This window comes from Pseudophryne corroboree, chromosome 7 (genome assembly GCF_028390025.1).
Source record: "Pseudophryne corroboree isolate aPseCor3 chromosome 7, aPseCor3.hap2, whole genome shotgun sequence".
In the NCBI taxonomy this organism is placed as follows: Eukaryota; Metazoa; Chordata; class Amphibia; order Anura; family Myobatrachidae; genus Pseudophryne; species Pseudophryne corroboree.
The window spans coordinates 182422631-182494719 of record NC_086450.1 but is presented as its reverse complement, the minus strand read 5'-3'; positions in this window follow the sequence as shown (position 1 = coordinate 182494719).

The window sequence follows — 72089 nt, the reverse complement described above, 5'->3', positions numbered from 1 at the left end:
AATTTGATATGCAACGCTTGTACATCTCTGTGCAACTGAGTCTGAATCTGTATACAAGTTCTGTTGTGCTTCATCTATAACTTTGTGCATATTTAAAACTAAGGACCTTATTCAGTTTCAGTTGCAATTTTGCTTAATTAGCAAAACTCCAACTGCTTAGGATCGCATGCCAGGGGCTGTCCAGCACAGTGCAAAGCCGTCCAGCATGCGATCGCAATTCAATTGTGATTGCATCGCTGAATAAAGAAAGCCCCCTGCCTGTGGAGGCAGTCAGACCATCACCATTTTCCTTGTTGCAGCGGCCACGTGTGACATCCCACAGCCACCTGAATCCGCCCCTTTATGATGCCACGCCCCCCCCCAACACTGTGGTGCCGCCACCGACCACCCCGCAAATGCCTCTACCTATCAGACAGAGGAGTTTGCATCAGTGCAATGCGATCACGTTGACTGGCCTGAGCATGCGCAGATAGGCCTAAAAAGGGCATAATGCTATCGCCCAAAGGGGGTCATTCCGACCCGATCGCTCGCTGCAGTTTATCGCAGCGCAGCGATCGGGTCAGAACTGCGCATGCCGGACGGCCAAAGGCCGTCGTTCCCTAGCGATCGCCTCTGCTTGATTGACTGGCAGAGGCGGTCGCTGGGCGGGATGTGGCGGCACAGCGGCGTTTGGCCACCATTTTGGGGGCGCGGTCCGACCATTACAGGCGTGGCCGGACCGTGTGGGAGGCGGGCCGCAGCGGCTGCGTGACGTCACACGCAGCCACTGCGACCAGGGGCAGCGAAGAGGTTCTCCCGGCCAGCCGCAGGAGCTGCGCTGGCCGGGAGTTACTCCTCAAATGCAAAAGCATCGCCGCTGTGCGATGCTTTTGCACTGACATGCGGGGTGGACTAGCCCTGTGCTGGGCGTTGCCCCGTATGTCTGAGTGCCTGATCGTAGCTGTGCTAAATTTAGCACAGCTACGATCAACTCGGAATGACCCCCTAAGTCCTGTACAGTTAAAGTCACTGCCCAGTGTCTCTGATACAGATTGAGTGGGAGCTGCCTTGCTTCAATAAAATCATCACCTAAACCTTCCCCGACAAATGCTTTATAGAATTGTGAAAACACACATCAAAATCTATCCAGTGGTTCTCAAGACTAGCCCAAACAAACAGACAGACACCTACCGGAAACTTTATTTTATACTATGTAGAGATACAGGCAGTGCTGTAGCTAGAACTTTGTGAGCCCCGTAGTGAAATTTGCAGGGGACCCCATGCTGTAAATTTAGCACACAGCTCCTTAAACTCGGTACCTACCACATAATCATTATTAAAAGGAAATTTGTTCTTACCTGACATATTTAGTAGAGATATGCACTTGAAATTTTTCGGGTTTTGTGTTTTGGTTTTGGGTTCGGTTCTGCGGCCGTGTTTTGGGTTCGAACGCGTTTTGGCAAAACCTCACCGAATTTTTTTTGTCGGATTCGGGTGTGTTTTGGATTCGGGTGTTTTTTTCAAAAAACACTAAAAAACAGCTTAAATCATAGAATTTGGGGGTCATTTTGATCCCAAAGTATTATTAACCTCAAAAACCATAATTTCCACTCATTTTCAGTCTATTCTGAACACCTCACACCTCACAATATTATTTTTAGTCCTAAAATTTGCACCGAGGTTGCTGGATGACTAAGCTAAGCGACCCTAGTGGCCGACACAAACACCTGGCCCATCTAGGAGTGGCACTGCAGTGTCACGCAGGATGGCCCTTCCAAAAAACACTCCCCAAACAGCACATGACGCAAAGAAGAAAAAAAGAGGCGCAATGAGGTAGCTGTGTGAGTAAGATAAGCGACCCTAGTGGCCGACACAAACACCTGGCCCATCTAGGAGTGGCACTGCAGTGTCACGCAGGATGGCCCTTCCAAAAAACACTCCCCAAACAGCACATGACGCAAAGAAGAAAAAAAGAGGCGCAATGAGGTAGCTGTGTGAGTAAGATAAGCGACCCTAGTGGCCGACACAAACACCTGGCCCATCTAGGAGTGGCACTGCAGTGTCACGCAGGATGGCCCTTCCAAAAAACACTCCCCAAACAGCACATGACGCAAAGAAGAAAAAAAGAGGCGCAATGAGGTAGCTGTGTGAGTAAGATAAGCGACCCTAGTGGCCGACACAAACACCTGGCCCATCTAGGAGTGGCACTGCAGTGTCACGCAGGATGGCCCTTCCAAAAAACACTCCCCAAACAGCACATGACGCAAAGAAGAAAAAAAGAGGCGCAATGAGGTAGCTGTGTGAGTAAGATAAGCGACCCTAGTGGCCGACACAAACACCTGGCCCATCTAGGAGTGGCACTGCAGTGTCACGCAGGATGGCCCTTCCAAAAAACACTCCCCAAACAGCACATGACGCAAAGAAGAAAAAAAGAGGCGCAATGAGGTAGCTGTGTGAGTAAGATAAGCGACCCTAGTGGCCGACACAAACACCTGGCCCATCTAGGAGTGGCACTGCAGTGTCACGCAGGATGGCCCTTCCAAAAAACACTCCCCAAACAGCACATGACGCAAAGAAGAAAAAAAGAGGCGCAATGAGGTAGCTGTGTGAGTAAGATAAGCGACCCTAGTGGCCGACACAAACACCTGGCCCATCTAGGAGTGGCACTGCAGTGTCACGCAGGATGGCCCTTCCAAAAAACACTCCCCAAACAGCACATGACGCAAAGAAGAAAAAAAGAGGCGCAATGAGGTAGCTGTGTGAGTAAGATAAGCGACCCTAGTGGCCGACACAAACACCTGGCCCATCTAGGAGTGGCACTGCAGTGTCACGCAGGATGGCCCTTCCAAAAAACACTCCCCAAACAGCACATGACGCAAAGAAGAAAAAAAGAGGCGCAATGAGGTAGCTGTGTGAGTAAGATAAGCGACCCTAGTGGCCGACACAAACACCTGGCCCATCTAGGAGTGGCACTGCAGTGTCACGCAGGATGGCCCTTCCAAAAAACACTCCCCAAACAGCACATGACGCAAAGAAGAAAAAAAGAGGCGCAATGAGGTAGCTGTGTGAGTAAGATAAGCGACCCTAGTGGCCGACACAAACACCTGGCCCATCTAGGAGTGGCACTGCAGTGTCACGCAGGATGGCCCTTCCAAAAAACACTCCCCAAACAGCACATGACGCAAAGAAAAATGAAAGAAAAAAGAGGTGCAAGATGGAATTGTCCTTGGGCCCTCCCACCCACCCTTATGTTGTATAAACAGGACATGCACACTTTAACCAACCCATCATTTCAGTGACAGGTTCTGCCACACGACTGTGACTGAAATGACGGGTTGGTTTGGACCCCCACCGAAAAAGAAGCAATTAATCTCTCCTTGCACAAACTGGCTCTACAGAGGCAAGATGTCCACCTCATCATCATCCTCCGATATATCACCGTGTACATCCCGCTCCTCACAGATTATCAATTCGTCCCCACTGGAATCCACCATCTCAGCTCCCTGTGTACTTTGTGGAGGCAATTGCTGCTGGTCAATGTCTCCACGGAGGAATTGATTATAATTCATTTTAATGAACATCATCTTCTCCACATTTTCTGGAAGTAACCTCGTACGCCGATTGCTGACAAGGTGAGCGGCGGCACTAAACACTCTTTCGGAGTACACACTTGTGGGAGGGCAACTTAGGTAGAATAAAGCCAGTTTGTGCAAGGGCCTCCAAATTGCCTCTTTTTCCTGCCAGTATAAGTACGGACTGTCTGACGTGCCTACTTGGATGCGGTCACTCATATAATCCTCCACCATTCTTTCAATGGGGAGAGAATCATATGCAGTGACAGTAGACGACATGTCCGTAATCGTTGTCAGGTCCTTCAGTCCGGACCAGATGTCAGCATCAGCAGTCGCTCCAGACTGCCCTGCATCACCGCCAGCGGGTGGGCTCGGAATTCTGAGCCTTTTCCTCGCACCCCCAGTTGCGGGAGAATGTGAAGGAGGAGATGTTGACAGGTCGCGTTCCGCTTGACTTGACAATTTTGTCACCAGCAGGTCTTTGAACCCCAGCAGACTTGTGTCTGCCGGAAAGAGAGATCCAAGGTAGGTTTTAAATCTAGGATCGAGCACGGTGGCCAAAATGTAGTGCTCTGATTTCAACAGATTGACCACCCGTGAATCCTTGTTAAGCGAATTAAGGGCTCCATCCACAAGTCCCACATGCCTAGCGGAATCGCTCCCTTTTAGCTCCTCCTTCAATGCCTCCAGCTTCTTCTGCAAAAGCCTGATGAGGGGAATGACCTGACTCAGGCTGGCAGTGTCTGAACTGACTTCACGTGTGGCAAGTTCAAAAGGTTGCAGAACCTTGCACAACGTTGAAATCATTCTCCACTGTGCTTGAGACAAGTACATTCCACCTCCTATATCGTGCTCAATTGTATAGGCTTGAATGGCCTTTTGCTGCTCCTCCAACCTCTGAAGCATATATACAGTAGGGTTGAATTCCACCTCGTTACCACTTCTTGCTTCAGATGATGGCAGGGCAAGTTCAGGCGTTTTTGGTGGTGCTCCAGTCTTCTGTACGTGGTGCCTGTACGCCGAAAGTGTCCCGCAATTCTTCTGGCCACCGACAGCATCTCTTGCACGCCCCTGTCGTTTTTTAAAAAATTCTGCACCACCAAATTCAAGGTATGTGCAAAACATGGGACGTGCTGGAATTTGCCCATATTTAATGCACACACAATATTGCTGGCGTTGTCCGATGCCACAAATCCACAGGAGAGTCCAATTGGGGTAAGCCATTCCGCGATGATCTTCCTCAGTTGCCGTAAGAGGTTTTCAGCTGTGTGCGTATTCTGGAAACCGGTGATACAAAGCGTAGCCTGCCTAGGAAAGAGTTGGCATTTGCGAGATGCTGCTACTGGTGCTGCCGCTGCTGTTCTTGCGGCGGGAGTCCATACATCTACCCAGTGGGCTGTCACAGTCATATAGTCCTGACCCTGCCCTGCTCCACTTGTCCACATGTCCGTGGTTAAGTGGACATTGGGTACAACTGCATTTTTTAGGACACTGGTGAGTCTTTTTCTGACGTCCGTGTACATTCTCGGTATCGCCTGCCTAGAGAAGTGGAACCTAGATGGTATTTGGTAACGGGGGCACACTACCTCAAGAAATTGTCTAGTTCCCTGTGAACTAACGGCGGATACCGGACGCACGTCTAACACCAACATAGTTGTCAAGGCCTCAGTTATCCGCTTTGCAACAGGATGACTGCTGTGATATTTCATCTTCCTCGCAAAGGACTGTTGGACAGTCAATTGCTTGGTGGAAGTAGTAAAAGTGGGCTTACGACTTCCCCTCTGGGATGACCATCGACTCCCAGCAGCAACAACAGCAGCGCCAGCAGCAGTAGGCGTTACACGCAAGGATGCATCGGAGGAATCCCAGGCAGGAGAGGACTCGTCAGAATTGCCAGTGACATGGCCTGCAGGACTATTGGCATTCCTGGGGAAGGAGGAAATTGACACTGAGGGAGTTGGTGGGGTGGTTTGCGTGAGCTTGGTTACAAGAGGAAGGGATTTACTGGTCAGTGGACTGCTTCCGCTGTCGCCCAAAGTTTTTGAACTTGTCACTGACTTATTATGAATGCGCTGCAGGTGACGTATAAGGGAGGATGTTCCGAGGTGGTTAACGTCCTTACCCCTACTTATTACAGCTTGACAAAGGCAACACACGGCTTGACAAATGTTGTCCGCATTTCTGGTGAAATACTTCCACACCGAAGAGCTGATTTTTTTGGTATTTTCACCAGGCATGTCAACGGCCCTATTCCTCCCACGGACAACAGGTGTCTCCCCGGGTGCCTGACTTAAACAAACCACCTCACCATCAGAATCCTCCTTGTCAATTTCCTCCCCAGCGCCAGCAACACCCATATCCTCCTCATCCTGGTGTACTTCAACACTGACATCTTCAATCTGACTATCAGGAACTGGACTGCGGGTGCTCCTTCCAGCACTTGCAGGGGGCGTGCAAATGGTGGAAGGCGCATGCTCTTCACGTCCAGTGTTGGGAAGGTCAGGCATCGCAACCGACACAATTGGACTCTCCTTGTGGATTTGAGATTTGGAAGAATGCACAGTTTTTTGCGGTGCTTTTGCCAGCTTGAGTCTTTTCATTTTTCTAGCGAGAGGCTGAGTGCTTCCATCCTCATGTGAAGCTGAACCACTAGCCATGAACATAGGCCAGGGCCTCAGCCGTTCCTTGCCACTCCGTGTGGTAAATGGCATATTGGCAAGTTTACGCTTCTCCTCCGACAATTTTATTTTAGATTTTGGAGTCCTTTCTTTACTGATATTTGGTGTTTTGGATTTTACATGCTCTGTACTATGACATTGGGCATCGGCCTTGGCAGACGACGTTGCTGGCATTTCATCGTCTCGGCCATGACTAGTGGCAGCAGCTTCAGCACGAGGTGGAAGTGGATCTTGATCTTTCCCTAATTTTGGAACCTCAACATTTTTGTTCTCCATATTTTAATAGACACAACTAAAAGGCACCTCAGATAAACAATGGAGATGGATGGATACTAGTATACTTATGGATGGACCAGCGACTGCCGACACAGAGGTAGCTACAGCCATGGACTACCGTACTGTGTCTGCTGCTAATATAGACTGAATGATAATGAGATGAAATTAATATATATATATATATATATATATAATATCACTAGTACTGCAGCCGGACAGGTATATATATTTATTATGTAATGACTGATGACGGACCTGCTGGACACTGTCAGCTCAGCAGCACCGCAGACTGCTACAGTAAGCTACTATAGTAGTATGTATCAAGAAGAAAGAGAAAAAAAAAACCACGGGTAGGTGGTATACAATTATGGATGGACCAGCGACTGCCGACACAGAGGTAGCTACAGCCGTGGACTACCGTACTGTGTCTGCTGCTAATATAGACTGGATGATAATGAGATGAAATTAATATATATATATATATATATATATATATATGTATATATATATATATATATATATATATATAATATCACTAGTACTGCAGCCGGACAGGTATATATATTTATTATGTAATGACTGATGACGGACCTGCTGGACACTGTCAGCTCAGCAGCACCGCAGACTGCTACAGTAAGCTACTATAGTAGTATGTATCAAGAAGAAAGAGAGAAAAAAAAACCACGGGTAGGTGGTATACAATTATGGATGGACCAGCGACTGCCGACACAGAGGTAGCTACAGCTGTGGACTACCGTACTGTGTCTGCTGCTAATATAGACTGGATGATAATGAGATGAAATTAATATATATATATATATATATATATATATATATAATATCACTAGTACTGCAGCCGGACAGGTATATATATTTATTATGTAATGACTGATGACGGACCTGCTGGACACTGTCAGCTCAGCAGCACCGCAGACTGCTACAGTAAGCTACTATAGTAGTATGTATCAAGAATAAAGAGAAAAAAAAAACCACGGGTAGGTGGTATACAATTATGGATGGACCAGCGACTGCCGACACAGAGGTAGCTACAGCCGTGGACTACCATACTGTGTCTGCTGCTAATATAGACTGGATGATAATGAGATGAAATTAATATATATATATATATAATATCACTAGTACTGCAGCCGGACAGGTATATATATTTATTATGTAATGACTGATGACGGACCTGCTGGACACTGTCAGCTCAGCAGCACCGCAGACTGCTACAGTAAGCTACTATAGTAGTATGTATCAAGAAGAAAGAGAAAAAAAAAAAACACGGGTAGGTGGTATACAATTATGGATGGACCAGCGACTGCCGACACAGAGGTAGCTACAGCCGTGGACTACCGTACTGTGTCTGCTGCTAATATAGAATGGATGATAATGAGATGAAATCAATATATATATATATATATAATATCACTGGTACTGCAGCCGGACAGGTATATATATTTATTATGTAATGACTGATGACGGACCTGCTGGACACTGTCAGCTCAGCAGCACCGCAGACTGCTACAGTAAGCTACTATAGTAGTATGTATCAAGAAGAAAGAAAAAAAAAAAAAACACGGGTAGGTGGTATACAATTATGGATGGACCAGCGACTGCCGACACAGAGGTAGCTACAGCCGTGGACTACCATACTGTGTCTGCTGCTAATATAGACTGGATGATAATGAGATGAAATTAATATATATATATATATATAATATCACTAGTACTGCAGCCGGACAGGTATATATATTTATTATGTAATGACTGATGACGGACCTGCTGGACACTGTCAGCTCAGCAGCACCGCAGACTGCTACAGTAAGCTACTATAGTAGTATGTATCAAGAAGAAAGAGAAAAAAAAAACCACGGGTAGGTGGTATACAATTATGGATGGACCAGCGACTGCCGACACAGAGGTAGCTACAGCCGTGGACTACCGTACTGTGTCTGCTGCTAATATAGAATGGATGATAATGAGATGAAATCAATATATATATATATATATATAATATCACTGGTACTGCAGCCGGACAGGTATATATATTTATTATGTAATGACTGATGACGGACCTGCTGGACACTGTCAGCTCAGCAGCACCGCAGACTGCTACAGTAAGCTACTATAGTAGTATGTATCAAGAAGAAAGAGAAAAAAAAAACCACGGGTAGGTGGTATACAATTATGGATGGACCAGCGACTGCCGACACAGAGGTAGCTACAGCCGTGGACTACCGTACTGTGTCTGCTGCTAATATAGACTGGATGATAATGAGATGAAATCAATATATATATATATATATATATATATATAATATCACTAGTACTGCAGCCGGACAGGTATATATATTTATTATGTAATGACTGATGACGGACCTGCTGGACACTGTCAGCTCAGCAGCACCGCAGACTGCTACAGTAAGCTACTATTATAGTAGTATGTATCAAGAAGAAAGAGAAAAAAAAAACCACGGGTAGGTGGTATACAATTATGGATGGACCAGCGATTGCCGACACAGAGGTAGCTAAAGCCGTGAACTACCGTACTGTGTCTGCTGCTAATATAGACTGGATGATAATGAGATGAAATTAATATATATATATATATATATATATATATAATATCACTAGTACTGCAGCCGGACAGGTATATATATTTATTATGTAATGACTGATGACGGACCTGCTGGACACTGTCAGCTCAGCAGCACCGCAGACTGCTACAGTAAGCTACTATAGTAGTATGTATCAAGAAGAAAGAGAAAAAAAAAACCACGGGTAGGTGGTAAACAATTATGGATGGACCAGCGACTGCCGACACAGAGGTAGCTACAGCCGTGGACTACCATACTGTGTCTGCTGCTAATATAGACTGGATGATAATGAGATGAAATTAATATATATATATATATATATATATATATATATATATAATATCACTAGTACTGCAGCCGCACAGGTATATATATTTATTATGTAATGACTGATGACGGACCTGCTGGACACTGTCAGCTCAGCAGCACCGCAGACTGCTACAGTAAGCTACTATAGTAGTATGTATCAAGAAGAAAGAGAAAAAAAAAACCACGGGTAGGTGGTATACAATTATGGATGGACCAGCGACTGCCGACACAGAGGTAGCTACAGCCGTGGACTACCGTACTGTGTCTGCTGCTAATATAGACTGGATGATAATGAGATGAAATCAATATATATATATATATATATATATATATAATATCACTAATACTGCAGCCGGACAGGTATATATATTTATTATGTAATGACTGATGACGGACCTGCTGGACACTGTCAGCTCAGCAGCACCGCAGACTGCTACAGTAAGCTACTATAGTAGTATGTATCAAGAAGAAAGAGAAAAAAAAAAACCACGGGTAGGTGGTATACAATTATGGATGGACCAGCGACTGCCGACACAGAGGTAGCTACAGCCGTGGACTACCGTACTGTGTCTGCTACTAATATAGACTGGATGATAATGAGATGAAATCAATATATATATATATATATATATATAATATCACTAGTACTGCAGCCGGACAGGTATATATATTTATTATGTAATGACTGATGACGGACCTGCTGGACACTGTCAGCTCAGCAGCACCGCAGACTGCTACAGTAGGCTACTATTATAGTAGTATGTATCAAGAAGAAAGAGAAAGAAAAAAAACCACGGGTAGGTGGTATACAATTATGGATGGACCAGTGACTGCTGACACAGAGGTAGCTAAAGCCGTGGACTACCATACTGTGTCTGCTGCTAATATAGACTGGATGATAATGAGATGAAATTAATATATATATATATATATATAATATCACTAGTACTGCAGCCGGACAGGTATATATATTTATTATGTAATGACTGATGACGGACCTGCTGGACACTGTCAGCTCAGCAGCACCGCAGACTGCTACAGTAAGCTACTATAGTAGTATGTATCAAGAAGAAAGAGAAAAAAAAAACCACGGGTAGGTGGTATACAATTATGGATGGACCAGCGACTGCCGACACAGAGGTAGCTACAGCCGTGGACTACCGTACTGTGTCTGCTGCTAATATAGACTGGATGATAATGAGATGAAATTAATATATATATATATATATATATAATATCACTAGTACTGCAGCCGGACAGGTATATATATTTATTATGTAATGACTGATGACGGACCTGCTGGACACTGTCAGCTCAGCAGCACCGCAGACTGCTACAGTAAGCTACTATAGTAGTATGTATTAAGAAGAAAGAGAAAAAAAAAAACCACGGGTAGGTGGTATACAATTATGGATGGACCAGCGACTGCCGACACAGAGGTAGCTACAGCCGTGGACTACCGTACTGTGTCTGCTGCTAATATAGACTGGATGATAATGAGATGAAATTAATATATATATATATATATAATATCACTAGTACTGCAGCCGCACAGGTATATATATTTATTATGTAATGACTGATGACGGACCTGCTGGACACTGTCAGCTCAGCAGCACCGCAGACTGCTACAGTAAGCTACTATAGTAGTATGTATCAAGAAGAAAGAGAAAAAAAAAACCACGGGTAGGTGGTATACAATTATGGATGGACCAGCGACTGCCGACACAGAGGTAGCTACAGCCGTGGACTACCGTACTGTGTCTGCTGCTAATATAGACTGGATGATAATGAGATGAAATTAATATATATATATATATATATATATATATATATAATATCACTAGTACTGCAGCCGCACAGGTATATATATTTATTATGTAATGACTGATGACGGACCTGCTGGACACTGTCAGCTCAGCAGCACCGCAGACTGCTACAGTAAGCTACTACAGTAGTATTTATCAAGAAGAAAGAAAAAAAAAAAAAACACGGGTAGGTGGTATACATATACAATTATATATATATTATATACAATTATATATATATATATATATATATATATATATATTAAACTGGTGGTGATTAATTAAACTGGTGGTCAGGTCACTGGTCACACTATCAGCAACTTGCAAGTAGTACTCCTAAGCAGACAATCACAATATATACTGGTGGTCAGTGTGGTCACAATGGCAGTGTGGCACTCTGGCAGCAGAGTGCCAGCAAAAGTGTGCACTGTACGTTAAAATATGTACTCCTGCTCTCAGACTCTAACTGCTCCCCACTGTCTCCCCCACAAGTCAGATATAATACAGTCACACTATCACTTCAGCAAGTAGTAGTACTCCTCCTAATGCTCCCCAAAATTACTAAAGTAAATAATACTGTGTCTCTCTCTACTCTAGTAGTCTCACTCTCTATAAACGGAGAGGACGCCAGCCACGTCCTCTCCCTATCAATCTCAATGCACGTGTGAAAATGGCGGCGACGCGCGGCTCCTTATATAGAATCCGAGTCTCGCGATAGAATCCGAGCCTTGCGAGAATCCGACAGCGGGATGATGACGTTCGGGCGCGCTCGGGTTAACCGAGCAAGGCGGGAAGATCCGAGTCGCTCGGACCCGTGTAAAAAAAACTGAAGTTCGGGCGGGTTCCGTTTCCGAGGAACCGAACCCGCTCATCTCTAATATTTAGGGTCAATTATGTTGCTCTGAACACTGACTTGTCTGCTTTTATCCATGCTACTTACAAGCAGCCTTGTGGAGGAGTCAAAGTGCACAGTAGGGATGGTGGCTGAGGCAGAGTTACAGATGGGGAGGTGGGGTCAAGGGAACATATGGGAAAAGGGAGTCAGAGGAGCATATGGAGAGGTGGGGTCAGGGGAACACATGGGGAGGAAGCACCAGAGAGGCAAATGAGGAAGGGAGGGGGGGGGCAGAGGCACGGTTGGAGGAAGTCAGAGGCACATATGGGGAGGGGAGATCATAGGCACAACATTGGGAGGTAGGCTGCGCCACTCATGGAGGGGAGATCAGAGGCACAATTGGAGAAGCAGTGGTCAGGGGCACTCATGGAGAGGGGGCAGAGGTACTGTGCATACTGCACATACAGGAAGGGAGATGATAGGTGACCATGGGGAGGTTGGAGGCTGAGGCACTCATGGGGTTCAGAGGGACCTTTGGTGAGGCAAGAGCAGAGGTACATATGGAGAGGGGAAACGATAGGTGCACGTTAGGTAGGAGACAGAGGCACTCATGGGGAGGGTGATCAGAGGCACACTTGGGGAGGCAGTGGGCAAAGGCACTCATGGGAAAGACTTGCCTATATTACTGATGACTCATGGAAGTAGGTGAAGGAAGAGCATTAAGGAGATAGGGGCGGGAACATATGTGAAGGATGAGCTGTGTTGATTTCCTCTCCAGTGCAGAGTTGCAGACTAAAACCTTCAATGAGAGGGAGAAAGGGGAGGGGAGCAGCTGCTGATAAATCTGACAGGGGCCCCACAGCACTGATGATCCCTGCATCAAACTGCTTCCTAGGATGCCTGCGACTAAGAAACAGTTTGGAGGAGGGATCATCACTCCTGTGGCCCTGATATAACACACCACTCACTGTCCTACACTAAATGATGTCCCTAGCAGTACCCAGTGTAGCCCCAACCTATGTAGCTCCACCCCCATAGTTACATAGTGGGAGTAGTCAGGAGTGGGAAGGCGCAGCTGTCTGTGATCGGCAAGCTACTGCATGGTGTAGCCAGCGCACCAGTCACTCGGTTCTCTCACTGTCATCATTGTCATGTCCCCTGTGGTGAGCAGGTTGCAGGGGAAGGCAACTATGGAGGTGCTTCGGGCCCCAAAGCAAGCACACTCCCTGTACCCATGGTAGCTAATTCTAGGTTTTTTTGTTGTTTTTTTACAGGTGCCACTCATGTCATATCACTATCGCTCGTTTGCCACACCAATACAGTAGCTCTAATGCAAACAAAACTGAACATAGCTACTGCAGTACTACTCTTGGCCATTGTGTGGCACTGTAGAGCCCTACCATTCTTCTTTTACTGACTTGCTTCCCTAAAATCATCACTGCTTGGCTCCCTTTTGTCATAGATTAATGTTTCATACACCTAATGCTTCCTCGACAAACGATCTATAAAACTGTGAGAACAGCATCAAAATCAATCCAGATGTTCTCGTAGAGATTAGCCCAAACGAACAGACAGACGCCTACCAGGAACTTTAAATAGATAGATAGATAGATAGATAGATAGATAGATAGATAGATAGATAGATAGATAGATAGATAGATAGATAGACAGACAGACAGACAGACAGACAGATAGATAGACGCATATACATACACATTAAATTAAATACTTTTTGCTATTCAACATGTATATAAAATGTATATGTGCACAATGGATGTGATCTTAGATTATTAGTAATTATTATATTATAGTTGTGATTGCCATAATGATACTATGGGAGGTTAGGTTTAGGATATGGGGGAAGGTTAGGGTTAGGCTGCGTGGGGGAGGGATAGGTTTAGGGCCGCTGCTGGAGGGGAGGGTTAATGGGCCATTGGGGGAAGGTATATTTTCAACATTGAGATTCCGCAGTCGGTAATCTGATCGCTGACATTTCAATCTCAACCCTCCAAAATGACAGCAGAGTTACTCATGCCCTTCCATTCGCATGTATTTCATTACATACTTCTCTTGTATGAACATAAATACTAAAAATAAATACTAATATTTGCATGATATAAAAAAGGGCTTTTTCAGGGAAGCTGAGACAAAGAACACTTTTCGTAGATAAAACGTAATAGATTTATTTTTCACTGGATTAGAAAGTAAAATCAAGCAACATAAAAGCAAAGAAAGGAACATAAAAAACTATCACCCCAGAGACATGTTGCTTCCTGGATTTACAAGAGATAGATAGGACTCTACCTAATTGTATATAGGCGACAGGTTTTGCATTTTGACAAGTCTGAGAACTCCACAGACTATTCATTTAATAAGATTCAGTTCAGTGGAAGGACGTATTGCCCCTTTTGCGCGAGTTTTGGGCAGCACTATCAATATATTGTGTAAATAAACACAAAGAACAGTAATTGTGCATGATCAGAAATGTTACTCTCCTGTCCGCCCACCCACATCCTCAGACTTGCTGCCTTCCCCTACCGTGACTCCATTAATTCATCTTAGATCACTCAATAGCTGCTGTAATTGCACCCTGGTCAAACACTTTTAAACTGTTCAGAAAAGGCTAATCCAGATTCTGTAAAGGTCAGGAGCTGGCATTTCTCTGCTGATTGCAACAGCAAAAGAGGGATGTAGGGGGAGGGGGACGCACATAAAGTGGGGTGAATGGAGATGAGGGCAGGGGCATGATGGGAAAGTAGAGGAAGGCTGTGCATGCCTCTAGGAAAAACTATGCCACATGTTTAATAAACAGTTTTAAAATGAATCTGCCATGATAGATAAAGGTTTGTGCCATTGGACAGGAACATTTTTATCTGTAGACTGTGATAATGAATGTGCAGGGCTGTCCTTTTTGCAAACTTACTTAAGTAATGAAGCTGAAATTCAGCTGCTCTCTCAGATAATTCTCAACCAGTTGCATTTACTAATACTATTTCTGGTTCGGAAATGACTGTATGGTTTTTTCCCTGGATCGTCTGAAAAATTGTCCTGTTGCAAAGATCATGTAGAGATGACTTATTTCACAATACCCAGTGACAGATATTTGTATGCACTGAGCACACATATTACAAAATAGTTTTATTAGTCAGATAGAGTTATCCGGGTAATGCGCTGAAAAGTCTCTACAAAGGACAGCATACCTGCCAACAATGGTCTTGGGTTCAAGTAAGGACAGGCTATACGGCAGTGTTCACAGACATAGGAGCATATGGATATACGGTATGTCATGACCATCAGAGACATGTCTCTTCTGAAGCACTAGGATTACTCAACTCCTCTCCTCTAAAAAGACCTTAGAATTGCTGGATGCACCAATAGCAGGTACACAAGTCACCCAATCGCCATTGTAAGCAGGGACTTACCGCCTATGGGGGTCATTCCGAGTTGTTCGCTCGCAAGCTGCTTTTAGCAGCTTTGCACACGCTAAGCCGCCGCCTACTGGGAGTGAATCTTAGCATATTAAAATTGCGAACGAAAGATTAGCAGAATTGCGAATAGACACTTCTTAGCAGTTTCTGAGTAGCTCCACACTTACTCGGCATCTGCGATCAGTTCAGTGCTTGTCGTTCCTGGTTTGACGTCACAAACACACCCAGCGTTCGCCCAGACACTCCTCCGTTTCTCCAGCCACTCCCGCGTTTTTCCCAGAAACGGTAGCGTTTTTTCGCACACACCCATAAAACGGCCTGTTTCCGCCCAGAAACACCCACTTCCTGTCAATCACATTACGATCACCAGAACGACGAAAAAACCTCGTAATGCCGTGAGTAAAATACCTAACTGCATAGGAAATTTACTTGGCGCAGTCGCACTGCGGACATTGCGCATGCGCATTAGCGACTAATCGCTCCGTTGCGGAAAAAAAATAGCGAGCGAACAACTCGGAATGACCCCCTATGTCTTTGTCCTGACTTCAGGCTTAAATCGGCATAGTCCCACCTGATAAATGACAATTGGGAGGTATGCAAGAGAGCAGCCCATAAACAGGGTGCATAATTCTATTTGACAGCTCCAGGGTCAATATCAATAACCTCTAATGGAGAATTCAAAACCCAAAGAATAACAATGATTTAATTTATATGGCTCTCTTCTTCCAGTAGGACTCAAGAAGTTTAACAGACAGTATGAGTATAATATAGTTTTGCATGAAATACAGAGACCAGTAAGATAATAGAAACAGAGGCCCTCATTCCGAGTTGATCGGTCGCAAGGCGAATTTAGCAGAGTTACACACGCTAAGCCGCCGCCTACTGGGAGTGAATCTTAGCTTCTTAAAATTGCGACCGATGTATTCGCAATATTGCGATTACTAACTACTTAGCAGTTTCAGAGTAGCTCCAGACTTACTCTGCCTGTGCGATCAGTTCAGTGCTTGTCGTTCCTGGTTGACGTCACAAACACACCCAGCGTTCGCCCAGGCACTCCCACCGTTTCTCCGGCCACTCCTGCGTTTTTTCCGGAAACGGTAGCGTTTTCAGCCACACGCCCCTGAAACGCCGTGTTTCCGCCCAGTAACACCCATTTCCTGTCAATCACATTACGATCGCCGGAGCGAAGAAAAAGCCGTGAGTAAAAATACTTTCTTCATAGTAAAGTTACTTGGCGCAGTCGCAGTGCGAACTTTGCGCATGCGTACTAAGCGGATTTTCACTGCGATGCGATGAAAAAGAACGAGCGAACAACTCGGAATGAGGGCCAGAGTCTGAGCCATTTTGTGTCATCCTGCCCATGAGGGATCCATGTGAGGTAGCCATTTTAGGTGCGCTACATGGGATTACGCTGAGCAGAACAGGTAATGCCTGGGACCGATGACACACAATAAGAGATAAAAACAGAATCATGCATTGTTCATTCTACACCTGAAGACAAGTATGTTGAGCGTACCACATTGGTTACAATGTGCAAATAAGGAATACATGGAATATAAGACAGTGAACCAGCTATCCGATGCATGAGCAAATTAACGGGTTACTCATCTTGCCGTAGACAGTACCAGACGAAGCAGTCCACCCCAGACTATATGAGTTAAGCTGCCCATACACCTAAAGATTTATTGTACGATCTGGCTGGTTGGAACGAAATTTGGTAATGGATGAGAGCAAATGACAATTGACCATTTGTTCCGAAATGCCGGAAAACTGATCAAATGGATTTAATCAATTTGTCTGATTGACCATTTTTGTCTATTTTTCAGTGTTTGGGAGCAAATGGTCAATTGTCATTTGCTCCCATACATTACCAGATTTTCGTTTCCAACCAGCCAGATCTGGCAATAAATCTTTAGGTGTATGGACAGCTTGAAGGTGCGTACACACTAGCTGATATATTGGCCGTTCTCTTGTGCGGCCGATATATTGCGGGTCCATTGGCCAGTGTGTACGAGCAATATGTCTGTGAATTCCATCGTTCACAGACATATCGCGTCGGCCCTGCTGCACATCCGATGGTCAATATATTGTTAGATATATTGGCATGTCGGTGTGTGTGTACAGGCGGTCAGCCGACCGCCCGTACACAAGCTGCAGCAGCCGGCAGTGACTGACAGCTGAACTGGTCTGGCGTGTGTAATGCCCATCCAGTTCATGACGTCAGTCCCCGACGGATTGGGTAGTGTGTATGTCTGTAGGTGTGTACTCAGGTATATCTGTAGGTGTGTACTCAGCATTAGAGTAGGTAGGATGAGCAACTGACAGACGAGCAACTGAGGAGACCGCCGGTCCGCTGATGAGAAGCTAGGGCGTCTCTATAGCCTGTAATGCCAGATGCAGCCGTTGTTGCATTCAGCCGATAGCTTCAGGAACAGATCACCAGTGGTCAGAGATAGAAGCAGAGTGGCCCTGGGCAAGCCACGGGCAGCAGGGTTATGAACCATGTATTCCACATGGAAGAAGACTATAATCCACATCTGAAAGGATACATTTACTACAGAGAGTCAAATAATTTTCAGTCCACAATGTACACTGAGAAAATTCTATTCCACAAAATAAGATTAAGAATTTATAATCCACAGTGTCACTTATCTTAATCAAAGTATAATAAACCACAAGAACTCTGAGACACAGATCCCATAATAGTATTTGCAGCAATACTGTCCTTTGGCCAATTTGCAAATTCATAAAAGCAGGTTATTTGTGATTTTTCTAGTTTACTGTACTCCCTGAATTTATTGGTACATTAAAAATTAAGTTTACATTAGAAGCTATATGTCTAGCCCGGCTAATTTAAAGAACACAGAGGGAGAAATCAGGGCTGATGTTTGATATACTGTATGCTAAAGGGAAATTTAATTGACAGCGAGTGATTTGAAATACCCCATGGAGCAGGGCTTTTCCAGCAACAGGGTTTTGTTATTCAACGGCTGGACTGAAAATCGGACGCATAAAATCACCGCTTCTTTTTTCTCGCACCTCCGGAGCACGTCAGATTTTTCCTGACATCATTAACTTTAGGAAAAATCTCCAGGATATACCCTGGCACCCTTGTGGCATTGCATGCATTATGTTTTTTACACCCCCCTCCCCCCCATATTACACCCAGTACCATATTACATTGTATTATGCAACCCCCATATTACACCCAGAAGCACATTACATTACATTTTACACAGCTCCCCTCCCCCATATTACACCCAGTAGCACATTACATACAGTATTACACAGCCCCCCCCCCCCCCCATATTGCACACAGAAGCACATTTCATCACATTCTGCACTTCCCCCATATATTACACACAGTAAGACATTACATATTACACAGTCCCCCCCATATTACACCCAGTAGCACATTACATCACATTCTACACAGCCCCCCCCCCCTCCCCATATTACACCCAGTAGCACATTACATACTCATACCTCCCAACTGTCCTGATTTTTGTCGGACAGTCCCTTTTTTGGGACTGTCCCGCTGTCCAACCCACTGGCCGCAGTGTCCCACGGTGGGGGAGGGGCAGTTGGGAGGCTCCTGTCACTCACTGCTCTGTGGTGAATAGATGCTGTGCGCATATCCCAACAGTGATGGAAAACAGAGGCATGGCTCGCGAACGCAGCATTGCCGCAAAGCCATGCCCCCTTCTGCAGAGGCCATGCCTGAATCTGGCTTCCAGTCCCAAGTCTGGCTTGGTAGGTGTACATATTACACGACCCCCTTACACCCCCCCCCCACACACACACACATACACACACACAGACCTTACTACACCCAGCACATTACATTACATTTTACACTGCATCCCCCCCGCCTTATTACACCCAGTAGCACATTACATTACATTTTACACTGCCCCCTCCCCCATATTACGCCCAGTAGCACATTACATATTACACAGCTCCCTTCTGCTCATTGGGGGTAATTCCAAGTTGATCGCAGCAGGAATTTTGTTAGCAGTTGGGCAAAACCATGTGCACTGCAGGGGAGGCAGATTTAACATGTGCAGAGAGAGTTAGATTTGGGTGTGGTGTGTTCAATCTGCAATCTAATTTGCAGTGTACAGTAAAAATAAAGCAGCCAGTATTTACCCTGCACAGAAACAAAATAACTAGTGATGTGCACCGGACATTTTTCGGGTTTTGTGTTTTGGTTTTGGATTCGGTTCCGCGGCCGTGTTTTGGATTCGGACGCGTTTTGGCAAACCTCCCTGAAAATTTTTTGTCGGATTCGGGTGTGTTTTGGATTCGGGTTTTTTTTTACAAAAACCTCTCAAAAACAGCTTAAATCATAGAATTTGGGGGTCATTTTGATCCCATAGTATTATTAACCTCAATAACCATAATTTCCACTCATTTTCAGTTTATTCTGAACACCTCACACCTCACAATATTATTTTTAGTCCTAAAATTTGCACCGAGGTCGCTGGATGACTAAGCTAAGCTACCCAAGTGGCCGACACAAACACCTGGCCCATCTAGGAGTGGCACTGCAGTGTCAGACAGGATAGCACTTCAAAAAAATAGTCCCTAAACAGCACATGATGCAAAGAAAAAAAGAGGTGCACCAAGGTCGCTGGATGGCTAAGCTAAGCGACACAAGTGGCCGACACAAACACCTGGCCCATCTAGGAGTGGCACTGCAGTGTCAGGCAGGATGGCACTTCAAAAAAATAGTCCCCAAACAGCACATGATGCAAAGAAAAATGAAAGAAAAAAGAGGTGCAAGATGGAATTGTCCTTGGGCCCTCCCACCCACCCTTATGTTGTATAAACAGGACATGCACACTTTAACAAACCCATCATTTCAGCAACAGGGTCTGCCACACAACTGTGACTGAAATGACTGGTTGGTTTGGGCCCCCACCAAAAAAGAAGCAATCAATCTCTCCTTGCACAAACTGGCTCTACAGAGGCAAGATGTCCACCTCCTCCTCATCGTCCGATTCCTCACCCCTTTCACTGTGTACATCCCCCTCCTCACAGATTATTAATTCGTCCCCACTGGAATCCACAATCTCAGGTCCCTGTGTACTTTCTGGAGGCAATTGCTGGTGAATGTCTCCACGGAGGAATTGATTATAATTCATTTTGATGAACATCATCTTCTACACATTTTCTGGAAGTAACCTCGTACGCCGATTGCTGACAAGGTGAGCGGCTGCACTAAACACTCTTTCGGAGTACACACTGGAGGGTGGGCAACTTAAGTAAAATAAAGCCAATTTCTGCAAGGGCCTCCAAATTGCCTCTTTTTCCTGCCAGTATACGTACGGACTGTCTGACGTGCCTACTTGGATGCGGTCACTCTTATAATCCTCCACCATTCTTTCAATGGTGACAGAATCATATGCAGTGACAGTAGACGACATATCAGTAATCGTTGGCAGGTCCTTCAGTCCGGACCAGATGTCAGCACTCGCTCCAGACTGCCCTGCATCACCGCCAGCGGGTGGGCTCGGAATTCTTAGCCTTTTCCTCGCTCCCCCAGTTGCGGGAGAATGTGAAGGAGGAGCTGTTGACAGGTCACGTTCCGCTTGACTTGACAATTTTCTCACCAGCAGGTCTTTGAACCTCTGCAGACTTGTGTCTGCCGGAAAGAGAGATCCAACGTAGGTTTTAAATCTAGGATCGAGCACGGTGGCCAAAATGTAGTGCTCTGATTTCAACAGATTGACCACCCGTGAATCCCAGTTAAGCGAATTAAGGGCTCCATCCACAAGTCCCACATGCCTAGCGGAATCGATCTCTTTTAGCTCCTCCTTCAATGTCTCCAGCTTCTTCTGCAAAAGCCTGATGAGGGGAATGACTTGACTCAGGCTGGCAGTGTCTGAACTGACTTCACGTGTGGCAAGTTCAAAGGGTTGCAGAACCTTGCACAACGTTGAAATCATTCTCCACTGCGCTTGAGTCAGGTGCATTCCCCCTCCTTTGCCTATATCGTAGGCAGATGTATAGGCTTGAATGGCCTTTTGCTGCTCCTCCATCCTCTGAAGCATATAGAGGGTTGAATTCCACCTCGTTACCACCTCTTGCTTCAGATGATGGCAGGGCAGGTTCAGGACTGTTTGCTGGTGCTCCAGTCTTCGGCACGCGGTGGCTGAATGCCGAAAGTGGCCCGCAATTCTTCGGGCCATCGACAGCATCTCTTGCACGCCCCTGTCGTTTTTTAAATAATTCTGCACCACCAAATTCAATGTATGTGCAAAACATGGGACGTGCTGGAATTTGCCCAGATGTAATGCACGCACAATATTGCTGGCGTTGTCCGATGTCACAAATCCCCAGGAGAGTCCATTTGGGGTAAGCCATTCTGCAATGATATTCCTCAGTTTCCGTAAGAGGTTGTCAGCTGTGTGCCTCTTCTGGAAAGCGGTGATACAAAGCGTAGCCTGCCTAGGAACGAGTTGGCGTTTGCGAGATGCTGCTACTGGTGCCGCCGCTGCTGTTCTTGCTGCGGGAGGCAATACATCTACCCAGTGGGCTGTCACAGTCATATAGTCCTGAGTCTGCCCTGCTCCACTTGTCCACATGTCCGTGGTTAAGTGGACATTGGGTACAACTGCATTTTTTAGGACACTGGTGACTCTTTTTCTGAGGTCTGTGTACATTTTCGGTATCGCCTGCCTAGAGAAATGGAACCTAGATGGTATTTGGTACCGGGGACACAGTACCTCAATCAAGTCTGTAGTTGCCTGTGAATTAACGGTGGATAACGGAAACACGTTTCTCCCCGCCCAGGCTGCCAAGGCCTGAGTTATCCGCTTTGCAGCAGGGTGACTGCTGTGATATTTCATCTTCCTCGCAAAGGACTGTTGGACAGTCAATTGCTTACTGGAAGTAGTGCAAGTGGTCTTCCGACTTCCCCTCTGGGATGACGATCGACTCCCAGCAGCAACAACAGCAGCGCCAGCAGCAGGAGGCGTTACACTCAAGGATGCATCGGAGGAATCCCAGGCAGGAGAGGACTCGTCAGACTTGACAGTGACATGGCCTGCAGGACTATTGGCTTTCCTGTGTAAGGAGGAAATTGACACTGAGGGAGTTGGTGGTGTGGTTTGCAGGAGCTTGGTTACAAGAGGAAGGGATTTAGTGGTCAGTGGACTGCTTCCGCTGTCATCCAAAGTTTTTGAACTTGTCACTGACTTATGATGAATGCGCTGCAGGTGACGTATAAGGGAGGATGTTCCGAGGTGGTTAATGTCCTTACCCAGGGCCAGATTAACAATGGGGCGGATGGAGCTGCAGCTCCAGGCCCCCCCCCATCAAAATAGGCCCACTGCATCTACTGTGCTGCGGCTGTAGACAGGAAACATTTTTCCTGCTACAGCAGCCTACAATTGCCACCCTCCGACCTCCTGCCCTCCGACAGTGGGCTGTAACTTCCCTTCCTCCTGTGGCAGCTGCGCACAAACACCACCGCAGGCACAAACTTCATACACAGGGCGGCGGAGTGGAAGGGGTCACTAACCCTCTCTGCGCCGCACAGGCAGTGACGTAACTGCAGTCAGTGTTTCCTCCTCTTTTCCGGAGTCCAGGATAGCTCCGCCTCCAGCCAGGTGCTGTAATGCTGCATGCTAGGGTTTTCTTCATAAAAATGGGCTTGGCCACGGGGGGTCCGTTAGGCCACGCCCCCGAATTTGCTTGGCTCCTGGCGGTAGTCTGTGTGTGGCCTGCCCCTCACTGCTTCCTCTGTGGGGACTTGGAGGTGACAGGTATAGTATACATGTGTGTTTGTGTGGGGGGGGGAGGGGACAGGCTGTGTGTATGTGTGGTGACTGGGGGTAACAGCATACTTGCCTACCTGACCCTCTCCATGAGGGAGAAAATGCTCTGTTCCTGGACTTTTCTGGTAATGTATGATTGCCAACACCTGTGGTGAAACACCTTTCTTATCAATTAACTAGCTCACCACAGGTGATTGCAATCATACATTACCAGGAAAGTCCAGGAACAGAGCATTTTCTCCCTCATGGAGAGGGTCAGGTAGGCAAGTATGGGTAACAGGCTGTGTTTGTGTGTGGGAGGGGGTGACTGGGGGTAACATGCTGTGTGTGTGGGAGTGTGTGTGTGTGTGTGTGTGTGTGTGTGTGTGTGTGTGTGTGTGTGTGTGTGTGTGTGTGTGTGTGTGTGTGTGTGTGTGTGGGTGACTGGGGGTAACTGGTTGTGTGTGTGAGAGGGGGTGACTGGGGGTAACATGCTGTGTGTGTGGGAGGGGTGTGTGACTGGGGGGTAACAGGCTGTGTGTGTGAGAGGGGGTGACTGGGGGTAACAGGCTGTGTGTGTGGGGGGGGTAGGGGGTGCGACTGGGGGTAACAGGCTGTGTGTGTGGGAGGGGTGTGTAACTGGGGGGTAATGTGTGTGTGTGTGGGAGGGGTGGTGACTGGGGGTAACAGGCTGTGTGTGTGGGAGGGGTGTGTGACTGGGGGGTAATGTGTGTGTGTGGGGGGGGGGGGTGACTTGGCTGGAGGTAACAGGCTGTGTGTGTGTGTGTGTGTGTGTGTGTGTGTGTGTGTGTGTGTGTGTGTGTGTGTGTGTGTGTGTGTGTGTGTCAAGGGGGGTGGGACTAGGGGGAACAGGCTGTGTATGTGCGGGGAGTCTGTGGCTGCGGGTAACAGGCTGTGTGTGTGTGAGGGACGGGTGGTGACTGGGGGGGAGCAGGCTGTGTGGGGTGACTGGAGGCACTGTCGGAACCACCCCATGTTGTTTCTGCCACTTTTTTTTGTTGTTTTTTTTAGCAGGGACCTACGGCAGTGTGGTGCCATGAAGGGGCATGCAGCAGTACTAGCAGGAGGAGGTGGTCCAGCCAGTCCAGCCGCACTCACCTTTTTTACCACTCTCTGACGCTGTTGCCCGACAGAAAACAGAAGAATGGACCCACTGCTGCCAGAGAAGAAAGGGGACCCGCTGTTACCGTCACTGATGAGAAGGGGGACCCACTACTGCCCGAGGTACACAGTGCCGTTTCACTGAAGGGAGGGAAGCACAGTGTCACTTGTACTGGGGGCAGGGGACAGAGCGAAGCACACAGGGCCACCTGTACCCCCTCTCTCTCAACACTCCATCTGTCTCACTTCTCTCTTTTTCTCTCTTTCTCTATCGCCCCTCTCTCTCAACCCTGGTCTCTCTCACCCCCACTGTTTCCCTCTTTCTTTTTCTTTCATTCTATACCCCCCCCTTTTGTCACCCCCTTCTCTCTCTCTCTTTTTAACTCTCTCTCTCGTTCTCTTTTCTTTCTCTCATTTCTCTGTCTTGCTCTTTCTTTCTCTCTCACTTTCTCTGTCCCCCCTCTCTCTCTCTATACCCTTCTCCCTCTTCTCCGACCCTCTCTCTCATTCATCCACCCCTGTTTCACTCAACTGTATCTCTCATCCTCCCTGTCTCTCTCTTTCTCTCTCTCTCTCTCCCCTGCTCTCCACCCCATCCCACTCTCTCTTAACCCTCTCTCTTACACTACCTCTCTGTCTCACCTTTCTCTCCCTCATACTTTCTCTCTCTCTCTAACCCTCTCTCCCTCGCTTTCTTTTGCTCTTTTTCCCTCTCTCATCTCCCTCCCTCCCCACTCTCTTACACCCTGCCCCCCCACTCTAACAACCCTCTGTCTGTCTTTTTCTGTCTTTTTTCTTTCTCTTCCTCTCGCCTCTCGCGCTGCTTTCTCTAGCCTGCTGTCTGTCTCACCTCTTTCTCTCCCCAGTGGGCAGAATAGGGAGAATAACACCATAAAATCACGGACCCGGCGGGGGGCGGGGCCTAATGACGCGATCAGATGCTAATCGCGTCATTTTAGCCCCGCCCCTAACCAAATTTCATACAATTACCGTCTTTTCCCGGTGGGTGGGCGGGGCCTGCTGATGTAATCAGCTTGGCTCCTCCCTCATCACCGCCCACCTGCTTCTCCTCTCCGGTCATCTCCCGGAGAGGAGAGTTAAAATATCGGCAAGTATGCACTGAGCACAGATATGGAGCGTTTTTCAGGCAGAGAACGTTTAATACTGGTGGTCACTGGTCAGCAAAACTCTGCAATGTACTCCTCCTATATAATATTGCTGGTCCCCAGTCCCCACAATAAAGCAGTGTGAGCACAGATATATGCAGCCAAAAAGGGGGTGTGGCTTCATTTAAATGGGTGTGACTTCGCATAAAGGGGCGTGGAATTGCAGGAAAGGACTACCTTATACCCCAGTTTTGCAACCTGCACGCCCAGACGTTAGCCACTACAGGAAAGAAAAATAATCCTGATTCATGCCCCTTACATTATTTGTCATTATAGTAATGCCCAGTATACATTATGCCACATACTGCAAAGGCCCTCAGACATTATGCCACACACAATAATGCACATGACACAATATGCACACACTGTAATGCCCCCGACACATTATGCCACACACCGTAATGCCTGTGACACATTATGACAGGAATCGCAATGCCCGTTATACATTATGCTACACACTGCAATGCCCCTGATACATTATAGCACATACAATGTCTGTGACACAGTATGACACACACCGCAATGATCCTGAGACATTATACCACATACCACAATGCCCGTGATATAGTATACAACACACCGTAATGCCTGACACATTATGACACACCGCAATGTCCGTGATACATTATGCCACACACCGTAATGCCCATTACACATTAAGTTCTACAGTAAGGCTTCTAATTACTTTTAAATTACCTGCTCGTTGCCAGGGGTTTCATGCTCTTGGTTCCATGCATGGTGCCAGGGATTTTCATGCTCAGGGTGTCATGCTCGTTGCCAGGGGTTTCATGCACTGGGTGTCATGCTCGTTGCTAGGGGGTAGTGCTTGTTGCTAGGACCGTGCTCCCAGTGCCACATATGCCCCCAGTGCCAGATATTCCCCCACAGTGCCAGGTACATGCCCCCAGAGCCAAATATACCCCCCCCAGTGCCACATATGCCCCCAGTGCCAGATATTCCCCCACAGTGCCAGGTTCATGCCCCCAGTGCCAAATATACCCCTCCCCCCCAGTGCCACATATGCCCCCAGTGCCAGATATTCCCCCACAGTGCCACATATGCCCTCCTAAGTGCCTGCTCCCCCCCACTTCTTTGTGTTGGAGGGACACGGAGCGCATAGCGCGCACCTCTCTCGTGTCCCTCCTGGCTCTCCAGCGGGTCTAATAAAGGAAGTGCCGGTTCGTGAGCCAATCAGAGCTCACGAACGGCACTTCCTTTATTAGACCGGCCGGAGAGCCAGGAGGGACACTGGAGAGGCGCGCGCTGTGCCCTCCGTGTCCTCCAACACAGCAGCGGAAGGAAGGAGACCGCAGATTGACATGCGGACGCTCATCCGCATGTCAATCTGTACTAAGTCAGTGGCGCCCCTGCAGCCCCTCGCCCCCAAGCCACCGCAAGGACTGCGGGGGCAGTAGTTACGCCACTGATACTGGTGGTCACTGGTCAGCAAAACTCTGCACTGTACTCCTCCTATATAATACTGCTGGTCCCCAGTCCCCACAATAAAGCAGTGTGAGCACAGATATATGCAGCACACTGAGCACAGATATGGAGCGTTTTTCAAGCAGACAACGTATAATACTGGTGGTCACTGGTCAGCAAAACTCTGCACTGTACTCCTCCTATATAATACTGCTGGTCCCCAGTCCCCACAATTAAGCAGTGTGAGCACAGATATATGATTATGCAGCACACTGAGCACAGATATGGAGCGTTTTTCAGGCAGACAACGTATACTGGTGGTCACTGGTCAGCAAAACTCTGCACTGTTCTCCTCCTATATAACACTGCTGGTCCCCAGTCCCCAGAATAAAGCAGTGTGAGCACAGATATATGCAGCACACTGAGCACAGATATGGAGCGTTTTTCAGGCAGACAACGTATAATACTGGTGGTCACTGGTCAGCAAAACTCTGCACTGTACTCCTCCTATAATACTGCTGGTCCCCGGAATAAAGATATTTGCACTGCAGCCCCCTGAAACAAAGTGAGAGGACGCCAGCCACGTCCTCTCACTATCATTTCCAATGCACGAGTGAAAAATGGCGGCGATGCGCGGCTCCTTATATAGAATCCGAATCTCGCGAGAATCCGACAGCGGGATGATGACGTTCGGGCGCGCTCGGGTTAACCGAGCCATACGGGAGAATCCGAGTCTGCCTCAGACCCGTGTAAAATGGGTGAAGTTCGGGGGGGGGTTCGGATTCCGAGGAACCGAACCCGCTCATCACTAAAAATAACCCACCCAAATCTAACTCTTTCTGCACATGTTATATCTGCCTCCCCTGTAGTGCAGAGCCGGCCCTAGGCATATGCAAACTAGGCAAATGCCTAGGGCATTTGGTGTGCCTAGGGGCACAAGCAGGTTCTGCTGATTAAAATGATATGCGGCATGCCTATATTCTGTGTGTGACTGCGGCTGTATCTGCATATTAAATGCTGTGTTACAGTGAAATCACTGTAACGTAGCATTTTGTTCGCAGATACAGTCACAGTATTGCAAATAAGATGCATTTTCATTAAAAAAAAAAACCTGTGCCCCAAATGTGCGCACTGTTCCTATTTAAAATATACTGTAGGGGATAGGAACACAAAAACAAGTACTACTATGGGTGAGGGGTGATCGTGTTGGGAAAGGGGTGCTGGGTCAGAGGCGGAACTAGCGGAGGTGCTAGGGGGCACCAGCCAAAATCTTGCCTAGGGCATCATATTAGGTAGGGCCGGCTCTGCTGCAGTGCACATGGTTTTGCCCAACTGCTAACAAAATTCCTGCTGCGATCAACTTGGAATTACCCCCATTATTCCCCCAACCTCCGCTCAGGCCTTTGGACTTTCTTTTGTTCTACAATTCTCCTAGATATTTAACGGTTTTGGTCCTTTACAATGTTTACGCATTGGAACATCTTACAATAATGATCATCATTTTGTCAAGTTGTTTCCAGACAAACCATTTATTGGGATCTATAGTCAGCCATTAAGAAGATTGTCAGGTGTCGAAACTAAATTCTGCAAATATCAGCGAACCTGTGCACATTTTATGTACTTCATTCTCCACCTGCTTCTTGTATTATATCTGACCATCATTCAGCAAGGATCCTATATGCTAAGTTGCTTGCAGCAACTTTGCATATGCGATCCTTTCAATGTAAATGCAGGAGGAGGTGCATACAAGCTCCTCCCTGCATTTGCGATAGCAATACTGGGATGCGATCGCAGTTCGAGATAATTATCGCAACCATATCGATGTTCATTTGCGATGGCAGGCTGATGGGATAAAGGAGGTGGGGGGAAATCCTTTACACACCTATACACATATACATTTTCACATTCATGCCATCCCCCTCCCGTCCCTGACTCCTCATATTCCCATGTTACTCCCCCCCCCACCTCGTTTCCTCTGTCTTCCCTCTCTCTCCTTTTCTTCACCTCTATCCATTCTGCTCCTTGTACTTTTTTAGTTTAGTCCTACCCCTTCCCCCCACCTCCAGTTTCCCCCTTTTTCTTCATCTGAGCTGCGCTATATCCCCTATCGCATGTACAAGGGAGTTAGGACACCCTGCGATACAGCACATATTTTAATTTGTCCCTCCCCACACACTCCCAAAGTGAGCACAGAACATTGTTTTTGTTGAAACTGATCGGCTTCAGCGTTCGTCACTTCGGCTCTTATCCCTTTGCTGGCCGAACTGTTACTATGGCTGGGAGCTGGGTGATCAGTGCACCACGAATGGAGGACAGAGAGCAGGGAGTTGGGAGCCATGAGGGGGTGGAGCTTGCAGGCAGTTGAAGTGCAGCGCTGCTCGGTTAGCATGTATGTAACATGTGATATGAAGCTGGGCACTCCTACCGCACAGCATCGCTGCAGATAGTGCTGGTGGCAGTGGGGCTGCCGGCATGAAGCCGAAGGTACAATAGCGTGGCCCTGCGGGTGCTGCTGCCCAGTTCTCGGCCCAAAAAGCATATGCGCTGTGTAAGTGGCACCTCAGGCACACACCTAGTTATGACCCTGAACATCAGTAAATTCAGGGGCAGATCCCAAGAATGACACAGGAACTAAGTGACCAGTAATTTACTATCTTAAGGAGCACCTACACCACAGATGCAGCAAATCAGTCAGATGAACTAATTGCAGGTCATTAATGCAGAACAGACGAAGCTGATCCCAGCCAGCAGACCCCACTGGTGAAAACCAGTATTACACAGGCCAAATGAATTCGTTCATGAATCAGGCTGAGAGTCCTAACACATATCGGGGGTACACACCCACCGACGGGCTTTCAATATATACCTGCTTTTCGATTAAATACAGTAGTTGATATATTGCTCAGTGTGTACCCAGCTTTAAACTGCTCTGGAACTTAGAATGTTGCCAGAGAATTAAGCACTTATGTGTACGCCAGCATTTCTGTGCATTCCAGTGGCTGCTCTTTGTGATTATGCCATGGACTATTCCTCACTGGCTTGCTGCTTTGGCTTTGATTCTGATTGTCGCTGACCTAACTTGTCCTAATGTAACGTCTGGATTTTGCTTGGCACTTAGCAATCACCCGGTTCCAGCTAATTTGACCATTTCTCTTCTTTGCTTGGTGAAAGGGCAGAGGGCAATGATCTGTAAAGGTCTTGTAGGGGTGCATGGAAAAATCACAAACTCAAGTGCATGATAAAAAATTCACTATACTTATCTCATTCATGACAATTTGGTGAAGTTGGAACAAAGATAGCAGTTAATAAAGGTTGACAATCTGCGTGTTACAATGTATATAACAAGACCCGAATTGGAAATGTAATCAACATGTATAGCTTTTTCCTTCCTTTCAGTGATGGCCTATAAGAAGGATGGACTCTACGATTAATGTCAGGATATTTTGTTACAAAATCCTTTACTTGGTTTGGCACAGACGAATACTAGTAAGTTAATGACCAACATGAGGATGCCACTGTAAAGTGTCACGTCTGAGAGTTGAGTTTGGCTTGGACAGGCGTGGGGAGCTGAAAGAACATGGAGGAAGCTCCTACTCATGAAGCTTTTAGGGAAGATAGTGGAACTGCTAGCTAGTGGATTTAAGATTAATGTTTTTGTTCTAGTAGTGGAGGCCCAAAGGCGTGAACAGGAAATAACAATAAATTTAGACTGGAACAATGGCTGACTTGACCATCTGGGTGATGCTTTGGAAGTAGCAAATGCTAGGTAGCTGGTAAACTGGAAAATGGAAAGGGCTGTACTAGAACTGATTTGGCAACTGGTTTAGAGCTGAACTGGAACCAGATCAGTGACTGGACTGGAACCTGATTGGGAACTAGATTGGTGATCCGACTAGAACCAGAGTGTAACCGGGCTGGAACCGGATTGATGACCAGACTAGAACCGGAGAATGGCCAGACTGGAACTGGAGCAGGTACAGTATCGCTAGGAACAAGCCCCTGAAAAGCCTGACTGGAACTGAAAGCTGGAACAAAAAAGATACAGTACTTGAAGTACACCAGACTTGAAATGGACGTACTGGACCAGTGCAGGTACAAATTACCAGGAAGCACATAGCTGTTACTTCAGCAGAAGCGACACTGGGGGTAATTCAGACCTGATCATAGCAGCAAATTTGTTAGCAGCTGGGCAAAACCATGTGCACTGTAGGTGTGGCAGATATAACATTTGCAGAGAGTGTTAGATTTGGGTGGGTTATTTGTTTCTGTGTAGAGTATATACTGCCTGCTTTATTTTTACACTGCAATTTAGATTTCAGTTTGAACACACCACACCCAAATCTAACTCTCTCTGCAAATGTTATATCTGCCACTGCACATAGTTTTGCCCAACTGCTAACAAATTTGCTGCTACAATCACGTCTGAATTACCCCCATTGTACTGGCAATTTGGGCCAGTCAGGAAGTTCGCTTTATAGGACTAAGCGTTCACTCATTGGAAGCTCCGATCAGCTGGTCTGGGAGCAGCGCTCTGTGTGGCTGAGGAGAGGTGATTGAGTCCAACATGGCTGCGCCCAAACTGCTGTTCTGGTGGGAACTCTGGCGTACAGCCTGAGCATCAGCACACTGAGTGGAAGCGGAGCACTGTGGAGAGTCACACTTAGGATTAGTCACAGGATACTGTGAGTGCTATGCAGGGACACCGTGAATGAACCTCACTGCCAGCTGGAAGCCATGTGCAGCGCGAGCGGACCTCAGCACCAACCGAGACAGACACCTCAAATAACATATATGATGCACTCATAGGAAACAGGTACAGCAGAGGTGGAGAGTACTGCAGTACTAACGGATGATGGCTAGGGCCATAGCTAAGTTGAACAAAAAAAGTAAAAAATGTAGGCGGAAATTGTGATAGGACAGACATGAAATTTGCACAGTATACAGAGTGCAGGCATACTAAGAGACATGCATGGGAGTATATTTACTAAGATTCGTAATTGTCGGGATTTGGAGGGAGATTAAATACGAATGACATCGAATGTGTGAATTTGCAACTTTTTGAATTTTTTACGCCTCATTTACTATGCTGTCGTATTCTGCATTTTCGTGTTTTCCGATGTCGATGTCATTCGTAATTTCGGGCAGTGTTTTACGGGATTGATTAGTAAAACACTGCCGGACTTAACACAATGAATCCCGGCCAGATCACTGAGATCCGTGCAGGGCTTTATTGTGTACCTTTAAAGAAGTGTATAAAGTGTTAAAAATCCCCCCAAAAATTTGCGTGGGGTCCCCCCTCCTTAGCATAAGCAGCCTCGGGCTCTTTGAGCCGGTCCTGGTTGTAAAAATATGGGGGGAAAATTGACAGGGGTTCTCCCATATTTTAACAACCAGCACCGGGCTCTGCGCCTGGTCCTGGTGCAAAAAATATAGGGGACAAAAGACGTAGGGGTCCCCCATATTTTTATCACCAGCACCGGGCTCCACTAGTCAGAGAGATAATGCCACACTCGGGGGACACTTTTATATTGGTCCCTGCAGCCCTGGCATTAAATCACCAACTAGTCACCCCTGGCCGGGGTACTTTGGAGGAGTGGGGACCCCTTAAATCAAGGGGTCCCCCCCTCCAGCCACCCAAGGGTCAGGGGTGAAGCTCGAGGCTGTCCCCCCATCCGTGGGCGGTGGATGGGAGGCTGATAGCCTTTTGTGTAAAAACAAATATTGTTTTTTGTAGCAGAACTACAAGTCCCAGCAAGCCTCCCCCACAAGCTGGTACTTGGAGAACCACAAGTACCAGCATGCGGGGGGAAACGGGCCCGCTGGTACCTGTAGTTCTACTACAAAAAAATACCCAAATAAAAACAAAACACACACACTGTGAAAGTTAAGTGGGGTCACTCTTGTGGCTGGCCCCACTTAACCTCGCGGTCTACCGCAGACCGCAAAGTTACCACCATTGGATATAATGTAGCGCCGCTGCGCTACATTGTATCCACAGTGCGCCGCCTGACTGACAGTGCAGGAGCGCACAGCCAATCAGGAGAGTGCCATGACGTGGCGCTCCCTGATTGGCTGAAGGGACCCTCTTTGACAGGAGTCACGGGGGTCCCGACATTCGGGGAAAGGGGTTCCATGTGTAAACATGGGACCCCTTTCAGTGCGTGGTTCGGGTTGTTTGTTTTTTTATTTTGCCAAGTACGTGGATTATAACTTTTAAGAAGAGGACCGATCTACACAGGATTTTCTCTGGCTGGGTCCACAGGATTATCCACAGGATAACATTGGGATATGGTTGAGCGACAGTGGAAATGGAACCAACATGGTCACAAGCTTTCTGGCCTCCCAGGATGCATCGGGGCCTCACCATATAGTCCCGCCCACTGACTCAGTCAGATCAGTTTTTTGCTTGGTGCAGCAGGAAGCCGCATGGTCACAGGGCTGCTGAGATAAAGCAGCCTGAAGCTTTTATTATTTTATTTTTATAGACTCACTATAATTTTTTCGAGCGACTTTTCTTAACAGCGTCTTAAACGCATACTGGAAAGAGTCGCTCCAACAACTCCCCACTGGGTCGCAACAACGCTTACCTTCGCGGTAATAGTGCTGTCTCGACGGGCGTCTGTGTCGGATGTTCTAGCAGGTCCAGCAGACGTAACCAGGCTGTGGCCGGAGCATGAGGGGAAGGTGAGTCTATGGATTTCCCCTTACTAGGGGGATCTGGACACAGCTACACTGATTTGGTGGAGACTATAAACAGTGTGTTGATGCACCGAGCATCTCGAGTGCGACAGCGCTACGCTCCAGGGATCATAGGCGCCAGGACTAGGTAGAGGCCGCGATCCTTAGAGTTTAAGTCAACAAGGGGATTCAGACGCTCTCCTGGCCGTCCCTCCTCCGAGTTCATGGCCAGTTTCCACGCGTCTCTCGTTTCATGAACTGAATGACCTCACTTCCGGCTCAGACGCTACCACGAGGGTACTCGGTCGCAGCTTAGACGCTGCGGTTGTGTACACTAGAGATCCCGCCTACACCGAGTCGCAGGCCTTAGCGTCTGCATACACGTGGAAGTCGCTGAGCGTCCGTGTCCGCAGTGAGCGACTGTGTCCGTTATCAGTTATCAGGAGCGGTAGTGTACATCAGCAGCGTCCGAATCCACTCACCGTCTTACGAGCGCATTTGCTTGGATATGGAAGTGTGGTGAGTCTCCCTGTATCCCGCTCTCCAGAGGAAGGGTATACAGTACTAAAAATTCTCTGTACTTGTTAGTATGAATTGTTTATTTTTAGTACCTATTGCATATGAGATCTGTATATTACTGTGTTTTCTGCATGTTATGTTGAAAAAGAACCAGTTAAAAACAGAAGTACAATTTTCCTACTTATTTATAAGTTGTAATGGGGGTTGTATTCTCATATGACAATGTCTAATGCTTTAACATGTGACTGACTGCTAGTATGAGTGCTGACTTTTCTGTGTAACGTCAGTCCTGTTCTGACCCTCAATTCAGGTGCACTGTGGTCAGATTGATCTCACTTCTATATACTCATATATAGGTATTTTCAGTCACAAATTGTGTAGTCATTAACAGATTATTACCATGTCTGTGAGCGGCAAAAGTGACAAGGAGAATTTATCAAGCACTCCTACATCCCTAACATGCTTATCTTGTAAGACAGGGTTAATTGGTATGGACCAATTAGTCACTTGTGAAGGCTTGTGTTGCGAACTGTTTTGCTTTTCAGCAAAGTAAAAAACAGGAGTTGGTTCAACCACCAACAGAGCCACCATGGAATATGTTCGCAAAGACTCTATCTTCAATAGCGGACAGGTTAGCTCCGGTAGCACCACCTCAAGGGTTAGGTTACACTATTAACCCATACATGCAGCTCCCTTCCTACGGCTTGGTTCCAGTAGCCTCTACAAGCAACCAAGGGACAGGTAAGACTAAGACAGATACGTCTATGTGGCAGACTACACAAGATGATACAACAGATGATGATACAGTATATTCAAATACTCCATATGATGATCAGTCGCAGAGTTTTAGTTCAGAGGATGTAACTGAACTTATTAATGCTGTGAAGGCTGTTCTCTCTTTGGAAGAGCCAGCCAAGTCAGTGTTAAAATCTAAAGCACCTGTGTTTAAACGAACAAAATCAGTGAAAACTGAATTCCCAGCGTCAGATGAGCTGACGGAAATGATGGATGAGTCTTGGGCGACGCCCAGTAAGAAATATAAGATTCCGAAAAGATGGAATTCTTATTATCCATTTCCAGCTGCGGATTGTTCGAAAAGAGAAGTTCCTCCAAAAGTAGATGCACATGTACTGCGACTTGTGCATAAATCTGCTTTACCACTGTCATCTACCTCACTAAATGATGTCACTGACAGAAGGGTAGATAGCTTTTTGAAAAATTTATTTTCTCTAGTAGGAGCAGTGGTAAGACCTGCTATGGCTTCGGCCTGGGTAGCAAAGGCAATGGGCGAATGGATAGAGGAACTAGAGAATTACATCTCTTCTCCTACTACGGAGCAAGAGTATCATTTAAGCCGTTTAAGACAATCTGCCCAATATTTGGAAGAAGCAGCAATTGATATGGGTACAGTTGCTTCTAAAGCTTCAACCCTGACAGTAGCCGCTCGCAGAGCAGTTTGGCTACGTACCTGGAAGGCAGATGCTGAATCCAAGAAAGAATTGGAAGCATTGCCTTTTGTTGGTAATATATTGTTTGGGAAACCATTATCTGATATCCTAGAATCAGAGGCTGAATCAAAGAAGGTCAGATTTCAGGCTACTTATATCCCTAAGTCCAAGAGTTCAAAGTTTCGCTCATTTCGTTGGCAAAGCAAAGTGAAAGCTAAAGAGGAGTCTAAGCAACCCCAGGCCAGGGGTAGGAAGCAGTGGGCTAGCAAAAAGCCAGCTTCCAAGCCTGAACAGAAACCATCATCCTGAAGAGACGGGCCTCCACCTGGAGGATTCCAGGGTTGGGGGCCGACTCCTTCATTTTGCACACATATGGCAGCAGTCAACAACAGATGCGTGGGTGCAGAAGGTGGTATCTCAGGGGTATGGGTTCCCATTCAGGAGGCAGCCTCCTCAAAGATTTTTTTGCACCAGCCCGTCTCGTATAGAATCGAAGGCCAATGCCCTGCAAGAAGAAGTCCAAAAATGACTGCAGTCTGGTGTGATTGTCCCAGTACCTCCATCACAAAGGGGACAGGGGTTTTACTCCAATCTATTTCTGATCCAGAAGCCAAATGGGTCATATCGACCAATTCTCAATCTAAAAATGTTAAACAAATACATTTGGATCCCGAAGTTCCACATGGAGACGTTACGCTACGGGATGCTTACCTACTTGTGCCTATAGCACTGTCTCATCAGTGTTACCTCAGGTTTGCCATCCTCCAGGAACATTTTCAGTTCCAAGCTTTGCCCCTCGGGCTAGCAACAGCACCCAGGGTGTTTACCAAGATCATGGTGGTTATGGCAGCTTGTCTGCGCAAACAGGGGATAAGAATATTCCCATACCTCGACGACCTGTTAATCTTAGCACATTTGCAAGATTTACTTCTGAGCCATCTTCAACAGACAGTAGTTTGTTTACAGAGACACAGGTGGCTCATAAATTGGGAAAAGTCGTCTCTGAATCCGTCACAGCGGATGGTTCATTTGGGGGCCATATTGGATTCAGACCTACAGAAAGTTCTCTTACCAGAGAAAAAGATAGTCAAGGTGCAGGTCATGGCTCAGGAAGCGTTGCACGCCCAGACAATGTCAGTCCATGCAGCAATGCGACTGTTGGGTCTGATGGTATCAACCTTCGACAGGGTGGAATATGCGCTGGCATATCTGTTCCCTCCAATATCTCTGTTACCCAGAGTTGTGAGAAAAATAAAGCAAGCAAAGGGAGCGATAATTCTAATAGCTCCAGCATGGGCCCTCATTCCGAGTTGTTCGCAGCAGATCATCGCATCGCAAACGGCAAAAAAACTCAAACTGCGCAAGCGCAAAAGCGGAAATACGCATGCGCAAAGCTAGCGATACGACACTTGTGCAGAATTCCTATAAGAAAATCTGCTCGTAATACACAAACGAAAATGGGGAGTGACGGAGGCGTGGCAGAGGAACGGCTTCGCAATCCCACGAAATGGGCGTGAAAGTGGGCGGCTAGTGTGGGAGTATGCATCCAGCAGTAGGCGTGTTTTTGGTAAAAATGCGTATCCTATGTTAAAAGTACATAACAAATGTTCGCTATCTTGACGCAGCCGAAGAGTAAGTCTGCAGCTACTCAGCACTTGCGAAGTACTGTTACAAGTGTGTGTCTGCTCTAATTAGCAATTAATTAGCAACTGAATTCACCTGTTGAGCATTTACTCACCAAACACTGCTCTTACAAAATAATACAAACAGCAATTATATGGCCACTTAATATTTGTATTGTTACCACAAATAAATATGACACACTCACAAATAATGCACTGTATTTTTTGGACAAATAAAAATTAACTGATGTTAAATGCATGTTTTAATTATTTGTTTAATAATCTCAAATGTGACTAAACAAATTTATAAACTACATCAGCTAAATCTTCTCGACATAGACATATTCCTTTGTACATACCAAATAACATGAGCACCATAATGCAGCCTACATTTAATGTGACTTAATATGTTTGTGTTGGTTTTTTTGGGGGGAATATGTGTCCATATCTAATACTATGGCATGTTGCCCCTAGTAACCCAAGTTTTTTTTGTTTTTTTGTTGTTTTTTTTGGGGGGGGGTTTATATGGCCAATTAAGTGTTGTGCAAGGCATACAGATTTAAAATTACACTATGCAATGTTTGTCTTAATATTCTGATTGTTCCCTTGTTCCACAAATGTCAATATGCCATGTTCAAGTTTACAGGGCACAGTTTTCCTGAGTGCATAACCTTTAAAAAAACTCACAAATAATTGTAAAGTAATTTTTTTTTACTTCAAAAAAAGAACAAAATCACCAACACAACATGGCTACAAATGAGCATCACATACAGAGATGGACATAGCAGCAAGCAGATGGCATTGGCCAAATGCACATAGCAGAACCCAGTACTATGGTAACCCCTTCATCTGACAAAATATGATGTTTTCAATTAAGTAAGTGAACCCCCAGCCAGACTAAACTTTTAGGGGAACTGAGGTCGATTCCGGAACAAACACACAAACACAAACATACACAGCACGCTAGGAAGAGGAAGATGGCTCAGGTGTAGGCACAAATAACTCACAGGCTACAATTTAAAGAAAACCTTTCACTTTGAGGGAGTTCTACATTCTGGCCACACAAGCCAAAATAAAAAAATACATCGAGGCAACATGTAAAACATGGGTGCTGCCCATCTGGAGAGACATCATTTTCTCTTTTTTTCCCCCGCCTGATGTAGTTCTTCTTGGCTTGGTCTGCGGAGCGACCTTCGAGGGCCCTGCCCAGTGGGATGTTCTTCCTGGGCAGGGGGAGGGGAGGGAGCCGATGTGGCTGGCTCTCTGCCACTGTGGGCAAGGGAGACAGCGATGTCCGGGAGCCCTTGCCGAATCGAATTGGCAAGTTCTTGGAAGGAGGAGGCGAGTTGATCTTGGCCCTGCCTGATCTCTGACAGACCTTGGCAGAGTTGAGCTACACCTTGCTCCACACTGGTTCTGTGCTCAGTGAGCCGGACAGGTATCTGGCTTACCTCCCGGAGCATCCTGTCCTGAAAAGCATTCAGGCTCTCACCATACCTGGCTATTTCAGTCAGGATTTCCGGGATAGCAGAGGGTTGGGTGGGGGGGGCCAGTTGGAATCTGGATGGGTGGGATTTGTGGTCCCACAGTGCCAGACACACTAGGTCCCTCCACCTCAGCCTCAGCCACATAACCCTCCTGTGACTCTACCTGCTCACCCCCCTGTGCTGTGTTATGTGCAAAGCAAATAGAAGAATGAGTGGAAAAAGAGTAGAAAAAAACAATATGAGACTTTTGTATCCAAAAAAATTTAACAATACAAATATGTGTGTAAACTTACCTGGCAAGTCATGTGCATGGAGTATTTCAGGCAGGTCCGTGTCCATATAAGACACCCCAACCCCCCTCGTAGCTCACACAGTCCATCGCCATCTCCTCCAGATCTGTGTATTCCACAGTGGCAGCAGGACCTCCCCCTGTTGCCCTCGAGGCATTCCACTCCGCAGACCTCTTGCCCTTCAGGCGGGATTTGAAGTCGGCCCAACTACATATGTGTGGAAAAATAGGGGCAAGGTAGTGTTAAATTATGAAAACCTGCTTTAATATATAGTACACATGTTATGCATTTGGTTGCTATAGGCAACATCACATCTAAGTAACTTTTTATGAATACTTGGCACAGAAAATGGACTGGCAATATACACTTACCGTCTTCGAACTTCCTGCGAGGTGCGGACTATTGAGCCGACTTCATTAACAGAATTAGTGATGTCCCTCCAAATTCTGTCTTTGGTTGCAGCACCCATGTTTTTGGGTCCTCAATGTATTTTTTGCATGGCCTGTGTGACCAAAATCCGTAACTCCCTCTTAGTGAAGGCGGGCTGTCTTTTCTTTATTTTGGAAGTAGCCTGTGAGCTATCGTCCTGACCTTCCTCACCATCTTCCTCTTCACTAGCTGCTTGTGTAGTTTGTGTTTGAGCTGCTAGTCCGGAATCACCCTCAGTTTCCCCACTAGCTATGTCTGGCAGGGGATTCACTCCTAACTCCTGGGTATCAGAAGAAGGAGTTTGTATAGTACTGGGTCCTGCTATTTCCAAGTCAGCATTGGCAAAGTCAAGCATCTGCCTCCGCAGTGCTAAGCTTCTATGTGCTAAAGCTGCCATCTGCTTCTGCACCTCGTCCATCTCTGCTGCCGTCTGCTCACGAGTAGCCATGTTGCTGGTGGCATGTGTGTATGCACGAGTGTTTAGCTATTTATAGCTGCGTGTGTTTTCCGGTGCGGAATTCCGCGCAGGTGTATATTATGCAAATTGGTCCACTGATTGTTGCACTGGCTATATAAACGCCCTGCATGCAGCCTGTGTGTGTGTGTGTGTGTGTGTGTGTGTGTGTGTGTGTGTGTGTGTGTGTGTGGGTGTATGCTGAAAATAACTGAAGCAAGGTGGACATTTCTGAGAGCACATTTCTGAGTGAGTTTAGAGAGTATTTTATTATTTTTATATTGTTTCAGTACAGTTTTTTTATGTAATGTTCTCCTTTTCATGTATGTTGTGTAAGATTGTTGTATACAATGGTTTTTATTTTTTCAAAATGTTTTTATTTTATATATATATATATATATATGTGTGTGAAGACTAATATGTTTATGATTTGAAGCCATATCTGAATGATGTGTGTGTGTGTGTGTGTGTGTGTGTGTGTGTGTGTGTGTGTGTGTGTGTGTGTGTGTGTGTGTGTCCGCGGGTGCGAATCTCCGCCCATGAGAACTGTACAAACTGTCCTGCACATCAATGTATACATATCAATAAAGCTTATTACAGATGACACCATACATTTCCAACCAATCACATGCCACCACACACTATAAATATAAGCCCATATATGGAAAACTCCATTGCCATGATGCGCGCAGCAGCTTTCATGCGCCGCGAGCTGCGCGTCCTGGTGGCAGTAATGGACCGCTGCATAGGCCGCGCAGGGCCCTTTGTCCCAAATAGGGTAAAGCGCGAAGCCTACGCGGAGGTCTGCCGCTTATTGAGGACCCGCGTCCGCAGCAGGAGGACCATCATACAATTGGAGAGGCGTTGGAGCGACCTCCGCAGGCATACGCCGGACCTGTTGGCGGAGCTCCGCCAACAAATCCATAACATACGTAGGCGCAGTAAGTAAAATATTACAGTACATAACACAGATTATTTGCATAAACTTTGCCTACTTTCACTAAGTGAGAGTGTGAAAATTAGCACACTTACAATAAACTATTGTAGAATAAACATGACAGTGTGTGTGGGTAGGGCAAGCAGTACTGACTGTGTATCAAGGTGCTTCTGCAAAAGTGAATGTTGTTGTGCATAATTGCTACACAGGCTGTCAACTGAACCCAATAACTTGCTCAGTGGGTTTAATTTTTTAATGTGGGAGGTTTTTGGAACTGGTGATGTTGCCTATATCAAACAATCAGATTCTATATATTATCTGATAGAAGCAGCTTAATAAATGTTACGTATAATCTGATTGGTTGCTATGGGCAACATCACCAGTTTAAACATTTAACAAACTTATTAATGTTACCCCTGTCTCTTTAACATGGGACAGAACAGAGTAATAGGAATATGCTGATATTATAAATGTATATGCTAAAACCTATATTACATATGTCATTCTAGGGCGAGCACAACGGCAAGCTGCTGCTGGGAGCCCACACCAGGCCCCTTCTCAGGCCCCCTCCCCTTCTATCTCCCCCTCCCCCTCTCCAGGCCACTCCCCCTCTCCTGCCCACACCCCCTCTCCAGCCCACACCCCCTCTCCGGCCCACACCCCCTCTCCGGCCCACACCCCCACTCCGGACCACTCCCCCTCTCCAGCCACCTCCACCTCTCCGGCCCACTCCTCTCCAGCCACCTCCCCCTCTCCGTCCACCTCACCCTCTCCGGACCACACCCCCTCTCCGGCCACCTCACCCTCTCCGGCCCAATTCCACTCTCTTTCCCAATCCCCCTCTCCAGCCCAATCCCACTCTCTTTCCCAATCCCCCTCTCCAGCCCAATCCCACTCTCTTTCCCAATCCCCCTCTCCAGCCCAATCCCACTCTCCCGACCAATCACCCTCTCCGGCCCAATCCCACTCTCTTTCACAATTCCCCTCTCTGCCCCCCTCCCCCTCTGTGTCCCAAAAATCCACTCCACCACCCTCACCCTATCATTCACTAACCCCCTCTGTAAGGTCCTCCCCCTTCCATCCTCTTACACAATTAGACCCTCCTTCCTCCATCCTGCCTCCTTCCCCCATCCCCCACCCAGCCAACCTCACCCATCCAGCCTCCATCCCCCAGCCAGCCACCTTCGCCCCCATCAGAATGGGCAGCAGAGGCCCCGGAGCCACTTGAGGGAGGTGGGCAAGTGGCAGAGGAGAGTACGTTCACACACATTCCTTTTTTTTTTTTTTTTTTTAAACGACACATTCAAATAAATGCAGTGTTGTACTGTGGGCAATCTTTTGTCAAGGTTAAATGCTTGTCTTCTTCATCATGGTATGGATAAATGCATTTACATTTGTGTGAGGAACATTATATGTACAGTGTCTACATCTGCAATGTTGAGGATGCACACTCTGGGTCGCCAATCACTATGTCGACAGGTTTGGCTGCACAACAGGGTTTGTATGTGATACATTATATGCAAAACATTTAGACCTGAGTGGTACTCTTTGTGTGGAATTTACTTTTACAATTGTGCCTGGGTATTGCAATATTTTCAAATTAAAGTCGCAGGAGTCACTTTGTTAGGCAGGCTAAGGACACAGTGATTTGTGTTGTGAAAGTTACACTCCTACTATTTAGGATTTATACATTTATAAAGCTGTTTGACCTTATGTTGTAAGGCAGGCTTTCATGGAGTGTGGGCATGCTACGATATGTGGTCCTTCTGAAGATGTTGATATGCAGTGTGATGATGCAGGGCCAACCCCAAAAAAGATAAGTTGACTTCACTCCAGATGTGAATGAATGCCAACATGGTGTTACATTTACTAACATGGTAGTTCTCTTTAAGATGGGATGTTGCCCATAGCAACCAATAAGATTATACTTGTAATTTTTTTGACCCCTTCTACAAGATAATATGTCGAATTTGTTTGGTTGCTATGGTCAACGTCCCATCTTAAATAGAACTTCCATAGTAGTAAATGTACCCCATGGTGTGGTACACTTTGTTAAACAAAACAAAAAAAAACATTGCTGAGCAGGCTTGTGTGTTGTTCTGCTACTGATTTAACCTTAAAACAGCCATGATGTAGTCACTTTGCCATTAAAGCAGGCCTGTCCAAACTGCGGCCCTCCAGCTGCTGAGAAACTACACATCCCAGCATGCCCTGACACAGCTTTTGCATTCTCTGACCCCAAAACTGTGTCAAGGCATGCTGGTATATGTAGTTTTACAACATCTGGAGGGCCTCAGTTTGGACATGCCTGCATTAAAGTGTGCTTTGTGCCTTGCTTGTATAATAGGTAATGTGAGTAAGTTAGTAATGTTTATGTTGCCTCTTAATTTCAGATGTTGCAGTTGGAGATCCCACAACTTTTGCGGGCATTCTGGCCACCATGCGGCAAAATCTGGAAGCCTTGCTGGCTAATGTGGACCAGCTGCAAAAATTTGCATAATTTTTTTTGTTACTCATTTTATATTTTCAGTTTAAAAAAAAAAAATTATGACAAACAATAAAAACTATATATATTTCAAGTTAAGCGGGTGTTGTGTTTATTAATGCAATAAAGGAACAGCAGATTGGCTAGCAGAAATTGATTACCTTAAACATTTCACACATCTAACGTAAGATTTAAAAAAAAAAAAATACAGTTAGGAGGTTATTGTCTAAATAAACATGTAAACACCTTCATTCACAAACTAAACCTCTACACATAAAAAACAAAAACAAAAAAAAATAGACCAGGCACATTTAAAACATCTATATTTTTAATTTAAACATTTAAATGTTGATGGCCAATTATGCCTACAAAGTGTTCTTCAGGTATTTTTTGAAGACTTAATTGGTCATGAACATTATCATTCATTACACTAATTGGATTCGTAATTGAGGAGGGCTTGTGGACTTTAAACTGAAAGGTGTAATTTCACTTAATAGAAAAAAACACATTGGCCCTCATTCCGAGTTGTTCGTTCGCAAGCTGCTTTTAGCAGCTTTGCACACGCTAAGCCGCCGCCTACTGGGAGTGAATCTTAGCTTATCAAAATTGCGAACGAAAGATTAGCAAAATTTCGAATAGACACTTCTTAGCAGTTTCTGAGTAGCTCCACACTTACTCGGCAACTGCGATCAGTTCAGTCAGTTTCGTTCCTGGTTTGACGTCACAAACACTCCCAGCGTTCGGCCAGACACTCCTCCGTTTCTCCAGCCACTCCTGCGTTTTTCCCAGAAACGGTAGCGTTTTTTCGCACACACCCATAAAACGGCCAGTTTACGCCCAGAAACACCCACTTCCTGTCAATCACATTACGATCACCAGAACGAAGAAAAAACCTCGTAATGCCGTGAGTAAAATACCTAACTGCATAGCAAATTTACTTGGCGCAGTCGCACTGCGGACATTGCGCATGCGCATTAGCGACTAATCGCTCCGTTGCGAGAAAAATATAACGAGCGAACAACTCGGAATGACCCCCATTGTTGTGCGTTTTTCCGCAAAAGTGTGCACTTTTAAGAAGAATGTGTAAATCTACGAAAACTTAGTATTTTTACGATGAGGTTTGTGTTAATGCTATGGTTTCGCACTGCTGCGATGTCATTTGGCGTACGCCCACTTTGTGTAATACTGCGGACGAATTAGCAAAAAACCGTTGGAGGCGGATATTCGCTATTTTGCAACATGTTCGCAATTTTGCACATACCTTGTGCGAACTAAAAAAAATAGCGAACAACTCGGAATGACCACCATGGCCAAGAAGGCATTGGTACACAGATCTGCTAAGAATGTTCGTGAAAGCACCGATACTGCTCCCTCAACGTCCAGATCTGTTAATGCAGGGTCCTTGTTGTCACAGTCATCTGGATCGCCTGTCTTTTAACGGCGTGGCTGTTGAAACCTCTATCCTAGAAGCGAGAGGATTTTCGAAACAAGTAATCCAAACTATGCTTAGAGCAAGAAAGCCTTCTTCAGCTCGTGTGTATCATAGAATATGGCAAGCCTATATTCATAGGTGTACTGGAAAAAAATTGAATCCAAGATCTTTTAAAGTATCCAGGATTTTGGATTTCCTTCAAGCAGGATTGGATAAAGGGCTGAAGGTAGCTTCCTTGAGAATTCAAGTATCAGCATTGACTGTATGGTTTCAGCGAAAGATTGCTGATTTACAGGATGTACGTACTTTCTTTCAGGGAGTGGTACATATTCATCCTCCATTTGTTCCTCCTGCAGCTCCTTGGGATTTGAATTTAGTTCTTAAATTCCTCCAGGGTCCTCCGTTTGAACCACTTAAGAGAGCAGATCTGAAATGGTTAACGGCTAAAGTGCTTTTTCTACTGGCAATGGCGTCAGCCAGAAGAGTGTTACATTTAGGAGCATTATCGTGTAAGTCTCCTTTCCTACGTTTTTTTCCAGACAGGGCAGTTCTCAGAACGAGATCTGGTTATCTTCCAAAGGTGGTTTCAAAGTTTCACCTGAATGAAGAGATTGTAGTCTCAGCTTTTCAGGTACCGGGACTATCTGCGGGAGAAGCGTCGCTGGACGTAGTCCGAGCCTTAAGAATCTACATAGGTCGTACTAGTGCCATCAGAAAAACAGATTCTCTCGTCATCCTCTACAGATTCCATAGAAGAGGATGGACTGCTAGTAAACAGACGCTGGCGAGATAGCTCCGAATGGTAATATCAGAAGCTTATTCTCATGCAGATCTCCCTACTCCGGCTAATGTCTCTGCACACTCTACACGTAAGGTAGGTCCTTTATGGGCAGCACAACAGGGTGCTTCAGCAGAACAGATATGTAAGGCAGCCACATGGTCTTCCATAAACACATACATCAGACATTATGCCTTGGATACTTTTGCCTCTCATGACGCAGACTTCGGGCGAAAGGTCCTCCTGTGTAATCAGGAGCGTCCCCACCACTAAAATTGGCTTTGGGAATTCCAATGTTATCCTGTGGATAATCCTGTGGACCCAGCCAGAGAAATAGACGTTATGGTAAGAACTTACCATTGATAACGTGATTTCTCTTATGTCCACAGGTATCCACAGGGATCCCACCCTGACGCACCTGATTTGAGGATCTAGACAATCACTAAACCTCTTCCTTCTTGTATGGAAGGTTGTGCATGTGTGTTCTTATCGCCTAAACAGGTCTCTACCTGATGCTCCTGCCTAAATCGCTGTGGAAAGAACTGATCTGACTGAGTCAGTGGGCGGGACTATATGGTGAGGCCCCGATGCATCCTGGGAGGCCAGAAAGCTTGTGACCGTGTTGGTGCCATTTCCGCTGTCGCTCAACCATATCCCAATGTTATCCTGTGGATACCTGTGGACATAAGAGAAATCATGTTATCAACGGTAAGTTCTTACCATAACGTCTATTTTTGTAAGTATAATTTTATTTACAGGTACCCCTGGATTCTACTAGACAAGGGGACCGAGGGCTTTGTGTCAACATAGGTAAGTATGTATGTATGTAAGTGTGCATGTATGTTTAATAAAATTTTACTTTCACGGTGTGTGTGTTTTGTTTTTATTTGGGTATTTTTGTAGTAGAACTACACGTACCAGCGGGCCCGTTTGTTCCCCGCATGCTGGTACTTGTGGTTCTCCAAGTACCAGCTTGCGGGGGAGGCTTGCTGGGACTTGTAGTTCTGCTACAAAAAACAATATTCTTTTTTTTACACAAAAGGCTATCAGCCCCCCATCCACCGCCCATGGATGGGGGGGACAGCCACAAGCTTCACCCCTGGCCCTTGGGTGGCTGGAGGGGGGGGCCTTGATTTAAAGGGTCCCCACTCCTCCAGGGTACCCCGGCCAGTGGTAACTAGTTGGTGATTTAATGCCAGGGCCCAATATAAATGTGTCCCCCGGCTGTGGCATTATCTCTCTGACTAGTGGAGCCCGGTGCTGGTGATAAAAATACGGGGTAACTAGTTGGTGATTTAATGCCAGGGCCGCAGGGACCAATATAAACGTGTCCCCCGGCTGTGCCATTATCTCTCTGACTAGTGGAGCCCAGGCTGGTGATAAAAATACGGGGGACCCCTACGTCTTTTGTCCCCCGTATTTTTTGGACCAGGCGCAGAGCCCAGTGCTGGTTGTTAAAATATGGGGGAACCCCTGTCAATTCCCCCCCCCCCCCCCCGTATTTTTACAACCAGGACCGGCTCAAAGAGCCCGAGGCTGTTTATGCTAAGGAGGGGGGACCCCACGCAAAAAATTTTTAGGATTTTTAACCATTTCACACCCCTTCCCACTGATAAACATGCACGGATTTCACTGATCTGTGCATGCCTATCAGAATACGGTAAAAAAAAAAGCAGGTCTATTTGAAAACTGCTTTTTTTTTACGATTTGTATTTTTTTACGGCAGTGTTTGGCTATTGCCGGCAGTGATTGTGAATACAAATTTTTAGTAAATTACCGAGTTGTATAAAATAACAGGCGTGTTTGACCGATGGTGTATTCATTTTGAAGTCAAAGAAAAAAAATACGAATGCCCTTATCACTGCCGAGATTTGAGTTTAGTAAATTCCCGAGATTACACTTTGAAGAAAAAACACCAACTCGGTCAAAACCGTGAGCTTAGTAAATATACCCCATGGTGTGCAAAAATCCAATTTTTTGTAAATTACACAATTTGTGTAAACTACCTTAGTAGATGAAAATGTTCTGCAATGTGTATTTTATGCCCTTGTCATATTCCTGCAGTGTACTACAGTGATTATTTCCAAATGTATATAGAAGTGCTAGAAGTCACCCACGGCAGGAGCAAGTAATGTTGTCCTATGAGGTTTTTTTTTTTTTTAATGAAGCACAGGCTCATGTATGCCTACATGGGTAGTTGAGGTCCCAACTATGGTGGCCAATCCCCGGATTGGGATCCCGGGATTTAGGTCAAATATTGGCAGGGATTCAATCCCGGGATTGGAACTTCCAATCCCGGGATTTTGGGATTAGCCAATCCACTGTTTTTTTCAGTGCCGGGCAGCGTTGAACCTCTTCAGCAGGCTCAGACGCTGCCCGGCTCCCTCCTCCCGGCTTCCCCTGGCCCCAGCTGTGCGTACTGCACAGCGTAACTTGATGTGTGACAAGGTGGTCTTCAGTATGCCACCGGCCGGGATCCCAGCAACCAGCATACCGGCGCCGGAATCCCGACCGCCGGCATGCCAACACATATTCTCCCCCTGAAGGGAGAATAAATAGCGTAGCGCGCCACCGTGCCCACAGCGTGGCGAGTGCAGCGAGCCCGCAAGGGGCTCATTAGCGCTCGTCCAGCTATCGGTATGCCAGTGGTCGGGATCCCGGCGCCGGTATGCTGGCCCCCGGGATCCCTGCCGCCGGCCACTCATACTACACCCATGTGACATCGCCGTCCGCAGCCTGCAGCCAGTGAACCCTCCTGTCTAGGATGGTGAGTATTTGTGTGGGCTGGGTGGGTCCAGGGGAGGGGGGAAATCACTGAAGATTTTTATTTTAAAATCTTCAACCCAATCACAGGAACTAATAATTCCTGTGATTTTGTCATTTTCTTCCAGTGATTTGGACCAATAATACCATTGATTAGAACAAATAATTCCTGTGATTTTGTCATTTTCTTCCAGTGATTTGGAACAATAATACCATTGATTAGAATGAATAATTCCTGTGATATTGAGGTGTTTGTGTCGCTTAGCTTAGCCATCCAGCGACCACAGTGCACCCCTTTTTCTCTTTTCTTTGCATCATGTGCTGTTTGGGGCCAATTTTTTGAAGTGCCATCCTGTCTGACACTGCAGTGCCACTCCTAGATGGGCCAGGTGTTTGTGCCGCCTACTTGGGTCGCTTAGCTTAGTCATCCAGCGACCTTGGTGCAAATTTTAGGACTAAAAATAGTATTGTAAGGTGTGAGGTGTTCAGAATAGACTGGAAATGAGTGGAAATTGTGGTTATTGAGGTTAATAATACTATAGGATCAAAATTACCCCCAAATTCTATGATTTAAGCTGTTTTTGAGGGGTTTTTGGAAGAAAAAAACACCCGAACCCGACGAAAAGGGATATTTTGCCAAAACGCGTCCAAATCCAAAACACGGCCGCGGAACCGAATCCAAAACCAAAACACAAAACCCGAAAAATTTCTGGTGCACATCTCTAATAAAAATCGAATACATAATCAAGCTAAGGAGAGCCACTAGCTGTGTTACCAGTGAAGCTAAAAATAAACTGTAGATAATAGGTAATAATACTGTGCACTTTGGGCCTAATTCAGATCAGATCGCTGGGCTGCGGTTTTTGCTGCCCTACGATCAGATAGTCGCCGCCTACAGGGGGAATATTAAATCGCTGTACAAGTGTGCGATCGCATGTGTTGCAGAGCTGCACAAAAATCAGTATCCAGTGCGATTGAATCCTGCTGATCGGGGCCGGTGCTGACGTCACCCTCCCTGAAAACGCTTGAGCCCTCCTGCGTTTTTCCGGACACTCCCTTTAAACGGTCAGTTGCCACCCACAAATGGCATATTCATGTCAATCACTTCGCAAATGCCCGCGCGAATGGATCATTCGCACAATCCAGTCCCTGACCAGCGATGCCCATTGTAGCCGTCCGATGCGCCGGCGCATTGCGGTGCATACGCAGTTCAGATCTGATCGCCCGCTGTGTGAAAACGCACAGCAGCGATCAGATCTGAATTAGGCCCTTAGATATTTGGCGGGATTTAATGGAGTCCGAGATCAGGGGGAGGTTAGGCTGCAGGGAGGAAGGGTTAGGGTTAGTCTGTGGGAAAGGGAGGGCTAGGTTTAAACTGCAGGGAGGGAGGGTTAGGGTTAGGCACTGCCAGGGAGAGTTAGGTTTAGGCTGCAGCCAGTGCTAGATTAAGGTTCTCAAGGGCCTGGAGCTGAAATTTCTAAAGGGATTATTGTATGCTACTGCAGGGGGTGTAACCAGCACGACAGGTATGTGGCTACTAATAATGGGGGTATGATCAGTGTATATATTTTATATGTATGTGTGCGTGCATGTGCGTGCGTGCGTGTACATACGGGTCTGGGACTCAGGGTTGACAACAATTAGGCCGACACCACTTAGGTCAACACCAATTGGTCGACACACCTTAGGTCGACACCTGAAAAATGTTGACATGGAAAAAGGTCGACATGAGTTTTTTTTTTTAAATTGTTTCGTTTTCTCCGTAATGTGACCGGGAACCCCAATTAGTGCACCGTTTCTCCTAGCATGCTTCAGATAAGGTGCCTCACTGCACTTGGCACAGGTTACCGTTCCCAATTGTAGTCCACGTGGATCGTAAAGTATGAAAAACTTCTAAAAATGAAAAAAAAAAGTGAAAAACTCATGCCGACCTTTTTCCATATCGACCTTGTTCATGTTGACCTATTGTCAGTGTCGACCTATTTCAGGTGTCGACCTAAGGTGTGTCGACCAATCTGTGCCGACATAAGTGGTGTCGACCTGGAGTCCGGATACCGTACGTACGTACGTATGTATGTATGTGTTTGAAAAATAGAAAACTCTCAACACTTAAATGTCCAATTATCTCAAAAAAATAACTTTTTGAAACAAACATACACAGAAAATAGAAAAATTCCAAAAATGAAAATCGGATAAAACAAATGTGTGAACACACTTCCTTTAAAAAGGGTGGTCATCATCATCCTTATTATATATATATATATATATATATATATATATATATATATATACACATGCCTCCATAGTACAACAAACAGAACAGGAGAGCACACAACGAAGCTGATTCAGCAATAGTTGCGGCTGCATCTTTTGTCAGTTGCGCATCTTTAGGGTTAAATGCCGCCCTAAAGCCCTGCCCTTGTGTATACTGTAAGTGTGCATCAATCCAAATGTGCAAGGACTGAGATGCCAACTTTTAGCCTCTATAAACACAGGGCCTGATTCAGACCTGATCGCTGCTGTGCGGCTTCGCATAGCGGGCTATCAGGACATAACTGCGCATGCGTATGCACTGCAATGTGCACGCAAGTCTGACAACAATAACGGCCATCGTCGGTCAGCGACGGGATGGTGCAAAAATAAGATTTTACTTACCGGTAAATCTATTTCTCGTAGTCCGTAGTGGATGCTGGGGACTCCGTAAGGACCATGGGGAATAGACGGGCTCCGCAGGAGACATGGGCACTTTAAGAAAGAATTTAGATTCTGGTGTGCTCTGGCTCCTCCCTCTATGTCCCTCCTCCAGACCTCAGTTAGAGAAACTGTGCCCGGAAGAGCTGACAGTACAAGGAAAGGATTTTGGAAATCCAGGGCAAGATTCATACCAGCCACACCAATCACACCGTATAACTTGTGATAAACTTACCCAGTCAACAGTATGAACAACAACAGAGCATCAGTGCAACCCTGATGCAACAATAACATAGCCCTTATTGCAGCAATAACTATATACAAGTATTGCAGAAGAAGTCCGCACTTGCGACGGGCGCCCAGCATCCACTACGGACTACGAGAAATAGATTTACCGGTAAGTAAAATCTTATTTTCTCTAACGTCCTAGTGGATGCTGGGAACTCCGTAAGGACCATGGGGATTATACCAAAGCTCCCTAACGGGCGGGAGAGTGTGGATGACTCTGCAGCACCGAATGAGCAAACACAAGGTCCTCCTCAGCCAGGGTATCAAACTTGTAGAACTTTGCAAAAGTGTTTGAACCTGACCAAGTAGCTGCTCGGCACAGCTGTAATGCCGAGACCCCATCGGGCAGCCGCCCAAGAAGAGCCCACCTTCCTAGTGGAATGGGCCTTAACTGATTTTGGCAGCGGCAATCCAGCCGCAGAATGAGCCTGCTGAATCGTGTTACAGATCCAGCGAGCAATAGTCTGCTTTGAAGCAGGAGCACCAAGCTTGTTGGAAGCATACAGGATAAACAAAGATTCTGTTTTCCTGACCCTAGCCGTTCTGGCTACATAAACCTTCAAAGCCCTGACCACATCAAGCAACTCGGAATCCTTCAAGTCAGTAGTAGCCACAGGCACCACAATAGGTTGGTTTATATGAAAAGATGAAACCACTTTTGGCAGGAATTGTGGACGGGTCCGCAACTCTGCTCTATCCGCATGGAAAACCAGATAGGGGCTTTTATGTGACAAAGCCGCCAATTCTGACACACGCCTAGCCGAAGCCAAGGCCAGTAGCATGACCACCTTCCACGTGAGATATTTCAATTCCACCGTTTTGAGTGGTTCAAACCAGTGGGATTTCAGGAAACTCAACACCACGTTAAGATCCCAAGGTGCCACTGGGGGCACAAAAGGGGGCTGAATATGCAGCACTCTCTTCACAAACGTCTGAACTTCAGGTAGAGAAGCCAGCTCTTTTTGAAAGAAAATGGATAGGGCCGAAATCTGGACCTTAATGGAACCCAATTTTAGGCTCAAAGTTACTCCTGACTGTAGGAAGTGAAGGAAACGGCCCAGCTGGAATTCCTCCGTAGGGGCATTCCTGGCCTCACACCAAGCAACATATTTTCGCCAAATACGGTGATAATGTTGAGCCGTCACGTCCTTCCTAGCCTTTATCAGCGTAGGAATGACCTCATCCGGAATGCCTTTTTCCGCTAGGATCCGGCGTTCAACCGCCATGCCGTCAAACGCAGCCGCGGTAAGTCTTGGAACAGACAAGGCCCTTGTTGCAACAAGTCCTGTCTTAGAGGAAGAGGCCACGGGTCCTCCGTGAGCATTTCTTGCAGATCTGGATACCAAGTCCTTCTTGGCCAATCCGGAACAATGAGTATTGTTCTCACTCCTCTTTTTCTTATGATTCTCAACACCTTTGGTATGAGAGGAAGAGGAGGGAATACATAGACCGACTGGAACACCCACGGTGTTACCAGGGCGTCTACAGCTATCGCCTGAGGGTACCTTGACCTGGCGCAATACCTCTGTAGTTTTTTTGTTGAGGCGGGATGCCATCATGTCCACCTGTGGCAGTTCCCACCGACTTGCAATCTGTGCGAAGACTTCTTGATGAAGTCCCCACTCCCCCGGGTGGAGGTCGTGCCTGCTGAGGAAGTCTGCTTCCCAGTTGTCCACTCCCGGGATGAACACTGCTGACAGTGCACTGACGTGATTCTCCGCCCAGCGAAGAATTCTGGTGGCTTCCACCATCGCCACCCTGCTCCTTGTGCCGCCTTGTCGGTTTACATGAGCCACAACGGTGATGTTGTCTGACTGAATCAGAACCGGTTGACCGCGAAGCAGGGTCTCTGCTTGACGAAGGGCGTTGTATATGGCCCTTAGTTCCAGGATGTTGATGTGAAGGCAAGTCTCCTGACTTGACCATAGACCTTGGAAATTTCTTCCCTGTGTGACTGCTCCCCACCCTCGGAGGCTTGCATCCGTGGTCACCAGGACCCAGTCCTGAATGCCGAATCTGCGGCCCTCGAGAAGGTGAGCACTCCGCAGCCACCACAGGAGAGACACCCTGGCCCTGGGGGATAGGGTGATTAACCGATGCATCTGAAGATGTGATCCGGACCATTTGTCCAGTAAGTCCCATTGAAAGGTCCTCGCATGGAACCTGCCGAAGGGAATGGCCTCGTATGATGCCACCCTCTTTCCCAGGACTCAAGTGCAGTGATGCACTGACACCTGTTTTGGTTTTAATAGGCCCCTGACCAGTGTCATGAGTTCCTGAGCTTTCTCTATCGGGAGATAAACCCTTTTCTGGTCTGTGTCCAGAATCATGCCCAGGAAAGGCAGACGAGTCGTAGGAACCAACTGCGACTTTGGAATATTTAGAATCCAGCCGTGTTGCCGTAACACTTCCAGAGAACGTGCTACGCTGATCAGCAACTGCTCTCTTGACCTCGCTTTTATGAGGAGATCGTCCAAGTATGGGATAATTGTGACCCCCTGCTTCCGCAGGAGCACCATCATTTCCGCCATTACCTTGGTAAATATTCTCGGAGCCGTGGAGAGACCAAACGGCAATGTCTGAAATTGGTAATGACAATCCTGTACCACAAATCTGAGGTACGCCTGATGAGGTGGATAAATGGGGACATGAAGGTATGCATCCTTTATGTCCAGAGACACCATAAAATCCCCCCCTTCCAGGCTTGCAATGACCGCTCTCAGCGATTCCATCTTGAACCGGAACCTTTCAGGTACATGTTCAGGGATTTTAAATTCAATATGGGTCTGACCGAACCGTCCGGTTTCGGTACTACAAACATGGTCGAATAATAACCCTTTCCTTGTTGAAGGAAGGTGAACCTTGACCACCACCTGTTGAAGATACAATTTGTGAATTGCAGCTAACACTATTTCCCTCTCTAAGGGGGAAGCTGGCAGGGCCGATTTGAGGTATCGGTGAGGGGGCATCTCTTCGAATTCCAGCTTGTATCCCTGAGACACAATATCTATTGCCCAGGGATCCCACTGGGAGTGAACCCACTTGTGGCTGAAATTTCGGAGACGCGCCCCCAGCGGGCCTAGCTCCGCCTGTGGAGCCCCAGCGTCATGCGGTGGATTTAGTGGAAGCCGGGGAGGACTTCTGTTCCTGGGAACTAGCTGTGTTGTGCAGCTTCTTTCCTCTGCCCCTGCCCCTGGCAAGAAAGGACGCACCTCGGACTTTCTTGTTTTTCTGTGATCGAAAGGACTGCATTTGGTAATACGGTGCTTTCTTAGGCTGTGAGGAAACACATGGCAAAAAATTAGACTTTCCAGCCGTAGCTGTGGAGACCAGGTCCAAGAGACCCTCCTTAAACAATTCCTCACCCTTGTAAGGTAAAACCTCCATGTGCCTTTTTGAGTCGGCATCACCTTTCCATTGCCGAGTCCACAGGACCCTTCTGGCAGAAATCGACATAGCATTTATTCTAGAACCTAGTAGGCTAATGTCTCTCTGAGCATCTCTCATATAAAGGACAGCGTCTTTAATATGCCCCAGGGTCATTAATATAGTATCCTTGTCTAAGGTATCAAGTTCCTCAGATAAGGTATCCGTCCATGCTGCTACAGCACTACACACCCAAGCCGACGCGATTGCCGGCCTCAGTAAGGTACCTGAATGTGTATAAATGGACTTCAGGGTACCCTCCTGTTTTCTATCCGCAGCATCTTTGAGGGTAGCCGTATCCTGTGACGGCAGGGCTACCTTCTTGGATAAGCGTGACAAAGCTTTGTCCACCCTAGGGGAGGATTCCCAGCGTAACCTGTCCGTTGGCGGGAAAGGATACGCCATAAGAATCCTTTTGGAAATCTGCAGTTTTTTATCTGGAGATTCCCAAGCCTTTTCACATAACTCATTTAGCTCGTGTGAGGGGGGAAAGGTTACCTCCGGCTTCTTTTCCCTATACATATGAACCCTCTTGTCAGGGACTGGGGTTTCCTCTGTGATGTGCAATACATCCTTAATTGCTATAATCATATAACGAATGGATTTAGCCAATTTTGGCTGTAACCTTGCATCATCGTAATCGACACTGGAGTCAGAATCTATGTCGGTATCCGTGTCAATAATTTGGGATAGTGGGCGCTTCTGAGACCCTGTCGGCCTCTGCGACATAGGATCAGGCATGGGTTGGCACCCTGACTGTCCTGAGGCTTCAGCTTTTTCCAACCTTTTATGTAAGGAATTAACATTATCATTTAAAACCTTCCACATATCCATCTAATCAGGTGTCGGTGCCGTCGGCAGAGACACCACATTCATTTGCTCCCGCTCTGCTTCCACATAGCCTTCCTCATCAGACATGTCGACACAAGCGTACCGACATTCCACACACACAGGGAATGCCCTTTTTGAAGACAGTTCCCCCACAAGGCCCTTTGGTGAGACAGAGAGAGAGTATGCCAGCACACACCCCAGCGCTATATAACCCAGGAATAACACAGTAACTTAATGTTAACCCAGTAGCTGCTGTATTTGTGTTTTTAGCGCCTAATTATGTGCCCCCCCTCTCTTTTTACCCTTTTTCTACCGTAATCTGCAGGGGAGAGCCTGGGGAGCTTCTCAGCGGAGCTGTGGAGAAAAAATGGCGCTGGTGAGTGCTGAGGGAGAAGCCCCGCCCCCTCGACGGCGGACTTCTGTCCCGCTATAATACATATCTTTTTGGCGGGGGCTCATACATATATACAGTGCCCAACTGTATATATGTTTACTTTTGCCAACAGAGGTCCATATGCTGCCCAGGGCGCCCCCCCCTGCGCCCTGCACCCTTACAGTGACTGGAGTATGTGAGGTGTGTATGGAGCAATGGCGCACAGCTGCAATGCTGTGCGTTACCTCATGTGAAGAACGGAGTCTTCTGCCGCCGATTTCGAAGTCTTCTTTGCTTCTCATACTCACCCGGCTTCTTTCTTCCGGCTCTGCGAGGGGGACGGCGGCGCGGCTCTGGGATCGGACGACGAGGGTGAGATCCTGTGTACGATCCCTCTGGAGCTAATGGTGTCCAGTAGCATAAGAAGCAGGACCTATCTTCAGAGAGTAGGGCTGATTCTCTGTCCCACGATGCAGGGAGTCTGTTGCCAGCAGAGCTCCCTGAAAATAAAAAACCTAACAAAATACTTTCTTATAGCAAGCTCAGGAGAGCTCACTGAACAGCACCCAGCTCGTCCGGGCACAGATTCAAACTGTGGTCTGGAGGAGGGACATAGAGGGAGGAGCCAGAGCACACCAGAATCTAAATTCTTTCTTAAAGTGCCCATGTCTCCTGTGGAGCCCGTCTATTCCCCATGGTCCTTACGGAGTCCCCAGCATCCACTAGGACGTTAGAGAAAATTTCATTTGCACGGCCGTGATTGACATGAAGAGGCTGTTTGTGTGTGGTTACTGACCGTTTTCTGGTAGTGTCCGGAAAAACGCAGGCATTCCCAAGTGTTTTCAGGGCGGGTGTCTGATGTCAGCCTTTTCTCATCGCACTGTGGGAGTAAGTTCTGGGCTGCGCAGAGACTGCACACAGTGGAACTACTAGGCCCATAAGTCTACCCATGTACATACACAGACTTACACACTACGGTTCATTTTTATTTATTTTTGTCGGTAGCCAATTAACCTACCAGTATATATTTTGGATTTTGGGAGGAATCCGCAGTACCCGGAGGAAACCCACGCAAGTACGGGGAGAATATACAAACGCCACACAGGGCCATGGTGGGAATCAAACCCATGACCTCAGTGCTGTGAGGCAGTAATGCTAACCATTACACCATCCATAATCACACCTGCCCTATGGAAGTTGCAAACTTCCCATCTGAGTATTACCTCCAAATGAATTATGAAGTGTCTGTGTAGGGAAACACTTTAGCAACACACCCGGGACACCCTCATAGCACAACCTTGAGAAAGACTAATAATGTCCTGTTATCGTGCATTAACACATGGAATCCAGGATTAAGTATCCGGACTCATTTGTTACCGCAACTCCGAGGGCTGCTGATCGGGGATTATGTTTTTGGTGCCCCGATAAGTGGCAGGTATTGGGGCTAACTGAATAGCCCCAGGCGAAGCAATTAGCTGCAGTAAATGACCACAGATAATTGAATACCAGCCATAGTCTACGTTTCGGTCCCCTAAGGACGTTTGTCAAGTCCTCAGAGCTGGTTAGCCAGAACAAACAAACAAACAAACAAACAAACAAACAAACCCTATTACCTGTGCAAGTAGGTCTATAAATACTACTGGGGCATTCTGACTGCCTTCACATACAGGCATCACTGGAAATGATGTCATCAGTGTATCTCCTACATTAGCAAACTCCATCTAGCCTCAGAACCTAATCATAATAATAATAGTAATATTTATTGGACTCAAGATATCCACCTAGTTAAATGTTACCCATGCTGGCTCTGGAGATTACCCAACAACATAGATAACAAATCTGCATGTGTTCCATTACAGCGGAACGCATAACCGGAAGTCCGCACACATCCGCTGCTACTGGAACTTTCGGCCATGCGCTCAGTCCGGCTGAAATGCACAGCACTATGCCTCCAGAGCGCTGTGTTCCCACGTTTCCAGCTAGCGTTCTACCCAAGTGAAATGCACAGCCCTCCCATAATTATAGGACCACCATATCGCCACCACAGGGCACAGCGTATACACACACATATATATAAAAAAAAAATATATATATATATATATATATACTGTACATATACACACACATATAATATATATTATATATATAATATATATACACATATATATACACACACACACACATATATATATATACATATATATATATATATATACACACACACACACATATATATATATATACATACAACTCTTAGCTCCGGCACTCCAGACGTCCCTTAGGACCTGCTTGCTGCGGTGCCTTCCTCCGGGGGGTCACCCCAATACACAACGAAGAATAACGAGGCGGCACTCGGAGTCTTGCAAAAACATCAAACGTGTATTAGGTGCTGTCAACGTTTCGGGGACCACCTCCCCTTCGTCAGGATAACTACAACAGTGTGCAAAACAATCTTATATAGTGTTAAACTTACCCCCCTTCGCATGATCCCACACCGAATGCCAATTCAAGGTGAGGATGGCCCAACACAGGCTTGCTATAAGGAATGCGCTGGCATCTGGTAATGGGGAACAGCCAGTGGCTAAGCATTTTGTAGAATACAGACATAGTATGGCCACGTTTAAACACCGGATAATAGATCATGTCCCTGAATCTCCCCAGGGGGGTAATAGGGGCAAAAAACTCCTTCAACTGGAGTCTATGTGGATACATAGACTCAATACCCTTAAACCGGGAGGGCTTAACGACAGTCTAGGCCTCATTAATTTCTTGTGATTAGTGAGAGCAGGGTATGATAGAGATGGTGTGCTCAGATTTTTTCACCCTTTAAGACTATGTTTACATATGAGTGTAGCCCGGTTTTAGGGGGTACAACAGTAGAGTTAGGCTTATACGTTACAGATATTTGGGACATATATATAGACATATCCTTTGAATGGGATTATAGACATTACCGATATGGCACATACTCTGATTTCGATATGCCTCAGCTCCTCTGGTCAGCAGTTTTTACATATATTATGTACACAGTTAATTATGTTGTTTTAGTATGTGACACTGAAAGATATAGGTTTATGTATAATTAGTGCTTCACGCACGAATATTTAAAATCCACTTATAATTTGTCTATTGCACATTGCCAAAGTGTTGCTGGCCTTCAATAGCACTAACATGCACATTTGTTCATTTGTAATGTATTTATTATAAGAGTCTTTTAAACAGGCACGAGTGTCTTTTACATATGTTGTTTTGATTACAGCGTCTCCATGGCCACGCAGGAGGGAGCCGCGACGTCACTTCCGGTTCCGCTGATGCGAGCGGTGACGCCGAACGGGAAGCCCAAGTGACGTGGCCAGGGGAGAACGCACGTGTGGGATCATGCGAAGGGGGGTAAGTTTAACACTATATAAGATTGTTTTGCACACTGTTGTAGTTATCCTGACGAAGGGGAGGTGGTCCCCGAAACGTTGACAGCACCTAATACACGTTTGATGTTTTTGCAAGACTCCGAGTGCCGCCTCGTTATTCTTCGTTGTATATATATACATACATATAACATATATACTGTACATATACACACACATATAATATACTAGGTGCTTCATCGCGCCCTACGGGCGCTCTTCACACCGTCGCAAGGGGCTACACCCCCTTAACCCTTGCATGCCTTTCTGGGGTTCAATATTTGTATTATATGGAGTATTACCTACATTCCTTTGTTAGTGGTTAAATATTGCACAATGAAAGGGTGTGCGATGGTGAAGGAGGCGCAGCCCCTTGCAACGGCGTGAACAGCACCTGCAGGGCACGATGTACAGAATGTAGCGGGTGCGGTGGGGACTGCGGATGGGGGAGGGTGTCTGTAGATGCTGCGGGTGGAGGGGGGGCGGAAGCGGGGGGGCCCGGATGGGGAGGTGCTGCGGGTGGGGGAGGGGCAGAGGAGTGGGGGCTGCAGATGGGGGAGGGGTCCGGAGGCACTGCAGGTGGGGGAGGGGCAGGGGTGCCACGGGTGGGAGAGGGGCAGGTGTGGGGATGTTGCGGATGGGTGAAGGGTTCCGGAGGTGCTGTGGGATGGGAAGGGGCGGGGGTGCTGGGGGTGGGGTAGGGGTCCGCAGGCGCCATGGGTAGGGGAGGGGCAGGTACGGGTGGTGCGGCGGATGGGGAAGGAGGTCCGGAGGTGCTGCAGGTGGTGGAGGGGCAGGTGCGGGGGTGCCATGGGTGGGGGAGGGGTGGGTGAGGGGGTGACCGTGGATGGAGGAGGGTGTCTGCAGATGCTGCGGGTGGAGGGGGGCAGGTGTGGGGGAGACATATATGGGGGGTGGATGGTGGAGGGGGTTTGGAGGTGCTGTGGGTGGTGAAGGGGCAGAGGAGTGTGAGCCGTGGGTAGTGTAGGGGGTCTGGAGGCACAGCGTGTGGGGAAGGGGTGAAGTGCCGCATGTGGTGGAGGGGAAGGTGCAGAGGTGTGGTGCATTGGGGAGGGGTCTGGAGGCACTGCGGGTACTGTACCTGCCAAAAAGGTAGTTGGAGGGTATGCAGTAACAGGGCCAGGACAGGGGTGACAGGGTCAGAACAGGGGTGACAGGGCCAGGATAGGGGTGACGGGGCCAGGACAGGGTCGACGGGGCCAGGACAGAAATGACAGGGACAGGATAGGGGTGACAGGGCCAGGGTAGGGGTGGCAGGACCAGGACAGGGGTGACATGGCCAGTATAGGGTTGACAGGGCAAGCACAGGGGTGACAGGGCCAGGATAGGGGTAACAGGGCCAGCATAAGGGTGACAGGGCCAGGATAAGGGTGAAAGGGCCAGGATAAGGGTGAAAGGGCCAGGATAAGGGTGACAGGGCAAGGCCAGGGGTGACAGGGACATGACAGAACACAGGGCACGGGAGAGATTGGTATTAGGGACAAAACAGTGGTGACAGACAGATGTGTCTTACCGGAGTCACTGCTGCTGGCTGCTGCTGTTCCACTCCAACCTGTTGGGATCTGCTGCTGGTGAAGACTTGGCATGGCTGACTCTCTTAGGCTGGAGTCCTGCTTCCTCTGCCCGTCCGCATCCCTCCCCCCCATCTCAGTCACACACCGCAGACCTCGTGCAGCTGCCAGGCACTGTGGTAAGGGGAGACTGGGAGTGACTGGTTAGCCCCCAGGAGACACTGCGGCTGGAGGGAGGAGGGGGTCATAGCATGCACGCGGCGCAGACCTCGCGGCTGCTGGGCACTGTGGTAAGGGGAGACTGGGAGTGACTGGTTAGCTCCCAGGAGACGCTGCGGCTGGAGGGAGGAGGGGGTCGGAGCCTGCAAGCAGCTCGGACTTCTACAACGCTAGCCGCCGGCTAAAGTGTGTGAAGGAGCTGGGCGCACCTCACTGCGGGTGGCAGCGCTGCAGCTAGCGGTGGGGTTGCCGGGGCTGGAGATAACAGAGGCAGTACGGAACCTGCACAGCGGCAGGTGCCCCACAAAACTGCAGCTAAGAAGCGTGGAGTGTGCCAGAAAGTGACGCCCTTCCACGCCAGAGAGCCCCTGCTGAGTATGCTGATGTGGGGGGTCAAGCACACAGTGAGCCGGTGCCCGTCTGTCTGTACGGCATACCCCCTCACACACCCCCATACCTCCCAACTGTCCCGATTTTTGCGGGACAGTCCCATTTTTGGGGGTCTGTCCCGCTGTCCCGCCCGTGGGTCGCAGTGTCCCACGGTGGGGGGCGGGGGGGGGGGCAGTTGGAAAGCTCCTGTACTCGCTGGTCTGCTTAGCAGAGCAGCGGTGAATAGTGGAGACAGAGGGAGAGGGGGCATCAGGGGGTATGGATTAAGGGGGGGTTCCAGCAGCAGAGTCGGATTAAGGGGGGGGCAGGGGGTACGTACCGTTGGCCCCACAGTTTTAGGGGGCCCCTAGCTAGAGTAGCTCTGTCCCATCTCAGAAGCTCCCCCGTCCTGCCAGCAACAGCGGCAGCATTGTGCTACAGTCAGCACACGCTGTTGCGTATTGGCATGTCTGTGGTGTTGCAGGGAGGCAGCAGTCTCCCTGCTTTCTTCTACCTGTGCGGGTGTGTAGGGGGGAGCGACCACCTCCTCTGGATTTAGCCCTAGCTGAGGGGCCAATATTCCATTAAAAAAAAATCCTGGAATTTGCATAAGGGGGCGTGGCCTCGCATCACGCGATTAGTCCACGCCCCCAATCCCACAGCAGGCACAGCAATGAGATAGGGCTCCCCTGTCTTAAGTGCCCTGGGCCCCCCGGAATCATAATCAGCCCCTGGGGGCATGCCAGCAGCTCACAGAGCGCTCACTGAAGAAAACGGGGGCCCTCCCGTGAAGCCACGCCCCTTTTTGTTGGCCACGCCCCTTTTCGCCACGTGTGTGTCCCTCCTTCTTACTGAAGAAAGCTGGGAGATATGCACCCCTGCCTGTGCCATGCCCATACTATCTGCTTCTGCTCCTAGTCTCCTATAGATTTGGCCAGATCTGTGACTCATTTGACTAACTCCGCCCAGTGTTGTGACTCCGCCCAGCGTTAGCAAATGAGTCACAAAGTCACAGATCTGGGCTATTATATAGGAGATATTGTATATATATAATATATATTTATATTAGAGATGAGCGGGTTCGGTTCCTCGGGATCCGAACCCCCCCGAAATTCACCCATTTTACACGGTTCCGAGGCAGCCTTGGATCTTCCCGCCTTGCTCGGTTAACCAGAAAGCGCCCGAACGTCATCATCCCGCTGTCGGATTATCGCGAGATTCGTATTCTATATAAGGAGCCGCGCGTCGCCGCCATTTTCACTCGTGCTTTGGAGATTGAACGGAGATGACGTGGCAGCGTTCTCTCCCTGAAGAGCTCCGTAATATGTGCTCAGTGTGCTGAAAATATCTGTGCTCAGTGTGCTGCAAATAATCTGTGCTCAGTGTGCTGAAAATATCTACGTTCTCTGCCTGAAAACGCTCCATATCTGTGCTCAGTGTGCTGCAAATATCTGATCAGTGTGCTGCATTGTGGGGACTGGGGACCACCAGTATATAATATATACTTTTCTATAGCTTCTATACTGCTTGTCAGGACACACCTGGGTCACAGTTACACAGCTCTGTACTGATATATACAATAATATATATACTTTTTTAAAGCTTCTATACTGCTTGTCAGGACACATGTCACAGTTACACCGCTCTGTACTACTACTGATATACAGTAATATATATACTTTTCTATAACTTCTATACTGCTTGTCAGGACACATGTGTCACAGTTACACCGCTCTGTACTGATATACAGTAATATTATATACACTTTTCTATAGCTTCTATACTGCTTGTCAGGACACACATGTGTCACAGTTACACCGCTCTGTACTACTACTGATATACAGTAATATATATACTTTTCTATAGCTTCTAATCTATACTGCTTGTCAGGACACATGTGTCACAGTTACACCGCTCTGTACTGATATACAGTAATATTATATATACTTTTCTATAGCTTCTATACTGCTTGTCAGGACACATGGGTCACAGTTACACCGCTCTGTCTGTACTGATATATACAATAATATATATACTTTTCTTATTTTCTATAGCTTCTATACTGCTTGTCAGGACACATGGGTCACAGTTACAACGCTCTGTCTGTACTGATATATACAATAATATATATACTTTTCTTATTTTCTATAGCTTCTATACTGCTTGTCAGGACACATGGGTCACAGTTACACCGCTCTGTACTGATATACAGTAATATTATATATACTTTTCTATAGCTTTTAGTATTACAGTGCAGCATTTTGGTGACTAACAGTATATGGTTGTACAGTAGGCCATTGCTGTATCTTGCAGCTCTGTGTCACTGCAAGTATCCATCCATTCCATTTTCTTCCAGATATTTGGACCAATAATACCATTGATTAGAACGAATAATTCCTGTAATTTTGTCATTTTCTTCCAGTGATTTGCACCAATAATACCATTGATTAGAACGAATAATTCCAGTGATTTTGTCATTTTCTTCCAGTGATTTGGACCAATAATACCATTGATTAGAACAAATAATTCCAGTGATTTTGTCATTTTCTTCCAGTGATTTGGACCAATAATACCATTGATTAGAATGTATAATTCCAGTGATTTTGTCATTTTATTCCAGTGATTTGGACCAATAATACCATTGATTAGAACGAATAATTCCTGTGATTTTGTCATTTTCTTCCAGTGATTTGGACCAATAATACCATTGATTAGAACGAATAATTCCTGTGATTTTGTCATTTTCTTCCAGTGATTTGGACCAATAATGCCATTGATTAGAGCGAATAATTCCAGTGATTTTGACATTTTGTTCCAGTGATTTGGACCAAGAATACCATTGATTAGAACGAATAATTCCAGTGATTTTGTCATTTTCTTCCAGTGATTTGGACCAATAATACCATTGATTAGAACAAATAATTCCTATGATTTAGTCATTTTCTTTCAGTGATTTGGACCAATAATATCATTGATTAGAACGAATAATTCCTGTGATTTTGTCATTTTCTTCCAGTGATTTGGACCAATAATACCATTGATTAGAAGAAATAATTCCTGTGATTTTGTCATTTTCTTCCAGTGATTTGGACCAATAATACCATTGATTAGAACAAATAATTCCTGTGATTTTGTAATTTTCTTCCAGTGATTTGGAACAATAATACCATTGATTAGAATGAATAATTCCTGTGATATTGAGGTGTTTGTGTCGCTCAGCTTAGCCATCCAGCGACCACAGTGCACCTCTTTTTCTCTTTTCTTTGCATCATGTACTGTTTGGGGCCAATTTTTTGAAGTGCCATCCTGTCTGACACTGCAATGCCACTCCTAGATGGGCCAGGTGTTTATGCCGCCCTCTTGGGTCGCTTAGCTTAGTCATCCAGCGACCTTGGTGCAAATTTTAGGACTAAAAATAGTATTGTGAGGTGTGAGGTGTTCAGAATAGACTGGAAATGAGTGGAAATTGTGGTTATTGAGGTTAATAATACTATAGGATCAAAATTACCTCCAAATTCTATGATTTAAGCTGTTTTTGAGGGGTTTTTGGAAAAGAACACCCGAATCCGATGAAAATTTTTAAGGGATGTTTTGCCAGGGATGTTTTTTAAGGGATGTTTTGGTAAGGGGAGACTGGGAGTGACTGGTTAGCCCCCAGGAGATGCTGCGGCCGGAGGGAAGAGGGGGTCATAGCATGCAGGCGGCGCGGACCTCGCGGCTGCCGGGCACTGTGTTAAGGGGAGACTGGGAGTCACTGGTTAGCCCCCAGGAGACGCTGCGGCTGGAGGGAGGAGGGTGTCGGAGCCTGCAAGCAGTGCGGACTTCTGCAGCGCTGCCCGTCGGCTAAACGTTGGTGGCAGCTGAGTGGTGACCCAGCAGGAGACAAACATTCCAGTGGCAGCTGCACGGGCTGCCAATCACAGCGCGTCCTGCCTGCATCTGTACAATGGTGGGCGGAGGGGGCGGGGCCGCGTCTGAGCCTTAACCAATGGCTGGCGAGGGGAGACGGTGCCGGGACATAGCCGTAACTTGCAATCCAGTGGCCACACTGCTATCTAACCTGCTTTCTCACATATCTCCTATGGCTATCCATCTCCTCCTATATATATATTAGGGCAGAGCAATCTCACATATCTCCTATGGCTAGGCCAGATCTGTGACTTTGTGCCTCATTTGCTGACTCCGCCCAGCGATGTGACTCCACCCAGCATTAGTAAATGAGGCACAAAGTCACAGATCTGGGCTAATATATAGGAGATGTATGTTACTATGACCACTGGGAACTGTGGGTGTTGCTAGTAAACAAGTGAAACAGGATCCAAATGATTGGATGTGGCTAGCCTTAGCCTACTCATTTATAATTATTCCTAAACAGAATGTTATAATAAGAAAAACATTTCTAGAAAGTCCATGAATGTGGAACAGTCAATATCTTAGATTGACAACTCATGGGAATAGGTGATGTTTTCCGCATTGAGGCATAGTGATGCTTTTCATAGAACACAGACATTGGGGCATATGTAATACGGTCTGAGTTGCTGGCGTTGCGGGATCCCGTCCAATCTTGGATGTTTTTTAGTAGCTGCTATCATTTACAAAGCACAGCATCCCACACCTCCTGCAGACTTGGACCCTATTACGTATGTCCCATTGGGTTAGATGGGGAGGTCTGTTCATAGGTAATTACCAGTGTAATGAAGATGTAACATTTACACGCAGGATCGCAATCTCAGAAATATATCTTATGTCAGAATATGTAAAGGAATGGTTTTATTTCACCTAGATGGATCAATAGCATGTGTCTTATATATGACCTTATGTATGCACAAACCTGGTTGAATAATTGATGGCTTTTAGAACCAGGAAATTAGATAAAGGGGATCTTATTCAGACCCCGGCAATTTATTTTCAGAAAACAGATAGAGAACTCTTATCTTGTACCAGCCATAAATGTTTGGGGTGGGAAACTGCATCCTTCATCCTTAAACCACCAGAACTGGTCACGCTGAGCCAGGAATAATAAAGTGTAATGTCTGTGTCCCATCTAGCTCCCCTTCCCCATAGGCAAACACAGGGGGGGTACCGGTTGCCCAGAAACCCCCCTCCTCTTGACAAGTGGCTCAAATTCTGACAATAGTAATAGTATATATTATTACCAGAGCTGCTGCCACATCATGCAGTGTAAGGGACAGAGCTGCTGCACATGCCCAGTGGTAGCAGCTTCTTCTACCCAGATTACTGTGTGTGTGGATCTGAGTCCTCAGTCAGTGCACTGGACCAGAGATTAGCTACAAGGAAGAAGAGACAGGAGCCTTACCATGAGGTGGGAGAATATGTGCTCAGAAATGCAATACTGGTTCTATTATGTTTGTGTATTTAGTTATTATAGTATGTTTAACCTTTTCCAAACCACTTATTTAGATTATTTAAATATGTTTGATACAGCCTATAATATAAACCATCTATAGTGTTAAATATTAATACTGTATTCCATACAGTATACAGTGTATAAAAAGACAAATGTGTACATTAATGTCCAGGGTCGTTACTAGTTTCTTCTGCCGCTCCCCCAGTAGGAGATTGTGGACTGGCATTTGGAAACCCCCCTCTAGAAATACTGCGTTTGCCCCTGCTCCCCAATATGTTGCAAGACAGCTACTTGTAGAAAGCACATGACTCCTGACATGTCCAGTGTCCAGCATGGAGCTGATTTACAAAAACACTAAGGTGGGAGGGAGGAGGACAGCTGTGGAAGTTTAAAGACACTTCTCCCTCAAAGTGAGTATTCATTTTCATGGGGTTCAGCTCCAGCTGGAGGTGAATCAATAAGCTCAGCTGTGCAATCTCCCACATCAGGTTCCTAAGTACTTTTGTGTCAGTGTTAGGCTTCTGAATATTATTTTCCTTTTTTGTTTTAGATTTATATGTACTGTATTTCTGTCCATTTATAATAATTTTGTATACTCTTACCTTGGATGATTTTGTTTGATTAGAACATAATTAATTCTAGCGTATTCTCTGTGTCTCTTGGTGAATCTACAAGCCTGTGCGGCCAAAGCTACTAACAAAGTTTAAGTGAGTTTGCAGATAGCTGCAAAGGACTGTCTAGTGTCCATATATTGAGATTCTGAGTTGCTTTGCTGATGGCAGTTACCGGGTTTTTATTAACCACACATGCTGAGGTAACCATAAGTCACTGGTGGTGATTTTCAGATTAAGGTATCTGGGAAACGGCCGGCCTGTTGTGACAACCAGTCACACAGTAACCACTAGTGTCAAAGTCAGAAAAATATCACGCTACACACTGCCATATTTGCACCTCATGCGAGTGCCTGTTGCACGTTCGTGAGCCCTGCCGTGCGTGCGCATACTCGCCGTTGCGGGCACCCGCAGGCGCACGGTGTGCGCATTTACGGTAAAGTTTATGTGCGTCTAGCGGGCGACTCGTTCATAACATATTTTAACTGTATAATGTATTTTGTAGATTATGGTCCCTTTGATAGAATCTGAAAGTTTAGTTAAGGTAGCATGTTCATGGACAAAGAGAACCCTCTTTGTTTGATACGAAGGGTCAGACAAGGGTTATACAGTGGTGTTTAGTATCCATCGGAAGAGTATTTAATTAGCAATATTCCGGTGTTGGTTTGAAGCGGATAACTCGCTCGTGCGAATAGTTATGGACATAAGAAGTTTATGGACATTTACTATTATTTGCACTTTATTATCCATGCGGCGGGAAACCTAGTTTCCCACCCACCTGAGCAGTTGGAAATAGTCACAGCCCACCTGTATGAATCAACCTATGACCTTTTGTTATAATGCGAAGACGAATTCCTGTGTCCAATGAACAATAAGAATATAGGGACATTTGTACTGTATTATGTGTAGGGTATAAAAGGACAAGCCACTCTGGGCCAGCTCTCTATTCTCTTCAACGGTTCTCATTGCTGATAATCGGGAGCTGGATATCCAGAGGCACATGCGATTGTTTCCCTTGAGCGTAAGTTTCTCCGCAATCATATTGTCTTTCTTGTTATTGTGAGCTATATCTATCTCTCTCTCTCTCTCTTCTCCCCTTTTCTCTCTCTTTTCCTCTTAAAGTGTTATTATGCTGTTATAGTATTTCATGTGTAGTTATCTGGTTAGTTAGTCTATGTTATATTGGTAGTGTATGACTTGTATTGTATTATTCTTTTGCAAATAGAACGTTCATATAAGGTGTTAGAACCTAAGATCGGTATCTGTGTATTTCTTATATTTCTAAGTATTCTCTGAGCATCGGAGACGCTCGTACAGCTTTTAAGTTAATAAGGTTACACTGTGTTACATTTACACCCTATCACTACACTAAGGTTTATTGTATAGATACATTGTTTATGGTATAGTTATAAAGGTTTAACATTGTGAGCATCAGCACCGCTTGTGATCTCCTCGTGGTCCCAAGCGTCCGCTACGCTAGTAACATATCATTACGTTAGTCGGCAGCCAATAGCGTGCCCGTCTGTGATCTCTTGGCCGTGAGCGAACGTGACGCTTGAGCGTCTCGACTACGGCTAAGCGATTGTTACGCAACGTGCGTACCCTCACGGTATTCCATACGCCAATAGCGTACTGTGTTCTTTGGCCTCTTAAAGGGTTTTAAGTAAGATAAATATTTAGCTTTAACAATTGGCGGCTCGTCCGTCCTTCACATATCTGTGCTAGGTAATTTCAGCAGACATTATCCATCAGCAAAGGGCGGGAGATCATATTCCTCGAAGTGCTGCCTGGATAAGCGTCTGCTTCACTTAGTAAAGGGTGCTGAAGGAATCCGGAACCGGAGGTAAGAACAACACGCTAGTGTCTTTTAAAACTGTTTTTTTCTGTTTTGCGTACGCACACACGCACGCATATATCTGCATTTCTTTTTCATTCGTGTATTTTCATATCACTCTCCTGTTTGCCATTTTATAATTGATAAACGTGCTAAGAAAGATTTGTTGCTATTAGTAGTTAAAGAGTAAAAGTAATACATTAAGGGGTAAATTGTAAAGCACGCACACAGCTCTGCCTAAGGATACAAGGAGAGACCGGTGTGGTGCTCGGTAGATGATCGAGGATCACCTACATTGATAAACGTGTTAATTGTGTTACGGTGGATATCTGCCTTGCGTACACGTGTCTCTAACAAAAGGCTGAGACCCGCGTGCGCAACCCAAAGGCCGACGCACGCAGCGTATATTACGCAATGGAGCGTCTGGGTACGCCCACGTAACAAATCACACGATAGTGTTATTTTAAACAGGCGAAAAGGTGGCAACGCGATAAATAGCGCAAATCGATTTTAGTGTCCGAAATTTAAGCTAATAGATCCTTCTCCAATTTACGACTCATCTGGTCTAAAGGGAAGAAATTTCTGTGCAGAAATAGAAAGAAATAGAAACAAAAGTAAAGTGTACATGTGGTGAGTGAGTGTTTGCATATATAAGTACAATTTTTGGGATTGAACCACAGGAAATCATCGAGTTCTCGTGAAGTACATACGTGTAAGTGACATACATGGTGGCTAGGGAGGCATCCCTTGTTAAACATATAAAGAGCATTAGAGTGTAGCAGACCAGGAGGTCATACTGTAGCAGACCAGGAGGTCCGGAACAGACCAGGAGGTCTAGGTACAGCAGACAAAGAAGTCCGCTATAGAGACAAGTAGCCCAACACCAGGAAGGGTTGGTGCGGAACCCATATAGGCCATAAAGCTCAGGCTGAAGGAATTCGCAGCTGCTAAATTTCGATTCCACTGGTCGCTCCGCACATAAGATTAGTTGCTTATGTGCTGAACGATTGTACCGCACGTAATTGTGTGCATTAGTTAGTAATCTGACCCAGTACCATTTGCGTACGGAAGGGGTCATAAACGCTATTTGTACATTCTAACGTGATTTGTGTAATTTTTTATTTTTTAAGGGAAGTTCGCTGGTCACTCAGGAATTATCCAACAACCAACAGTTACTGGAAAGGGTTAATGCTCTTCGGATCACACTCGCATGTTCCAGTAAACAAAGGTTTATAGGGGCCCTGGGTCGAGTACGCCAGCGCTAAAACAGTGTGTAGGCGTATTGGTCGGCGTGGGCGAGTGAGTGGGGTACTCGGTAAACCGCCACCGTCAGCCTATCTTGAACATCTTGGTTTTTGTAAGGGTTCGCTGAAGACCCTGATATAAAGGTCAGAGGTAGTGAAAGCAACACCTGCAAGTTATGGGGGCCAGTTGTTCAGGTAGGGGGCGATCAACCTCGGTTCGGGTTGATTCAGTAAACCGGCCAATCGGGTCGGCAAGGTATGTAATGTGTGAAAAATACGGTTCACACACAGAGGTTTTATGTGATGAATGGGAAAGAATGACTGTACATGACGGGGAGAAGTTCCCAAGAGTAGGCAGCTTTAGCCCAGATGTGTTACTAAATCTAAGGAGGAGGATATGTCTCATTAAATCAACAAAGAGACGGATCAAACATTATGATTATTTACAGTTATGGCAACAGGAGGGTGAAATACAGAGAGGATTGGCTCAGGCGGCGGGATCTAACCCTATCAGGAAACTGGTAGCCACGGCACCACCGCCACCATATATATCAGGAGAGAAATTGGTTGCGGAGAATGACGCACTAGGGTGCAATAAACAGGCACTTAGCAACTGTATAAATGTTAAGGATAATGTTAATAAGTTAACTAATGCAAATATTAACCCGTGCAAGTTGTACCCTGTTTTAAACTTTCCCCAGGAGTGTGATCAAGAGGACGAATCGGCAACAATATCGGCGCTCTCTCTAGCAGCCACCATATCAGAAACAGCAGTGGGCACGGCCCAACCCGTAAGATTAGTATCAAAGGCCCCTAGCGGAGGGACAGGTGAGGTCGTATCAACGGGTAAGTACGGCACCATACACTATGCTGAAACCATTTCACCACAAGCTGTAGAATCTATTCAGAATGATGTAAGCAGACTTAATCCCGTTAGGGTAATAGCAGTGCCAAATGGGAAAACGGACACTTCAGGAGTCACTCCTGTCAGAAACATTGCCATGCACTGTCCATTTTCCCGAATGGAATTAAGAACAATAGTGTCTGAATTCCCTGATCCTAGGAAGGATCTAGTTGCTAGCCAGAAATACATTAGAGACCTAGGGAATACTGTAGAGCCCAATAACAAAGACTGGCAGATATTGCTGAGGGCATGTTTACCCTCCAATGTCGACTCAGCACAATTCTTAGCTGACTGTAAATTAGATGAGGATGTACCCCTTACGGATGTGTACAACCAAGACAATGTAAAGAGGATAAATTTACAGTTGAAGGAGTATTTTCCAGCTGTAGTCAAATGGAATAGAATCTTCTCCATTAAACAAAAAGAGACAGAAACAGCAGCTGATTATTTTCATCGGGCACTACTAGAAATGGCAAAATACACAGGCATAGAAGACATTAAGACCAATGCAAATCATAGAGAAGTAGCAGTATCTGTGTTAATGGATGGTTTAAAAGAGGTATTGAAAGCAAGGGTACAGACCACGCAACCATGTTGGCGAGGTCTGTCGGTGGCTACTTTGAGAGAGGCTGCTATTGATCACGATCGAAATATCACCAGACACAGGGAGTCACAAGGTGATAAGTTAATGGCCGTAAGTATACAGGCTTTGACC